This window comes from Leucoraja erinacea, chromosome 8 (genome assembly GCF_028641065.1).
Source record: "Leucoraja erinacea ecotype New England chromosome 8, Leri_hhj_1, whole genome shotgun sequence".
Lineage (NCBI taxonomy): Eukaryota > Metazoa > Chordata > Chondrichthyes > Rajiformes > Rajidae > Leucoraja > Leucoraja erinaceus.
This window is the reverse complement of record NC_073384.1, coordinates 17,186,285-17,258,373: the sequence shown is the minus strand read 5'-3', so window position 1 is coordinate 17,258,373 and position 72,089 is coordinate 17,186,285. Positions and strand designations below refer to the sequence as shown.

Here is a 72,089-nt window from a genome sequence, read left to right as displayed (position 1 = left end):
GAAGATCTCAGAGAAAATGCTCACAGTCATGGGGAGGATGTATAAACTCTGTACTTACAGCACCCAAAGTTGGGATTGAACCCGGGTCTCTGGTGCTGCAAGTGCTGTAAGGCAACAATGGGATATCGCGGATATCCTAGTGAGAGCCTCTTCCATAATTTTTACTCCCTACGTGTTCTTTGCACCCTTCCATATCTCTAGTTTCCCTCTCCCCTGACTCTCATTCTCAAGAAGGATCTCGATCCAAAATGTCACCCATTTGTTTCCTCCAGAGATGCTGCCTGTGCCACTAAGTCACTCCAGCATTTTGTGTCTATTTTCTACAACTAAGGCCTACAAATTCTAGAAGAATAGCAGAAAATGTTGTAATTACTCCACAGCTCAGACAGCATATGTGGAAGAAGAAAACGAGTTAATATTTCAGGTCTGGGACCTTTGCTGCCACTGTCCCTTTAAGACACATCTGGGAAGTCCGTGTTTATTTCCACTCCGTCTGGGCTGGAGGTTCTAACTGCCAGTCATTAACATATTACAGATGTGCGTGAACTGAAGCATCCAGCATCCGACGGAAAGAAAATCAACAAGAAACAGGAGCCCAGAACATCTCAGCATCAAGCACATGAAGCCTGAGGAGTGTATGTATCACACCGCCCAGGCAGTCTTTCCCAGGGAAACTGAAGGACGGGGAGAGAGATACCAACACTCAGAACACTCCAGGAAAGCAGTGTTGGGCGGCAGGCGGCCGGGAGGAAGAGTCCACTCAACTCACAGCAGTGTTAGTAAACGGTAATGTTCTGGGAGTGGGAGAGGGAGGGGTGGAGTGAGGGAGAGAGAGTGGGAGGGAGTGAGGTAACGGAGTGAGTGGTGGAGCAAAGCACAGAGGGAAAGAGTCAGAGCCAGCAATGAGGGAAGGAGAGAGAAAAAGTGAGTTGAATAGGGAGTGAAGGGATATAAGGATGAGTGAGTTTTAGAGATGGGGGAGGGGAGTGTGAGCGGTGAGTGTGTGGAGGGAGTGCGTGAATCTGTCTGAAAGAGAATGGGGAGGGAGGGAGAGAGGGAAGGAGTGAGAGGGAGGGAATGAAAGACAAAGAGAGAGAGAGTGGGTGGGAGGGTAAGGATGGGGATAAAATGTGGGTAGGATTGAGGTGGGCGGAGGGGGAGTAAGAGGGAGGGCATATGTAGACAGGAGAGGAAGGTAGCAGTGGGAAGGGAGAGTGAGAGAGTGTGGGACAGTGAGAGGATGTGGAAGAGAGTGAGAGTGGGAGGGTGTGAGAAAAAGAGAAATAGAGTAGTGTGAGAGAGTGGGAGGAACGAGAGATGGTGTGAAAGGAGTGATATGGGGGCTGCATGTGAGGGGTGTAGTGAGTGTTTATCTGAAGGAGGAGAATGTGGGAGTCGAGGGAGGAAATTGGTTCGAGGATTGGTCTGAGAAATGATTTGGAGTTCCCCATTGCTGGCAGTAATTTGTGAAAGAGGGGATGCAGGGATTCGGCTGTGTATATGTGGTGCCCGCTAGCTGTGATTGTTGTTGCGTCATTGCTGTATCAGTGTCAGTCCCTTTTGTATCAGTCTATGTCCTTGTCACTGTATCAGTTGCAATCGCTGTGTCGTTGTGTGTATCAGTTTATGTCCCTGTGTTGTGTGTATCAGTGTATGTCCCTATGCTGTCGTAACAGTTGCAGTCCCTGTAGTTATTGTGTGTATCAGTGACTGGTCCTATGTTGTTGTGTTGGATTGACTGCCCCTGTGTTGTGTGTATTATTGTAAGTGCTGGTAGTGTTGGAAGGAACAGATGGATGGGATTGGCTGATGCTTGCAGAGAATGGAAGAGAGGGACCTGCTAATGAACAACACAAAAGTAAAACCAGAGTCTGGAAATCCAAACTAAAATCTGCACATTCTAGAAACACTCAGCGGGTCAGGTCCTGGAGACGGAAACTGAGTTTCTGTTTAATGCTGATGATGTTTAATGCTGATGCTGAGAGGCCATCACTGACCTGAATGAGAGTTCATTCGATGAATAAAGTATGGAGGTAACAAAGGGGTGCATCGAATTTCAGGGATAATATCAGGAAAATTCTCCATCTCCTCTACAGCTCATCATGAGACTCCTGTGGACCTTCCGGTGGATTCTGGTAACCTTCCTTCTCCCTGGCAGTGGTGGACAGAGTGGAGATCATGACGGATTCCAGCTCGATCCCGGGGATTTGCTCTTCGCCCTGCCATTGAATGACTCTGCTGTGGCTGACGGTGTGGCTGAATTCATCTTGCAGGACCAGGAGGAAGTCTCCGACACCTGTTCCATCACCCTGCTGACCCGCTCGGAGACCAGGGAGCATGAGGCAACCCACCCGGCTACTCAAGAGGACCTGGGCCCGGTAAAGGGGCTGATGGAGGGCACAAGCTCCAGCTTGGAAAGTCTGGTGGTGGCGATGAAGGAGGAGATTGGGAAAGGGAGCTACCAGTCAGTGATCTCGAAGACCCTGCTGGACATCAAGCTACAGAATGAGGAGTCCAACAATATCATGGCGGATATTGGGGCGAGCCTTGAGGCACAGTCCTCAGCAGACAGCCATCTCACAAAGTAAGTACCTGCCTCTACTGTTGCCTCAAGCCAGGAGATGATAGCTCTTAAATTAATCTTGTGGGTGGAAGCATTCGCAAGGCAGAGAGAGTACAGGTTAGATGTACCAAACCTCCCTCTACACTGTCTCCTCACACACTCCCAAGGTTAGACTGAGAGAAGCTCCCTTATATCTTCCCATCACACATTCCCAGCGTTAGACACTGAGTGAAGCTCCCTACACCATTGCATTGCACATTCCCAGGGTTAGATAAGAAGCGAAGCTCCCTTTAAACTGTTCCGTTGAAATCCGCCAGGGTTAGAGTAAAATTCTCTCTATATCAGCCCAACACACTCCCAAGGTCGGACACAGAGTGATACTCCCTCTACACATTGCCATCACACACTCCCATGGCACATGTCAGATACAGAGTGAAACTCCCTCTATACTATCCCATCTTACATGCTTAGGGTTAGACACAGAGTGTAGCACCACCTACACAGTCGCATTACACCCTCGCAGGGCACAGGTTAGGCACAGAGTGAAGATCCCTCAACACCATCCCATCACACATTCCCAGGGCACATGTTAGCACCTGATGAAGCTCCCTCTACACCATTCCTTCACACACTCTCAGGGTCAGACACAGTGACGTTGCCTCTATACAGTCATACCAGACACTCTCAGGGAAGGGAACAGCATAGGTTAAACATAATTTCAACCCCCTCTCCGTCGACCCATTACCAAATCATGTTATCTACAAAGTTTAATTAATTATCCTTTTTATACTAAATGACACTCCCTGTATGACATGCAGGTTTTAGATTGGTTTTTGATGGGATGTCTACTGATGGCCCCTTCTTCCTAGGTTCAAGGAGAAGGTGGGGAAGATGGAAGCAATGCTTCAGTCCATCCATTGCCTTGCGAGCCAAGTAGAGCAGGTGTCAGAGGTTCTGGCCATGGAACTGAGCCAAGACCTTGGAAAGTCACGCCAGCTGGAGTCTGGTCTTGGCCAGAAGATGTACTGAGAGGACCCCTGCTCCCTGTCACGGGTCGCCCACACTCGTTCTACTCCAGGCAGGGACTGGCACTTGAGAAGCGAGTGGTTTCGGCCTTCAAACAAGCAAAATAGATGTCAACAACTCCCGGAAATGTTTAGAAGCCAATTTATCAGCTTTGCAATGATGAAGACTTCAGCAAGTGATGAACTCTGTAATGAAAACCCCACTTGGATCCCAAACTGAAACATCACCTATACGTTTTCTCCAGAGATGCTGCCTGTTGTTGTTACTCCAGCATTTTGTGTCTTTCTTTGGTATAAATATGCATCTGCAGATTCACCTGATCCTGTCCCATGCTGTGTAAAGAACTGAGGTGAGGCTTCCCACATCCAATCTCACTCCACTCTCACTCCACTCCCACTCCTCTCCCACTCCTCTCCTACTCCTCTCCCACTCTACTCTCCCACTCCCATTCCCACTCCACTCACATTCCACTCCCAATCCCACTCCACTCCTACTCCCATTCCCATTCCCTCCCCCACTCCCACTTCCACTCACATTCCCACTGCCAAGTCACTCCAAACTACTCTACTCTCATTTCCACTCCCAAGTAGAGATCAGAGGCCTGATATTCAATGAGGAGTAATCCCAAATTCTCCACAATCCGATTCTCTGCAATCGACCGGACACCATCACACCCATTCATTATGGGGACTAACCCACTAACTAAGTGAAATGGCAAGATTTCCCACACTTATGACTCAAACCCAATGGGCTGAATTAGTCAGTCCATCAAATGTCCATGAATGCAGAGCAGTTTCCCATTAGTAGAGCCAAATCTCTGGGCAAAAATGTATAAAATGACAGCATTTAAGAGGTATCCAGATGAACACTCAGTCAGGCAGGGATATGGACCAAATATTGGGAGGTGGAGTTAGTATGGAAGGGTGTGCACTGATCAGCATGAATGAGTGGTGCCAAATGGACTGTTTCCATGTGTAAGAAGGAACTACAGATTATGGTTTATACCGAAGATAGACACAATGTGCCGGAGTAACTCGCTTGTCAGGCAACATCTCTGGAGGAAAAGTATGGGTGGTGTTTCGAGTCAGAAGAAGGTTTCCGACTTGTAATGTCACCCATCCCTTTTTTCCAGAGATGCTGTATGACTCACTGGCCCATTTCCACACTGTATGATTTTAAAATTCCATGAAAATGGAAGCTTTAATTTGCAAAAGCAAAGATTCTTCCAGAATGATTTGTAAGAAGTGTTTATAAATAGGATGTCCAGGGTAACTTGGGTTAAGAGGTCAGGCTTCCCACTCTATTCCTGTGGTGTATCTGACCCTGTGTAGGGATGGGACCCTCTCCTGCAGTTCGTCCTCAAGAGACTGGAGATATCCCAGATAGACACAAAATGCTGGAAACAAAGAAACATAGAAAATGGGTGCAGGAGTAGGTCATTCGGCCCTTCGAGCCTGCACAGCTATTCAATATGATCATGGCTGATCATCCAGAATCAGTACCCTATTCCTGCTTTCTCCCCATATCCTATGATTCCATAAGCCCTAGGAGCTATATCTAACTTTTTGAATACATCCAGAATACACGGAGTAACTCAGTGGGTCAGGCAGCATCTCTGGAGAAAAGCACTAGATCGAAACCTTTCTTCAGACCCATATCCCGGTCTTTGCAACACTGTTCCAGTGGAGCTTGGAAGTTAGCCAATGGTTTTATTTTCTAAAAGTGATTTCAGCAAAGTTATTTAGGAGACATCACATGTCCTACACGTGAAGGAAGAAATCTGTCTGGTGGAATAACATAGTGTGCAAGTTCCACTCTTGGGATACAGCTAACTGCAACGTTGGCTTGTTCACAAACTGCAACCAAACTACTGCCCCACCTTCAAACTTGTTTACGTTGCACTGAAGAAATAGGCTTTTGCAGGATAATGAAATTGCTATCTTCTATTATGTACACTGAATGTTAATATTAATCACCTAATGTAATCCTTAGAGTTATTGATTGCTGTTGATTTCAATCCAGTTAAAACGATACAATTAATTTGTGTATTGACCTGTGCTATATGACAGGTAAGAGGGCTCAAAGTCCAAGTAATTGTTCTATTTCTGATTAATATTATCTTGTGTATTACTGATGTAGAATTTTAATAATAAAATTGTTACCAACGTGCATCAAACTGGGTCCTGTCCTGTCTAGTGCTTGATTTCAAGGGGTGTGTCAAGGGTTGGAATAATGTGTGGTAAACTTGCAGAATATCCAGGGGGGTTTTCATCTCATCTTCTATGGCTGTTATTATGCTAGTTCTCTGAATGAACTTCATACTGACTCCAAATCTAAACATTTGCTGCCTATTTATTTTCACAAAGTGAAAAATGCAAGTGTGTGCAGAGAGTGAGGTGCTGGTAGTGCCTTGCAGAATGGGCATGTGGAGAGGATCAGTGATTCATAGAACCTGAGGTGTGAATGGGAGACATAGCTCCCATTGGCGGTACAGTGGTACAGCGGTAGGGTGGCTGCCTTACAGGGCCAGAGACCCGGGTTCCATCCTGACCTCGGGCATTGTATGTGCAGAGTTTGTACATTCTCCCTGTGACCGCATGGGTTTTCTCCGGGTGCTCTGGTTGCCTTCCACACTCCAAAGATGTACAGGTTTGTAGGTTAAATGGCTTGTGCCAAAATTAATAAATTGCCCTAGTGTGTACGATAGTACTAGTGTGCGAGGTGATCACTGGACGGTGTAGACCCGGTGGGCTGAAGGGCCTATTTCTGCACTGTATCTCCAAAATAAACTAAGAGACTAGCTCTGATGAACTTTTCCCAGCAATATACCAATATTCTGCAACATCATATCTCTAGCCATGGTGACCAACAGCCTCCTGCATTTTATTATCTGCTCTGCAGACATGACCCCTTCCCTTATCCACACTGGGACTTGCCATTGTTCTATGTGGAGTACTCAGTGCAGTTCCCTGCAGTAAACTACTCACAACATCACCTGGAACACACCTTATTGGTAGGAAGAGTTGAAGAGAAGGGGTGGGCTAAGAACAGCTAAGTGACAGGTGGATCCAGGTGAGGAGGGGTTAATTGGCAGATGAGTCAGCTGGGGGAGAGAAGGGTGGAGGTGATAAGGCAAAAAAGTGCTAATCCCTGACAAAAAAGTGTGTGAAATGTAGAACCAGAAGGGAGTGATGGTGGATAGATGGGAACTGGGGATGGGGGGGAAGGAAAAAAGGGCACCTGGAATAGGGAGCAGTGGGTGAAGAGTGCGTTGAATTGATTACTTTGAATTTCATAGAGGAGAGGAAGGAAAAATAACTTGGCAGGCAGACAGGCAGGGGGTGGAAATAAAGGGATGTACAAGGGGAGTGACAGTGGTAGAAATTGGAATACTCAATGTTCAATGGATACTCCAGAAGGGGATTATGAGCTGCTCTTCTTCCTATTTGTGTGTGTCATCACTCTGTCAGTGGAGGAGGCAGAGGACAGTAAGGTTGGTGTGGGAACGGGAAGGGGAGTTACAAGGATAAGCAATAGGGGCTCCAGAAAGCCTTGGGTTCAGAGCACAAGTGATCGGTGAAACAGCTGCCCAGTCAATGTTCGGTCTGACTGATGTAGAAGAGGCCACATCGGGAGCACTACATGCAATAGCCAAGGCTGAAGGAGATTGCACGTACACCTCTGTCTAACCTGGTATGAGTTGTTGGAGTTCTCAAATGGAGGTGACGGAGATGTGAAGGAGAGGTAGGCATTACCTCTTCTATGGTAGCGGGGTATGGTCATGGAGAGCGATAGAGGTGGATGGGGAGAGATGAATGAATGATAGTCATGCAGAGAGTGGTCTCTGCGATAAGCAGAGAGGGGTGGGAATGGGAAGATGTAGCTGGTGGTATTATCGCGTAGAAGCTGGCAATAATGTCAGGGAATGATGTGTTGGATGTGGAAGCTAAAGGGGTAAAAGATGAGGACTAGCGGAGCTCTGTCCCTGTTCTATATGGAGAGAGGGCTGATGTTGAAGTGCTGAAATTTGTCAGCCTTTACAACCTTGAGGTCACCATCATGGGGAATAATGTTCACAATTCACAGAATTCACAGTTTCTTCTGCCACGGTTTAAACTGGATGATTGCTACTTGGAAGAGTCTGTGTGCAATTAGTGCACTGGCAGTTGTAATGCCTTTGGGGGTTAGTGCTGGAGAGAGAGGACAATGCAGTTCAACAAAGTTGGCCGGTGAGACGGAAAAGGGGAGGTGCACTTACTCGCTGGTTTCCTTTATAACTGTAAGGTTGGTGACATTATGGAGGAAATCTGCCGGGGGATGATAAACAGAGGGAGGTTGCAGAGTTGCATGTCAAGTATGGGTATGTAAATATATTTGTGGTATGGAGATGAGGAAAAATAGAAGCTCTGAGAAAACTCGCACAAAATTTTAGTGTGAAAACTCAGATTTGGTTTTGAAAGACAGCAGAAGGGACAATTTTGTGGATCAAGTCAAGTTGGGTTTATTGTCATATGTTCCATGCGATACAAACAAAGAACAGCAGATACTGGTTCATACCAATGATGCCATTAAACTTAGTGAAATGCCAGGGTTTTCCACACTGACAACTCTAACCCAATCGGTAGTAAAGAGAGCAAACGCATTTATTCAAGAGGACTGGTATATAAAACAGGAATGTAATGTTGAGTTTCCATAAGGCACTGGTAAGGTCATATTTGGAATATTGTGAGCAATTTTGTGCACCATATCTGAGGAAGGATGTGCTGGCTCTGGAGAGGGTCCAGAGGAGGTTTACAAGAATGATCCCAGGAATGAGTTGGTGGGATGAGCGTTTGCTGGCACTGGGCTTGAACTCACTGGAGTTTAGAAGAATGAGGGGGGGATCTCATTGAAACCTACAGAATAGTGAAAGGCTTGGATAGAGTGGACGTGGAGAGGATGTTTGCACTGGTGGATGTTTGGGGAGAATGGAGTTAGGAGGGAGAGATAGATCAGCCGTGATTGAATGGTGGAGTAGACTTGATGGGCCGAATAGCCCAATTCTACTCCTATCACTTGTGACCATGTGACCGTAAGATTTTAGTGTGAAAATTCAGATTTGACTTCGTAAGACAGCAGAAGGGACAATTTCAGGGATCAAATCAAGTTGGGTTTATTGTCATATGTACAGTGTGATTCAGACACAGTGTACAAACTTTAGAATGTAGAAACAAAGAACTGCAGAGATACTGGTTCATACCAAAAATGCTATTAAATTAAGTGAGATGCCAGAGTTTCCAACACTGATGACTCTAACCAAAGAGACTAAATTAGTCAGTCCATCAAATGTCCATGAACGCTGAGCAGGTTCCCATTTGCAGAGCGGAGTCCCTTGGTAATAATGTACAAAATTAGAGCATTTAAGAAGTATCCAAAAGAACACTTGAATGTCTCAGGCAAACAGGGATATGGACCAAATGTTGGGTGGTGGGGTTAACATGGAAGGTTGTCCACTGATCAGCATGGATGAGTGGGGCCAAATGGCCTGTTTACATGTTCTTGCTCCCTACTCCCTTTCATTCTCTCATTCTCTCTCTCCCTCTCTATCTCCATACTTCTTCTTTCTCACCTTCCCCTCTTTCTCCTCCCTCTCCCTCTCCCTCTCACTCCTTATTCTCCCATAGATCCATCCAGTACGGAAATGAAGCTGTGCCCCTTTCTCTAGTCTGAACTGGGATGACGATTCTGACTATTTGCAGTAACTATGCACTCCATGATCTCTCTGTAAATCCAAGCTCCCTGCCCTTTCTATGACCTACCAGAATCTGACTTCCCAAAGTGCATTACCTCACACTTGTCAGGATTAAATTCCATCTGCCACTGCTCTCTGCTACTTTACAGCTGTTCTATGTCCCGCAACCTCCTTTGCTGTCTACGACTCCACTAGATTTTGTGTTGTCTGCCAACTTGTTAATCAGACCATGTACACTCTCATCCAAGGTAGACACAATATGCTGGAGTAACTCAGCGGGACAGGCAGCATCTCTGGAGAGAAGGAATGGGTCAAGACCCTTCTTCAGACTGATGACAGGGGAGAGGGCGATACAAAGATATAATGTAGTTCGAGACACTAAGACTGGTGGGAGAACTGCGAAGGGGGAGGGGATGAGAACGAGGGAAGGCAAGGGCAAAGGAACAACATTAGCTATTCCACAGTCTTATGGTACCTCAGCCACAACCAATGAAAATAAAAAATAATCTTTGTCTGAGCACTAGCAAGCTCCTCCCTTGCTTCTCTTTGCATCCTGGAGTCAATCCTGGAGTAAGGCCCTGTGGAGTTATCCACAGTAATATGCTCCATGCTCCAATACATCTATCACTTTATTCTTCCTGATACAGACATGTTCCAGAATATCAGCATACCCTAACCTCCTCTTTAACCTGCCAGACTTTATATCCTTCTCCCTGGTGAAACCTATGAAAAGGAATCATCTTACCAACAAATAGCGAGCAGTCCTGAACTACTGTCTACCTCATTGGAGACCCTCGGACTATCTGTGATTGGAATTTACTAAGTTTATCTTGCAACAAATTTTATTCACGACATTCCCTTTATCGTGTATACTGTGGATTGCGCGATGGTAATCATGTGTTGTTTTTCTGCTGACTGGTTAGCACGCTACAAAGGCTTTTCACTGTACCTTGGTACACGTGACAAGAAGCTAATGATAACATAGAAATAGAAATTAGGTGCAGGAGTAGGCCATTCGGCCCTTCGAGCCTGCAAGTAATGACAAGTATTCATTTAGTATTCATCACACATATTCCCTGATTCCACACACCAATTATATCTTGGACCCCCAAATGATTCTGTTCCTTCTTTACTAACCCTCTTGCTTCCAATACACCAATAAAAGTTTTAAGGTTTCTTCCTAAACCCACATGCCAAGGACATTTCAATGCCCCTTTGTACCTTCCTAATTAATTTCTCAAGTTTTCCAATACGTCCCTATAAACCTCAATGGACTTACTTGATACAAATTTCCTAAACCTGACATACCCATACAACTTCTTTCCCCTGATCAAACCTTTGTTAACAATCTACCTTGATCTCCCTTTCTATCTTGTTGCGGTCTTATATTTTCGTTTCTCTGTACCCATATTCTCCTCTCTGTTTCTTTTTCTTATGTACTACCTGATATATTAATTTATGCTATGGTTTTCCCAGAGAGCACGCAAAACAAAGTGTTTCCCCATATTTAAGAACATCATCGTGAAGTGGGTGACTTTAGAATCCGAATCAGTGCATGGGACTTTCAAGTTCAAGTTCAAATGTATTTATCACATGCACCATAGGGTGCAGGGAAATGCATTATGTGGCCATTGTGGAGAGTTGTGGCCATTATGGAGAGTTGTTTGTGAGAGGGACGGGACTGGCAGCAAAATGTTCCAGGTGTGATAGAGATAGAGGCGTAAAAGAGGTGGCGGAGAGGCATTAGTAATCGGGTAGAATATCAGAGCGGCACTCAAAGAGGACATGCTGGAGTGTTCATCCATTGAGGCAATATGGGTGCACCTCAAAAATAGGAAAGGTGCAATCACTCTGAGGGATTGAACTACAGACCTCATAATAGCCAGCGGAAGAAAGAGGGACAGATATGTAGACAGATTTAGGAAAGCTTTTAAATCAACAGAACTGCTGTACTGGATAACGTTAACTTCCCCAATATTTGGCTGGAACTTTCTTAGTGCGAAAGACCTTGAATTTGTTACTAGTATTCAAGAAGATTTCTTGAAATAGAATGCGGATAGTTCAACTTGAGGAGGGGCCTGGAACGCTCTACCACAGGTTGTGTTGGAAGCTGCGACAGGCCCTCTGCTGCGATCTGCCTACATATGAATTCTTCTAATTCGCATTGACAATTAAAATGCCGACACTTTCACCCCATGGAAGTGGCCGCCCTTTCTTATACATGATTCCCATCCATTCCTGCCCCTTTGCACCCCCTCCGTCAGCTCGGAACCATTTTCCAGCTATTCTCGTCCTGTCCTTCTCCGTTTATACCCCGCGCGGTTTCTCGGCTCATCATCACCGCAACACACCGAGCCCGCACTGCCCAGCGATCCCCGCACATTGACTTTATCCTACACACAATTATATTGATACCAATATAATTAACCTACAAACCTGTACGTCTTTGGAATACCCCCTGGCAGCGTGGTCTGTCTGTCTCTGTATTTTAGCCTCTGTCCTCTCTGACTGGCCCCTCTACAGCTGGTATTGCTTCGCCCCTGGGCCGGGCCGGGCCAGCCCGCGTGGGTGTGATTTGGAGCGGGATGGGGAGCGCCAGCGGGTGTCAAAGCTCTTGTGCCGTGTGAGTGGCGCTGAGGGGTGCAGCAGAGAGAGTGGTGGAGACGGGACGCGTTTCCCTGTCCCGGTCCCCGCCGGGTGGGTGGCGAGAGAGCCGCTGGCAGATGTGGTCTCTCACGGGCCTCGGCGCTGCTCCCCCCATTCTGCTTGGTCTGTGCGCCGTAATCCGATTATTCCGGGTGATTTAACAGACGATTTCCAGAGCTTTGTTCTGTCAAATCGATTATACATCCCCCTTTTGTGAGCCGACGCACTGTGCTAGGTCCAGGTGCCACTAATGGAATTGTTTATTAGCTGTCCGAACAATTCCTCAGCTCACAGTCCAGTGCTCCCATATATGCCTCCCCTCACTATCCTTTGCCTTCCTCCTTTCACCCTCTCCACTCTAGTCCTTCACGTTCCTCCTCCTCCCCTTTCTCCTACGTTCTCTCTTCCCCTCTCTCACTCCGACACTTCCAAACCTTCCCTGGTACCCTTTCTCCTTCCTTCCCCTCCCACGCCCTTCCTCTCTCGCCCATTTTCCTCACTTTCCTTCCACCTTTCCTCCCCCACCCTCCCTGCTCATCCTTTTCTCCTCCACGCTCCCCATTACTCCCCGCTCCTCTCTCTCTCTCCCAGCTTTCCTCTTTCTAACGTCCCTATCCCTCCTCCACACGAGATCCTCTCCTCCCATATCCCTTCTCGACCCACCCTTTATTTCTTCCTCTCCTTTCCCTGCTCCTCTCCCTCCCCTCGACTCCATCCCCCTCCCCTCTCCACTCCTCCTTATCCTTCCGCGCGCTCTCAACCCATTCCCTGTCCCTCCTCCCTCCCACCCTCACCGCTTCTCCCCTTCTATCTTTCTTCCCTCATTAACCCGGGGACCCTCTCCCTTCCTCCATCTCTCCCCATCATCACCTCCTCGCTTCTATTCACCCACCCCGCACACCCGCGAGCAAGTGGCGGTCTCCAGACTTAAACCCAACGTCCCCTCACTGCATTTGCCAGGGAGATGGAGCACACCCAGGCACACGCTCACAAACTTGCACTCACAGGCACGTACTCACAGACACACACTCACAAACTCAGACACACACTCACACGCTCACGCAGATATAGACACACACTTACAGGCTCCCAAACTCACACTCTCAGATCGACAGAAGCACACACACACATTGACGCACACGAGCTCGTATTCATACGGATGCACTCTCGTGGGTACAACATTACGTATACAGATACACACTCTCAAACAGCCTTGTGTACGGCTCAGGGATAGAATTGCTGCCTTACAGCTCTTAAACCGCCGGAGACCGGGGTTCGGGTGCTGTCTGTACGGAGCTTGTACGTTCTCCCCGCGACCGCGTAGGTATTCCAAAGACGTACAGGTTTGTAGGTTAATTATATTGGTATCTATATAATTGTGTGTAGGATAAAGTCAATGTGCGGGGATCGCTGGGCAGTGCGGGCTCGGTGGGCCGAAGGGCCTGTTTCCGCGCTGTATCTCTTAAAAAACGATTAAACAGTCTCTTGCAGCCCCCGCTCATTGCTCTGTGACTGTGTGCACCCCTCCCCCCCCCCCCCCCCCCCCCCTTCCTCACCCCCCCCCCCCCCCCCCCCCCCCCCCCCCCCCCCCCACCACCTCTCGTTGTTCCACTGTTGAGGAAATCTTTCCAATTGATGCTGTGGGAGGAACTGTCCAGGTTCCGCACTAACTCCGTTTCCCATTGAGCGGGAGCAAGGCGGAGCAGAGCATCGCCGTCCCAACACACCCATCCTGAGCAACGTGATATCGCCGGCACCTTCAGAACAACTCCAGACGACTACCGCAGGTTTAAGGTTCCGTTCAGTGTAGGTGTGTGTGTGTGTGCGCGCTCGCGTGTGTGTGTGTGTGTGTGTGTGTGCGCGCTCGTGTGTGTGTGTGTGTGTGAGAGAGAGAGAGAGAGAGAGAGTCTGTGCAAGAGAGAGAAAGCGTGTGTCCATCGTTGGAGATAGTGTACATCTATGCACACGTGTGGAATAAAAAGTGCAAGGGTACGTGTAGGTGTGTGCACGTCAACGTGCGTGTCTCCGTGTATCTGTGTGAGTGTGTATCTGTATATGTAAATGTGTACCCATGAGTGTATCCGAATGAATGCGAGCTGGTGTGAATGCGCGGGTGTTTCTGTCTATATGTCAGTATATATGTCAGTTTGTGAGTGTGTGTCTATATCTATGTGAGCGTGCGCCTTTGTGTCCGAGTTTGTGAGTGTGTGTCTGTGCGTGTGAGTTTGTGAGTGTGTGTCTGTGCGTGTGAGTTTGTGAGCGTGCCGCAGATGTGTGTGTCTGTATCCGCGTGAGTGTACGAACTCGCCCTTTGTCAGTGTGTTTCCCTATCTGCGTGAGTGTGATTCTCTATCTGCCTAAGTGTGCATCTATACCTGTGCGTGTTTTTGCGTCTATCTGTGTGTCTCTGTGAATGAGTCTTTATATCTGTGTGAATGTGTCTGTATCTATGTAAGTATGGAAATGTGTATCTGTGTGTTTTTCTGTATCAATGTGAATAAGCTTGTAGTCTGTGGGTGTCTTTCCATAGTTCTATGAATAAGTTTCTGTACCTGTGTAGGCTTGTCTCTGTATACGCGTGTTTGTCTCTGTATCTGTGTGTTTGTCTGTGTATGTGTGTGTTTGTCTCTGTATCTGCGTGACTTTGTCTGTAACCGTGTGAGTGTCTGCATCTGTGTGTGTCTGTGCGATTTTGTCTAGATCTCTATATCTCTGTGAACGAGTTTCCATATCCTGTCTCTGATTGAGTTTGTCTCTGTATCTGTGTGTGTTTCTGTGTGTCTGCGTCAGTTTGTCTCTGTGTCTGCGTCAGTTTGTCTCTGTGTCTGTGAGTTTTTGTACCTGTGAATATGTTTCTGCATCTGCGTGTCGCTGTATTTATGTGAGCGTTCGTCTATGAATCTATGTATCTTCCTGACTGTTTTTTTCGGCGAGTCTCTGTATCTATGTATCTGTCTGAGTGTACCTGTGAGCGCGTGTCTCTTTGTCTATGTGTCTGAATGTGTCTGTGAGCATATGTCTCTGTATCTATGTATCTGTTAGTGTGAGCTTGTATGTCTGTGTGAGTGTGGGTGCGTTGATCCACATTCGGATCGCCTCTGATCATGATTCCGTGTCCGGGAATGCAGTCCCTTGCGACGCCGGAATGGCCCCGTTTCTTTAATTCACTTGACGGAAGCTTCTTTAAATTGCAGGCACTCTGCTTTATTGAAGTTATTTAAATATTAATATAATGCAATATCTCCTTTTCCTCGCAGATCCGCTGCTCAACGCATCGCACTCCTCGTGCATAAGCCCCACCAATTTCAGGACCGAGGACAGCGCAGTGACTGGGAGTGCCGCACCCGGTGGCGTTTACCCCGATTAACGCCGGAGTCTCAACCCGGGTCTGCTGCTAGTCAGCGCCGACCTCTGATGGAGGGTGGAGTGGCCAGAGGATTTCGTCTCTTCTTCACTCTCTCCGCGGCTCTCCACGGATCCGGTGAGTGAGAACACCGCCTTCCGTGTCTCTTCGCCCTTTCTTTCCACCAATGCTTACCCCCTCATACGCGAACCCTCACCCCACTCTAACTCTCTCTCGTGTCCCCACCCCCCCCCCCCCCCCCCCCCCTTCCACACACACACAACCACCATCACCATTCTCATCAGAGACACAACTTACGGTTGAAATATCGGCAACACAGTGTTGCGGTTTACAAGCTGGTCGCGATGCTAAATGAGCGCCACGTTGGGGTAGGAGCATTAACGTTGATGGAGCGCTGCATTGTGTAGGGGCAGTCTTTGGGGTAATGGGAAATGCCAGGGTTTATTCCCTCTCGCGTCTCCCGTCAAAGTTTTGTTTGCATTTTAACGAATGCCTATTCATAGAAAAGAAAATTGAATAAAACTAAAAGCGAGCCAATATTTAATTCTGTAAACTAAGACACAACGCGTTGGAGTAACTCTCACCTAAACATTTTGACGAACCTTAATTGTTGTTCGGCACGGACTTGTAGGGCCGAGATGGCCTGTTTCCGTGCTGTAATTGTTATATGGTTATACGGTTATATATGGTTAATAATCTTATACGTTTTAATAAGATGCCCTCTCATCCTTCTAAATTTCAGAGTATACGGTCAGGCAGCATCTCTAGAGAAAAGGAAGAGGTGACATTTCCGGTCGAGATCCTTCATCAAACTGAGTCAGGGAAGGGGAAAACTGTAGATATGGGAAGGTCCAGAACAAAGTAGAGTGATTCATGACACAGGAAAGGTAGAGCCCACAATGGTCCATTGTTGGCTGGACACAAGGTGATAATGAACGAAGGAATACAAATTGTGAAATTAGCAAGATGACTCGGTTGAGGGAGTGCAGTGGTGGTGGGGGGGGGGGGGGGGGGGGGGAGGGGAGGGTCGGGTCGAGAGAGAGAGAGAATGCAAGGGTTACTTGAAGTTAGATATATTAATCTTCATGTAGATAGGTTGTAAGCTGCCCAAGCGAAATATGAGGTGATGTTCCTCCCATTTGTGTTTGGCCTCACTTTGACAGTGGAGGAGGCCCAGGACTGAAAGGTCACTCCCAGACATCACCCTGTCGGAGGGGCTCAACTGAGGGACTGCCACACAACCATGGGAGCAGTAGCAAGGGAACGCCACATTATTGAGTACAGTGCTGAGGGAGCACCATATTTATGAGGAAGTATCCCACTCTGGGAAGGGCGCTGCTGAGTGAGTGCCACACTGTGGCATGGGCAGTGGTGCACTGTGTTATACTGTGTAATGGTCAGTATTGATGGAGTGCTGCATTGCGGGAGGGGTAATACTGAGAGAGTGCTGCACTGTTGGACTGGCAGTACTGAGGGAATGCCACACTGCCATGGGGCAGTACTAAGGGAGCATCACAGTGCTGGGGCAGTATTGTGAAGCTTTGTATGTCCTTGCATGGGATTAACGCAGAAGCCATGTCACTAAAGCAGACTAAATAAGTTCTCTCCAGCGTTGTGAAGTAATATTTATCTGTGAATCAACTAAAAAACTTGTTATTCTGGCATTGATTTTTGGGATCTGCTGAGGCTTAGAATGGTCGCACATTTTTTAAATCATGACACTGCCAACACAAAATCTATGTGCACCTTGAAGTATGGATGCTTTTGAAATCCCCTATGCCTGCTTTGTACAAGAAATTAATAATAACATTAGATCAAAGGAAAAGGCTTATACGTGGGGCAGAAAGCCCAAGGTTTATTAAGTATCCAAATTCAACAAACTAGAGAGAAAGGCAAAGTGGAATGTCGGGAAATCTGGTACGAAAGATAAGCACAAACTGTACAATCTTCTACAGATTTAATAAAAAGGAAAACATTAGCAAGTGTTAATAAGGGTCACATAGTCTGAAACAGCAGAATTTATATCAGGTTCTAATGAAATGGCAGAGAAATGAAACAAATATTTTATGCCTGCCTTCAAGGAAATCCTCCTGGAAATAGAGAACAGAGATAACATGAACTGCAGATGCTGGTTCACAAAAAAACCCCAAAGTGCTGGAATAACTCAATGGGTCAGGCAGCATTTCTGGCGGACACTGATGTGTGACGTTTTGGGTCAAGACCCTTCTTCAGACTTAAGAAATGTTTTCTGAAGAAGAGTGCCATCTTGAAATGTCACTTAGCCATGTCCCCAAGACCCACTGAGTTACTCTAGAACTTTGAGTGTGTGTTTCTTGGAAATAAAGGGCAACAAGTTAGCAGAGAATGAGAAAGCAGAATTAGACAAAATTGAGAAATGACTGGGGCCGAAAGGTGATATGTTCCCAGGAATGTGGACAGTCTTCCCCATGTTTCAAAACAGTAGGAAGTGGGTCCATCCTTCTTCCAAGTTCCAGTGATCTTCTTCCAGTGATTATCAAATACCTTTCACTGATCGGAAGATAGCAACCAACATTCTAGCACTACTGAAACCTGGTAAGAGCAAATAGGGATATTGGGGCCAGTTAGCCTGGAAGCAGTTGAGAAAGATAGACACAAAATGCTGGAGTATCTCAGCGGGCCAGGCAGCATCTGTGGATAGAAGGAATGGGCTTCTTAGTTAAGAAATACGTTGTTTCATGGAATTTAGAGAATCATTGAAGGATTAGGCAGTCAACATGGATTTATGAAAGGAAGTCATGTTTGTTTAATCTGATGAAATGATTAGACTTGAAGTTGTACAATTGCAACATTCACACCATCCATTGCTTGGACATGCACATGGATAGGAAATGTTTGGAAGGATATGGGCTAGGCACAGGCAAGTCATTAACTTGATAAAGATACAGAAGAGACTTGGAGCACTTTCTTTAGGAGACTCAGAAATGACCTTACTGAGATAAACAAAATTAGTAGGGACATAGATTAAGTGTAAGCTCACAGTCTTATTCTCAGAGTAGATGATTCTAAAACTGGAGGGCATTCGCACGAGAGGGGAGAGATATAAGACGCAACTTTTCACTGTTTAAGAAATAACTACAGATGCTGGAAAAATCGAAGGTAGGCAAAAATGCTGGAGAAACTCAGCGGGTGAGGTTGAAGAAAGGTCTCGACCCAAAACGTCACCTATTCCTTCGCTCCATAGATGCTGCCTCACCTGCTGAGTTTCTCCAGCATTTTTGTCTACCACCTTTTCACTCTGATGATTTAAATGAAATACATGGAATATGGAATGTCTGTATATATGCCAGAGGATAATGGGATGCCATAGGAAGCTATAGAGGTGGAAATAATTATTATTATCAAAAGACATTTGGACAGATATGGAGAGAGCATTTAGATGGATATGAGCCAAATGCAGGCATATGGGACTAGGAACAAATGTCAACTTGGTAAGCATGGACATGTTGTACAGGAGTATGACGCTATGACTAGATTACTAGTAGACTATTTAAAAACCTAAAGTAACCAACAGATGAACATTGTGCTGCAAGATCATCAACCTGAAACGTTGACTTCAAATATAGACACAGAATGCTGGAATAACTCAGCGGGTCAAGCAGCCTATCTTTGGTGTCTATCTTCAGTGTAAACCAGCATCTGCAGTTCCTGCCTGCACACTTTGACTTGAAAGCTCTTTCCACAGGTACTGCAGGAAGCATTCAGTATCCCCACCACTCTCTGCTATATTCCAGGATATTCACTCACTTCCACCTGCAATCTCCTGCTGATGTCTGTCTCTGGTTTATTTCCAGTTTGTGGTCAGGAGAACACGCACTCTCAGGCAGAGGAGAGACTCTTCAAGCATCTCTTTACCGGGTACAACCGCTGGTCCAGACCTGTGGCCAACAGCTCGGATGCCGTCATTGTGAACTTTGGCCTTTCCATTGCCCAGCTCATTGATGTGGTGAGATACATCTGGATTAAGAGGCAGTGGGGATGGGGTGGAATGCCCTTTGTAGGAAAGGATTTAACTGAGGAAGTCTACCAGCATGTATCACAGAGTTTACGAAACCCACAAGCTGCTTTCTGCCAAATAGCCAAAGACTGGGGTGGCACAGAGGCACAACTGATAGAATTACTGCCACACAATAATAATAAAGCTTTATTTCAGACACAGGTCCATATAACACATCATACAGTATAAGGAGATACAAAAAAAACATAAAAAATTGCATATTAGCCTATATGATATACAAGCTATTGCACCAATGCCATCTTAGCCTAGAAGTGAATCTATAGCAGCTTTTCAGAGGGCTGACTAGGACGTCAATTATGTAGTTCTCTGACGTCCAGACGACACATAAAACTAAACGTCAGCTGTCTTAAGAGTGCCTCACAGGTTGGCACTCTAGTGGACACAAACAATTGACTGGCACTATGCCACCTAGGGACATGAAGCAGCAACCTCATTGCATCATTGTATGCTACCTTGAGCCTCTGCATACTCTTTTTCTTATAGTCAGACCACAATTGAGCAGTATATAATGGTGTGATATAGGTTCTGAACAAGGAACACTTCACAAAGTCAGAGCACATAGAAAACTTCCTTATAAGTATGTTAGCTTGAAAATAAAATTTACAGCGCTGTCGGTAGAGGTCTTTGCATCCGTCCAGTCATCGGATATGACATGACATAGGTATTTAATTTCCTCACACACAGCAAGAGGACTGCCTGACAAATAAAAGGTCGGGAAAGTTGATTTCCTGTCCTCAGCGCTTCTAACTATCATTATGCGGCTTTTCTTAGCGTTATACTTTATGTCATAATCAAGGCCATACTGAGAGCACACCTTCAACATCTGCTGCAGCCCAGCACTATATGGACAGAGCAGGACCAGGTCATCTGCATACATAAGATGATTAACAATAGTGTTGCCCACAAGACAGCCAGTTTTTAACCTATTTAACTGATTTGATAATTCATCCATATAAACATTAAATAAAATAGGAGACAAAATTCCTCCTTGCCGCACTCCGTTACTAACACAGAATGGAGCAGATACAACATTGTCCCATTTAACCTGAAACGTTTGATGGGCATACCAAAACACTAAAATTCTCACAAAAAATTTAGGGGCACCTCTATCTAGCAATTTTACAAACAATTGTTCATGATTAATTCTATCAAATGCCTTGGACGCATCAATAAAACATAGGAATACAGATGAATCCAGGCTTGTGTACCTGAACACAATCTCTTTAAGAGCATAGATACACTGGTCAGTTCCATGTTTTCTTTTGAACCCAAACTGATTGACAGTAGTAAGGACATACATTTCTAGCTTTGTTAGCAGTTTTCTCTCCAGTACTTTAGACAAGATACTGGCTAATGCAATAGGTCGATAATTGTCAATACTGTTGAGCTTACCAGCCTTGTCTTTAAGCACAGACACTAACATTACAGACATAATAGCATTTGGCAGGACACCATGAACCAGACAACCATTATAGCACATGGAAAGCAAAGGGCAGAGCTTATAGCTGGCATAGTTTAGATGTTCTGCGGTAATGCAGTCCATACCGTAGGCTTTGTTGTTATCCACCATGTTAATGGCATCATAGACATCTGCTGCCCTAACAATCATATCTGCTGAGAGATCAATATGTTCATGATTGATTCTAACTGGGTTACTTTTAACACAATTAAAAAGGTTACGGTAGTGCTCACGCCAAATCTCAGCTATTTTTTCTGGGCTACTAACACCTTCAATGTCAGACGGTAGGGGTGTTTTATTGTTATTCATTACTTTGACCTCTTTCCAGAAGTTAGTAAGGTTGTTGTTCTGTAGCTTTCTGGCAAGCGAGTCTGCTCTCATTGTGTTTTCATTTTTCTTAATAACACGAAGTGCATACTTAACTCTAGCATTTGTGCGTTTTTTCATATCTAGCAATACTAGGCCTACCTGCCTCTGACCAGAGTCTAAAGGCCTCTCTTGCCTCAGCGTACTGCTCAGCCACAAACTCATTCCGCCCAGGTCTGATGTTGGGTACCTTACATTTACTTTTATGAAAGGTTTCACTGGAAGCATTGAGACATTTCACAATAACATCATACATGGCACAGAGTTTTTCAGCATGTTGCACATCCTTACAATTCATATCTGAGCACATTAGGGCCTCTTGAGGCAATGCAATATTATTTAAAAAACTGTCCGTTCGCAGTGAGTATCCAGCCATAACCTCTCTGCTCAGTTTTGACCAGTCCAGTTTACTTGAGGAAGCAACATTATTATTACTGGACAGTAGGGGGACATTCTCAACATTTAACCGTGCAGCAATAGGCATGTGATCAGAGGTGGCAAGTTCATAACAAATCTCCACATTTTCCAGTGAGGCATGAACATCAGCTGTGGTCACAATATGGTCTAACCAAGATGTTGTGTGCCACGCTTCACTAACATAGGTAAAACTTGTGTCAGGCAACAGAGTTTACTCGATAGAATTAATTTAGACTCATTACAAAACTGCTGCAGGTGTGCTGCAAATAAAGATTTGCTATCTGCCATGTCAGCATTAAAATCACCCATGATGTAGACACACGATGAGCTGTTGTCCTCTATGAAGGACTGAATAAAAGCTAACCTGTTCAGAAATTCGTCCTCATGCTCATATGATTCATACGGTGTATAAACATTTAAGACAGTAAATTTATTTTCATTATAATTACACTCTAGCCCTATGGCCCAGTCAACATTTAGATGCACCACCTTCACCAGTGAGTCATATTTGATGTTCCACAGTATAGCTACACCACCAGCTATCCTACCTCGAACCAGCCTCGTACTGAGGTCGGTAGTGGACTCTCCAGCCCCATGGAAGTTCATGTGTAGAGTGTTCAACTTATCCAGATCTTGTTTCGCCATCCAGGTTTCTTGCAGTCACAGAATGTCACATTGGGCCAGCAGTGTGTCCACCACCAAACGTCTTGATCTATCAGTAGCAGAATGTCCTACTCGCATACCGCGAGTGTTGTATGAAACAACATGCATTTAATGTGTTTTGTCGCTCCCTGCAGAACAGCTAGCCTTCATCCCGTCCTCGCCCACAGATGCGACAGAGAATGTCAGAAATCCGGGTTTGATCCTGACCTTGGTTGCTGTCTAGGTGTAATTTGCAATTTCTCCCTGTGGCCATGTGGGCTTCCTCCCACATCCCATAAACATGTAGGTTTGTAGGTTACTCATCCTTTGTAAAATTGCCTCTAATGTAGGGAGTGGATGAGAAAGAACTATTACTGGTTCCACATTTGACTAGAATTGACTAGAAGTAGTCTGAATGGGTGATCGATGTTTGGCATGGACTCGGTAGGCAAAAGGGCCTTTAGCCATGCTGTATCTCTAAACTAAACTAAACTAAACTTGGTTAACGAGGGAAAGGTAGATTTTAAGGTAGAGAGAGGTTGAAAAGTACAATGAAGTTCTGCAAACAACCTTTTGGGAGTGGAGTAACATGGCTAGGAGTTTTTATTTTATTAATGTTGAAGTAAGGTTGATTACGCTACAAAGGGTACAGAACAGATTCACAATGCTATTGCTGGGTCTGGAGGGCTCAAGTTGTAAGGAGAGACTGGGTAGAACTTGGACTATTTTTCCCTTGAGCATAGGAGGCTGAGGGGTGACCTAATGGGGGGTTTATAACGTCATGAAGGACATAGATAAATCGAGTGGAAATAGGGTTGTGGAGTCTACAATTTAAGATGAAAGGGGAAAGGTTTAACAGAAACCTGAGGGGCAACTTTTCCGCAGGGAGTTTGCTGGGTACATGGAATAAGCTGACAGAGGGAGTTCAGGCAAAATTACAGCATTTAAAAGATATTTGGATAATTACGGGTTTTGGGGATGTGGGTCAAATGCAGGGAAATGTGAAGAGCACATGAAGGCATCTTACTTGGCATGGATGAGGCTGCCTATAGGTCTGTTTGCATGTTTATAACTCATTGATGATGGATAAACCAGACACAAATAAACAGATTTATAGGAATAGATATTAAAATTTAACAAGCCTGCTCCTGAATCATTTACAGAATATCCACTCTGTGGGTTGTTATCTGCATTTCAGAGATTGAGTGGGTCTGATTATCTCTGGCAATCTGCAGTACCTTGTAACCATTAACACATCCCTTGAGCCTCCATCCTCTCACACAGTGCTGGGAAATGGAAGGCAGAAGAGGAAGTTTGGATGGAAGCCAGATATTCCCCAGAGCGAGAGAGTGATCTACACCCTGACTCTCTCCATTCCACTGAGGCCCGTTCGCAAGTACTTGTGAATGCAGCAGTGATCTATATGTGGGAATTGTTTTTGCCTCATTGGAGAGGGGTCAACACTCCTGCTCATCGCAGCCTAAAGGAATGTTGTGCTTCTTGGGGTTAGGGTTCTTGAAGGTTGCCATCCAGACATGCAAAATAGGTTCCTAAGTGGATTATTTTGAGGTATAAATTGGTCTTTGACTTTTAATCGAGGGAAATGTTCTTAGTTTAGTTTAGTTTAGAGATACAGCGAGGAAACGGGCTCTTCGCTTGACTGCGATCCCCGCCCGTGCACACTCGGGACAATTTAGATTTTTTACAAAAGTCAATTAACCTACAAGCCTGTGGATCTTTGAGGTGTGGGAGGAAGCCAGAGCGTGTGGTCACGGGGAGAATGTACAAACTCCGTACACACAGCGCCCATAGTCAGGATCGAACCTGGGTCTCTGACGCTGTAAGGCAGCAACTTTACCGCTGCGCCACCATGCCTCCCCTGTCCTGAGGGACCAGACAGGGCAGCATGGGAGAAACGTGAGGGGGTGGAGTGCATGTTGTAAGGTTGGGGTGAGGGAGAGTTGAGGGTGCCAGGAGGAATGGGCAAGTTGGGGGAGAATGCAGGGATCAGGGGAGAACGGTCACACAAAAAGGCTGGAGAAACTCAGCGGGTGCAGCAGCATCTTTGGAGCGATGGAAATAGGCAACGTTTCGGGCCGAAACGTCGCCCATTTCCTTCGCTCCATAGATGCTGCTGCACCTGCTGAGTTTCTCCAGCCTTTTTGTCTACCTTCGATTTTCCAACATCTGCAGTTCCTTCTTAAAAACTCAGGGGAGAAGGGTCATGAAGAGTTGGAGCAGAAGGTGGGGAGGAGAGTGTTGAAGACTCAGCCAGTGCCTCCTCTGACAAGACTCTATATGACGGAGTGAGTGATCACTCAGCCCCCCCCCCCCCTCACCCCACCCTCCAAGGGGTGACATTATATTTCTATAATGTCATTGCTCAGGCACCTACAGGATTAAAATCTCAGCCTGCCCAACCTCTTTCAGGTCCCTTGAGTCCTGGCAACATTGCGCTGAAGATTCACTGCACTCTTTCCAGCTAAAAGGCACTTTCATACAGCTGGGTAACCAAGCGATACACAATACTCCAAGTGCAGCCTCACTAATGTCTTATAGAATAGCAGCATAACATCCCAACCTCTCTATTCAATTTGCTGGCTTGATGAAAGCCAGCATGCCAAATACTTTCTTGATCACCCTATCTACCTGCAATGCCACTTTCAGGGAGCTATGCACTTCCTCGGCCCCTCTACCCAACAACGCCATCTACTGGAAATTTCTACCCTGACCTGACATCTCCAAATGCAATATCTGGTACTCACCTGAATTAAACTCTAATTGCAATTCGTCAGCCAAGTTACCCATTTCTTTATAATTCTGTATAATCCCCATCATCTACGACACCAGCTATTTTAGGGTGATCTGAAAACATACTAACTATGGTTTGTTCATTCTCATGCAAATCATTTAAATACATGACAATATTCCATAGAGAGCAGCTCCCTCGAAAGTCGGTTCTGAGCACACCCTGGAAACTATTGTAGAAACAAAGAATTGCAGACGCCGGTTTGTGGCAAAGATAATCACAAGGTGCTAGAGTAACTCAACGGCTCGGCGGGCAGCATCTCCGGAGAAAAAAGAATGGCGAGGTTTCAGGTCGTGACCCTTCTTCAGACTGCTTTAAAAGAAAATGATGTCTCGTCAGCAAGTTAGAGAAATAAAGGTCCAGAAAGGGTTGATGGTCATCTGGGAGAGTCCAAGAGTAGGGGGAATGTTGGAGACAGGAGAAGTGGTCATCACTGGGCAATGAGGACTCCTTCCCACAGAAGAAGGAGGCGGAGGCAACGGAAGAAGAGCTCCGACCCACGGCGTCACCCATCCTTTTTCTCCATAGATGCTGCCTGACCCGCTGAGTTACTCCAGCACTTTGGTGTCTATCCTAGAACCTTCTGTTTGCCGGAAATCTCCTCTGCACCAGATCTGTGAGTTGAGGCTCTGTATCGGGAACAGACACAAAGTGGGTGGCATGGTGGTGCTGTGGTAGAGTTGCTGCATTACAGCGCCAGAGACCCGGGTTCGATTTTGACTACAAGTGCTGTCTGTACGAAGTTTGTATGTTCTTCCCGTGACCGTGTGGGTTTTCCCCAGGTGCTCCGGTTTCCTCCCGCACTCGAAAGACGTACAGGTTTGTACATGTTAGTGTACAGGGATCGCTGGTCGGCCCGGACTCGGTGGGCTGGAAGGTCTGTTTCCGCCTTATATCTCTAAATAAACTAAACAAAGTGAGTAACTCAGCATCTCTGTAGAAAAAGGGGTGGATGAAGTTACTGGTCGGGACCCTCCAACTATCAGAAATATGATGTTGGGCATGTTTTATCACAAGGTTTAAGGGCAGTTAGGGACAGGCGGTAAATGCTGGTCTTGGCAGCGATAACACATCAGCTGATTTATTTCTGGTTGACCATAACTCTGAGACTGATTGTTATCTCTGTGACACCTCCTCTAGGATGAGAAAAACCAGATGATGACGACCAATGTATGGCTCAAGCAGGTGGGTGTTTCCATTCTCTGCCAGTTTGCACCTCAGGACAGGGCCATCCCAGGATCACAAGCTGCTGGGTTAGGTCTCCTTGTTCTCCACCTATAGTTTTTATGAGCTGGCAAAATGGGCATCAATGTCAATCTCTCATGGTTGTGCTAAGTACCAATAGTTTAGCCCAAGCCCACACCTGCAGAACATAGAACAGTACAGCACAGGATGATGTTCTTCAGTCTACATTGCCTGTGCTGAACATGATGTCAGGTTAAATTAATCTCATCTGCATGCTCTCCATTTCCTGCTTATCCATGTGCCTACCTAAAATGCCACTTCATATCTGCTTCCACCACCTTCCCTGTCAATGTGTGATAGGCACCCACCGCACTCTGTGGGGGAAAAAAACTTGCACCGCACATCTCTCTTAAAATTTCACTGTCTGACCTTAAAACTTTGCCCTCTAACCATGTCAGTAAACATCTTATCAACCCTCTCCAAAGCTTCCACATCCTGATGGGACCATAACTGCACAGAATATTCCAAATATGTCCCAAGCTTTCAAGGAACATCTTGGCACCTTGTGTCCTTCTTAGATGAAAGTAACAATGTTTTGGTTTGATACCTATATGTATAACCCTTTTTAGATCAATGTCTCCTTAGAACAGTGTAATAGTATGCGGCAGGGTGGTGCAGTGGAAGAGTTGCTGCCTTACAATTCCAGGTTTTGATCTTGACCACTGATGCTGTCTGTACGATGTTTGCAGTTCTCCCTGTGACCACATGGGTTTTCTCTGGGTACCCCCACACTCCAAAGTCACACAGGTTTATAGTTTAATTGTCTTTGGTAAATAAATAATTGCCCCTATAATGTAGGATAGTGCTAGTGCACTGGTGATCGTTGGGCAACACTGACTCAGTTTCCATGCCGTATCTCTAAACTAAAAATTAAACTAAACTGTATCTTCTATTTCTAATTCTTGTGTCTGTTCAAGGAATGGTTTGATTACAAACTCACATGGGACCCTGGGGAGTTTGATAACATTACGTCAATCCGTGTCCCATCTGAGATGATCTGGATACCCGACATTGTTCTGTACAACAAGTAAGTCTCACTAACCTGCTGATCAACGTGTCCAATTTCAGAGGATAAATCAGCACAGACATTAAAACTACAAATCAGGCAATTGGCAATCAACATGAGCAAGGTTTAGACCATTGATCCCAAATCTGCCAGGATCGTGAGGAAGGCTCCCTCAGCACTACCCTGGCACAAAATTGTGTGTTACATACAAAGTAAAACTTTCTCAACACTATCCCATTGAGCATATTGTAAGTTAAGGGCTTTTGTAGGTTTTGCTACAATGTGTGTTCCCATTATGGATGGCATAAGCAGAGGGCGGCACGGTGGGGCAGCTGGTAGAGCTGCTGTCTCACAGTGCTGGAGACCTGGGTTTGATCCTGACCTCGGGTGCTGTCTGCACAAGGTTTGCAGCTTCTCCCTGTGACCACATGGGGTTCCTTCTAAACACAAAGACACACGGAATTGTAGGTTAATTGACCTATATAAATTACGCCTATTGAGTAGGGATTGGATGAGAAAGTAAGATAACATAGAAGTAGTGTGAATGGGTAATTGATGGTCAGCATGGACTCAATGGGCCAAAGTGTCTGTTTCCATGGTATCTCTAAACAGTGCTAATTATATATTACGCATGATGAATTAGGGAATACAACTTGTATCAGGTGGGCTCAATTAGTTATAATACAATTTTGATCAGGAACTAACGGCCATTTAAAATTCACTTTATTTATTTAATTATTTCGAACAGAATAAAATAATAAAAAGCAAGTGTGAAATAGCATACAAAAAACAAAACAAGAATATTTATAAAGTGTCATAAACAATATCTATAAATAAATGAAATCGTATGTGTCCGAAAAGGAGCAGGAAGAAGCCAAGGCTTATTAATTCCCACCCCTTATTCAACTGCTTATAATTATCTTATACAAATTTTGCAGCTATATGTACACCATATGTACACCGGCAGCTATATGTACACCAAATTATTTACATTTATACACTATTCAAGTATTTACAAAGCCATACAAAAAAGAGAGAAAACAAGAAAAAAGAAAAAACCCTCATATACTATACAGTATCTTAGTCAAATATACAACCCATCACCCGTTGAAAATTGATAAGCCGGAAAAGGTTGTTTTGGAAAAAAACAGTGTAAGGGAAAAAAAGATTTCCGTGTAACCTCCCCACAGTAACAAGAACCATTGTCTCTTAAGAACAGAAGACTGTGGCGGTCACATCATTGGGTATTTTTTAAACAGAGTTTGACAGATTCTTGATTATTTAAGGCGTCAAAGGTTATGAGGAGAAAGCAGGAGAATGGAGTTGCGAAGGAAAGATAGATCAACCATGATTGAATGGTGGAGTAGATTCGATGGGCCGAATGACCTAATTCTATTCCTCTGACATGAACTTGTGAACATAGTCAGTCAGTTTGACAGCGGGTTGTCATTGACATTGTTTCTATTGACACTTGTGTAATGATATGGTATTAACCAATGTAACATGCAGCCTTTAGCATTTTTAGCTTGCAGTAGAATATATAAACTCATAGCTATTAAAAAACTTAACTTTAGTTATGAAAGTCCTGCTCCTCGTGCCTGTGCTGATAGCAGGACAATGGTTATCCCAGGGACTCCACTAGCTTAGACTCAGTTTAATCAGTTTGAAGTTAACCTCTCACTAATGTTGGAAGACAGCTGGTTTAGACTGAGCCAGGATGAGGCAATCCATTGCAAGTGTAAGCACCTGTTTTCTCCTTGTGCGGTGTGGTGGGAGTGCTGCCCTGTGTTTCCTGGTTGCAGTGCGGATGGTGAGTTTGCCGTGACACACATGACCAAGGCTCACCTCTTCTCCGCCGGACGGGTCCAGTGGATTCCCCCAGCCATCTACAAGAGCTCCTGCAACATCGACGTCACCTTCTTCCCCTTCGACCAGCAGAACTGCAAGATGAAGTTCGGCTCCTGGACCCACGACAAGTCCAAGATTGATCTGCGGAACATGGACAGGAACGTAGACCTGAAGGACTACTGGGAGAGTGGCGAGTGGGCCATTGTCAATGCTGTGGGCATCTACAACAGCAAGAAGTACGACTGTTGCTACGAAATCTACGTCGATATTACGTACTCCTTCATCATTAGGAGGCTCCCGCTCTTCTACACAATTAACCTGATCATCCCCTGCCTTCTCATCTCCTGCCTCACCGTCCTGGTCTTCTACCTCCCCTCGGGCTGTGGGGAGAAGATCACCCTTTGTATCTCGGTCCTGCTCTCTCTTACTGTCTTCCTGCTGCTGATCACGGAGATCATTCCCTCCACCTCCCTGGTCATCCCTTTAATTGGCGAGTACCTGCTCTTCACCATGATCTTCGTCACCCTCTCCATTGTCATCACAGTCTTCGTCCTCAACGTCCACCACCGTTCGCCCAACACCCACAAGATGCACCGGTGGGTCCGTAGGGTGTTCCTGGAATTTATTCCCCGCTGGCTCTTCATGAGGAGACCGGGACGCCAGGCGGAGACCATCGCCAACCACCTCGGGCTGCAGGGGCCCTGCCAGGGATGCCCACGGTCCGAGCTCAGGGACTCCAGCACCAGCTTGGCGTTGTGCCAGGCGAGGTCGCCGCTGGGCCTGCACGCCCGTGGCTGCCAGAGCCACCTGGAGACTGGCATGTGCCCGGGAGGGAGAGCAGACCATGGCTGGAGGAGCTGTCCCAGTGGGAGCATGGAGGCCGAGTCCAACCCGCTCCTGTCTGCCAACTTCCTCCGGGCGCTGGAGGGCGTGAACTACATCGCCAACCACCTGCGGGCGGAGGACGCAGACTTCTCGGTGGGTATGGGGTGGGTGGGGAGCAGGTTTGGCGGGGGAGCTGGGAGAGTTGGTGGGGGGGCAACAGGAGCATGAGGCTCTGGGAGGATTATGTGGTGAGAGGGTCAGGGTAGGGCAAACAGGGAGGTGATGGGAAGTTTGGGACATCGGCATGGGTTTGAGTGGAGGAAGAGATAATGGCTGGGAACATTGTGGTGGTTGGAGGATGAGGTAGAGACCAGAGGTAGCAGAGTCAGGTAGACTGGGGCAGGAGGTGCATGGTTTGGTGAAGGACAGAAACATATGGCTGGGTGATTGCGGAGTGGCTGTGGGGTTTGCAGTTGATCAGGTTTAGGGGCTGGAGTGGGGAAGGAGCAAGGCAGGTGCTTAGGAGGCTTCCTGGCCCATGGAGAAAATTGACTAATAGATGGGCTTGCATATTAAGATATTGATTGCTTTTTAAACTTCTTGGAACAGAGCAGTATTGTCAGTTCACAAAGTAATTATAACTACAAAATCACTCTGCTGTAATGATACAAAACAGACAGATGGGCCATAGTAAATGTGGAGACTCCCTCACACTGGGTTGGGTCAGTTGGGCAGGAACAGTAATCAACAGGAATCAATTCTTTAGTCAGAGGATGGTGAATCTGTGGAATTCTTTGCCACAGAAGGCCGTGGAGGCAAAGTCAGTGGAAATATTTAAGGCATAGATAGATTCTTGATTAGTTCAGGTGTCGGAGGTTATGGGGAGAAGGCAGCAGAATGGGGTTAGGAGGGAGAGATAGAGCAGCCATGATTGAATGGCGGAGTAGACTTGATGGGCCAAATTCTACTCCTATCACATGATCTTAAAAACCATAGGCCACAATGGCCTTCATCTTCTCCATTCATCAAGGTGTTAAACTGACACAAAGATAGAGGATCTAACTCACAGTAGCTGCCGACTTAACCTTTGCATACAAGTTCGCAGTCTGGGCTCGCAGTCTTTTCAAGGGCTCGCAGTCTGTCACTATTCTAATTATATCAACCCATTGATGAATAAATCCCAATCGGCCAGATCCCACGACCAACTCCCCCTTTGTGGGTAATGTAGTAATGACCCATCTCATATCTTGCTTAACTCAAGTGGTCTTTGTGCACCCTGTGTTGGCACAGGGTTGCACCATTGTGTACAATGCCTGAGAACCTGGTTCAATCCTGACTACGGGTACTTTCAGTACAGAGTTTGTATGTTCTCCCCATCACCTGCGTGGGTTTTCCCCGGGTGCTTTGGTTTCCTCCCTCACTTAAAAGACGTACAGGTTTGTAGCTAAATTAGCTTTAGTAAATATTGTAAATTGTCCCTTGTGTGTAGGATAGTGTTAATGAATGGGGATCGCTGGCCAGCGTGGACTTGGTGGGCCAATGGGCTTGTTTACATGTTTTTAATGTCAAAGAACACTGTCTCATGACCCTTTTCTCTGACCATGAGATGCCACGTTAATGTAGTTAATATTTTCATGCAATTAATACCATATTCCTAACAAGTTTTCATGTAACTTTCAGCTTATTAGTGACTTTGCACCCAAAACTCTGCTTCCTAGAACCCTATCAATAGTTTACTTCTGACAGTAACATAGCCTCTCAGAGCACAACAAAGTGACTGAATTTCCTCCCTCACACCCATCTCCAACAACATCATCCCACAAAGGCCTTGTTTGCATTCACTGAACCTGGTCTATGTGCTGAGTATCAGGGAGGTACAATGGGGACATTCCTCACATCCTCTCATCAAACTTCTCTGAGTCATCGCATAACGATTTAAGTGTCGCTGTGGAGTGCCTCTATGTTGAGTAGTTCTGTGGAACAGAGGGGAGAGCCACTGCCTCACAGTACCAGCAATCTAGGTTCAATCAGACACTCATTGTGACCACGTGTGTTCCTTCTGGGTGCTATGGTTTCCTCCCACATCCCAAAGACGTGCAGATCAGTGGGATAATTTTCTGCTATGAATTGCCGTAGTGTCTAGGCATGTGGTAGAGCTTGGGAAGAGTTGATGGTAATTTGGGGAGAATAAAAAAAAGTGGGTTTAATGTAGGATTAGTGTAAATGGTTGTGTAAATTCATGTAAATGATCAGCATGGACTCAAGAGTGGGCCAAGGTCCTGTTTATGTGCTGTGTCCCTCCACGATTGGTTCTGGCAGCACACATAGTCACCTATTCCAGTTCAGTCAGGGAAAGGTTCCCATCTCTGGATAGACCTGTGGCAAAACAACTCATCAGATGATCCAGTGCTCTAAAGAGTAGGGGAATCTGTAGCAGGTTCATGAGATACTGCTCAGAACTCAACCACTGAGGAACTTTGGCTTGATCCTTTTCTGGGGCTGGTGCTAGGATAGGATAGGATTATGGCAGAGATTCTCGGGCACGTAAAAATGGCTGGGGCTGGGGCTGGGGCTGGGGCGGGGCCGGGGCTGGGGCCGGGGCTGGGGCCGGGGCCGGGGCTGGGGCTGGGGCCGGGGCTGGGGCCGGGGCCGGGCCGGGGCTGGCCCGGGGCCGGGGCTGGAGCTGGGGCTGGGGCTGGGGCCGGGGCTGGAGCTGGGGCTGGGGCCGGGGCCGGGGTGGGGCTGGGGCTGGGGCCGGGGCTGTTCTGTTCTCCCTGGAGGTGGAGGGGTGACCCGACAGAATCTTGAATTCTCACTGCCTTTTCCCAGAGTAGGAGATCCATGAACTAGGCGGACATACAACCGTTTTAAGGTGAGAATACGTTTAATAAAGTGAGACATGGGTATAAAGGGGACCTGAGGAGCAACATTTTCACTTGCAGAGTACTCTTCCAGCTTTCTCTCCCCCTGACCACCCCCCCCCCCCCCCCCCCACCCCACACTCCTGCAATCATTCTGAAGAAGGGTTCCGACCCAAAATGCCACATATCCTTGGTCGCCTGGAATGCTGCTTGATCCGCTGAGTTACTCCAGCATTTTGTTCTTTCCTTGGTAAGCCAGCATCTGCAGTTCCTTGTTTCTACAGTGGGCACATGGCACGAGCTACCAGAAGAAGTGGTAGGGATGGATATATTCACAATGTTTAAAAGGCACTTGGATAGGTTCATGGATAGGAAGGGTTTCAAGGGACACGGGCCAAACACAAGCAAATGGGTCCAGCTCACGGAAACAAGTTGGTCAGTATGGATAGTTGGGCCAAAGGGCCTGTATCTCTGCCTTATAACTATGATTCTGTGACTTTGAAAGGAGCACATATTTGGAAGTGGAAGAGGAAACCACTAGATGACTGGAAAGTGGAACTCGCCATTGTGGGAAATGCCAAAAGCAAACATATATCTGCACTAGAAAATTAGATGCATATATGCGAACAGGGAGGAAATGGTAGGCTTAGTCAATGCAGTTACATGCTGAGCATAAATACTGCTGCTGGCTGGGCTAAATGGGCTCTTTCTGTGCTCCATATAACAAGTCTATTATGTTTGTAAATGTAACAAAAACGCCTCATGAATGTGCTCCCTAATATTGCTGGCAGTAGGGTCCAGGAGATCAATACTTCATTCCCAATGAATTCTGGAACTATCGGGCAGGTTATAATACAGAACGTCCAAGGCTTTCTCCATTCCACATCACTCGTTGATGTGACTGGAATATCCCACAAGGAATCTACCAGGAAAACATCGGACTTTGCCCTGAGAACCCGGGAAACCTGGAGATTCTAGTCGAGACCCTGTCTCCTGGATATTGGATGCTGGAAAAGATCTCTGTTAAGATGGGTAGGCGGCAGATATCCTCACACAGCAACATGCCACATTTCCCCTAATTTTAACCTGACTTTATTCCTTCTCCTCTGTGATTTCAGGTAAAAGAAGACTGGAAGTACGTGGCCATGGTGATTGACCGTATCTTTCTCTGGATATTCATCATCGTTTGCCTGCTGGGAACCTTTGGACTGTTCCTGCCTCCCTGGTTGGCAGGGATGATTTGAAGGGTCCAATGTGCAAGGTGGGAAGAATATGGAGGGCGCACATCACCCAACAACCAGTCCCGCCCTCTGATGACCCAGGGCTCAGGGAAGAGGTTATCCAGTGTCCCACACACTGAACCCCAACACACTCTTGCTTTCACCCACGAGCATTATCAATATAGCGTTTGGATGGAAACACATTAAAAAAAAAAAAAAGATTTAAAAATTGTTGATTTGTGGTTCATTGAAAATCCTATCATTAGCTTGATACTTTTTCAATGTGATAGAATATTCCATAACATTTCTGCATCTCTCAGCTCTTTTTGATGACTGGAAATGTAGGAAACTTCACCTATTCTCTCATCACCTTCCTCATTGACCTGAGTGAGGAAGACTGCAGATGCCATCCATCACGGCCACTAACCTTCCCCCCAACTTCCTGGGCCCCAACGCAATAACATTCTGCTTTCTGGTACTGGGAATTTATGAGACTTTTGGATAGGCACATGGATATGCAGGGAATGGAGGGATATGGATTATGTACTGGCAGTGTTGGCCTTGGCATCATGTTTGGCACAGACATTGTGCGGCAAAGGACCTATTCTCGTGCTTTGTTCTATGTTTTATGAGTAAATCCAATCCTTCAGCCTCAATGTTACCATTCAATAACCCACACCCTGTGGAATTCACTGCCACAGAAGGCTGTGATGGCCAAGTTAATGGATATTTTGAAGGCAGAGATAGATAGATTCTTGATTAGTGTGGGTGCCAGGGATTATGGGGAGAAGGCAGGAGAATGGAGTTAGGAGAGAGCAATAGAACAGCCATGATTGGATGGTGGAGTAGACTTAATGGGCCAAATGGCTTAATTCTACTCCTATCATTGATGACCTTATGGCCCCCTGTTCTTCCAATCCCAATGGTCCACATAGGATCTCTTATCTTTTCTTCACTTTTTCCAACACCCCTCCCTCCTTTACTGAGACTCATCACCCTCCTTCCAACTGCTTCCAACTGCCCATCATCAACACATATCCACCTCATCTCCCTTGGTTTACCCTTCATATCTCTTTCCCGACCTGGCACCATCTGCTCCTTGCCTCTTGCACACTTGGTTCCAGTACTGTCGCCTTGGATATCGTGTATATTTCGTGTTTTTATCTTTTTGCAAGCAAAGCACCAAGGCAAATTCCTTGTATGTATACATACTTGGCTAGTAAAATTGTATTCAATACAATTCAATTAAATCCGGTCCTTCACCTGTTCTTGGTGGCCAGTTCCAGGTCCCCAGGATGTTGACGGTGGGTGACTCAGTGAAAGTGATTCCATTGACTATCAAATGGAAGTGATTTAAACTTCTTGTGGATATTGCCATGGCTTGATATTTCCATGACCCAAATGTTGCTTGCCAGATGTTAACCCATGCCTAAGTATTATCTGGGTTTTGCATGATGAGACATGGACCGTTGCATTCACTTAAGAGTTGGATCTTGATCAGCAAGAAAAGTTGTGCCAGAGGGTGTCTTTCTGTGCTGTACACCTCTATGATTTTATAACTGTGACACTTCAGCGGATTTATTTACCTTTTTGCCCCTCAAGACTGCCAACAGCTCCTCTTTTGTAAAGTGGATGTTTCAAATCATCTCTGTTCTCTTCTTTGAATTCCCTAGCTTCCATTACCGTCTCCACTGATAAGACCATAGGAACATAAGAGCAGAATAAGGCCATTCGACCCTTTGACTCTGCTTCACCATCTCATCATGGCTGCACTTTTTTTCCCCTCTCAACACCATTGTTCTGTCTTCTCCCCATAACCTTTGATGACATTACAAATAAAAAATAATGAAGCTCCACTTTAAAAATACTCAATGACTTGGTGTCCCCTGTCATCTGTTACAATGAATTCCACAGATTCACCACCATTTGGCTAAAGAAATTTCTCCTCATATCAATTCTTGAGGTGTGTCCTTTTATTCTGAGTTTGTGCCCTCTAGTCCTAGATCTACCCACTACTGGAAACATATTTTCACATCCACTTCAGTTCTTTCATTATTCGGTAGGTTTTAATCAGATCTCCTATCATCCTTCTAAATTCCAGTAAGTACATTCCCAGAACCTTCAAATGCACACCATACATCAACCCAATTATCCCTGGGATCATTCTCGTAAACCTCCTCTGGACCTGCTCCAATGCCAGTACATCCTTCCTCAGATGTGCGGCCCAAAACTGCTCAGAATGATCGAAATAAAGTGTCTTATAAAACCTCAGCATTTCATCCTTGTTTTTATATTCTAGTGTTCTTCAAAATGAATGCTTCTTCTTATCGAGTCCACACACAAGATTAGAAATTGTTCAGCCAGAGCTGAACACACTTCTCGGCATCTGCATACAATGGTATCTGTCTTGCGCTTCATGTGCTTCTTGTGCGTTGTGGTGGAAAGATTGGTGAAAACAGGGCCAAGACGTGAACGTTCTTTCCTTGACCCCAAATGAATGCTAACAATGCATTTGCCAATCTGCAAATTATCCATGATGGAGCAGGTCTTTCTGCTCCATCATGCCCAAGTCCCTTTGCATCTCTGAATTCTGAATCCTCTCACCATTTAGAAAAAATGCATGACCCTACACTTTACTATACTGTAGCCCATCTGCCAATTCTTTGCCCACTCTTCTAACCTGTTCAAAACCTTCTGCAGCCATCCTGCCCCTCAACCTATCTTTGTATCATCTGCAAACTTGGCCACAAAGCCATCAATTCTATCATCCATATCTGTAACTTAAAACGTGAATAGTAGTGGACCCAACATCGACTCCTGCAGAACACCACTATTCAGAAAATGTCCGTTTATTCCCGCTCTTTGCCTTCTGCTAGTCAGCCTATCTTCAATCCATGCCAGTACCCTTGCATATAATACCATAGGCTCCAAAATTGTTTAGCAGCCTCATGTACAACTGTTATAGAGGTGCATATTGATCTTATAGAGGTGTATAAAATCATGAGTGGAATAGATTGGGTAGACACAGAGTCTCTTTCCCAGAGATGGGGAATTGAGAACCAGGGGACATAGGTTTAAAGTGAGGTGGGAATGGTTTAATAGGAACCTGAGGGGTAACTTTTTCACACAAAGTGTGGTGGGTGTATGGAACGAGTTGCTGGAGGAAGTTGTTGAGGCAGGGACTATTGCAACATTTAAGAAACAATTAGACAGACACATGGATAGGACAGGTTTAAAGGGATATGGGCCAAACACAGGCAGACTGGTGTAGATAGGACGTGCTGATGGGTGTGGGCAAGTTGAGTTGAAAGGCCTGTTTCCACTATGACCTTCTCAAAGACCATCTGAAAGTCTTCATTCAGTCTTTTAGTCTACTAGATAATCTCATAGGACTATCTACATTTTACTTGAGAAATATTTTCTGAAATATCTGAAATGAGCTGATAGATGAAGGCATTGAAGCGGATCGAATTTTTGCTTTTAAAAAAATTTGCAAAGATATTTGGAAAGGAAGAGCTTAGAGGGCTAAATGCAGGCAAATGGGACAAGCCCAATATGCAAGCTCAGTCAGCATGGGCAAAGTGGGTCAAAACGTATCCATGCAGTACAGCTCTCTAAGAATCCAAGAATGCAGAGGGTTCAGGTGAGGGAAAGGAGTTTTAAAAGAGATCTGACAGGAAAGTTTACATATAAGGAAGTTGATATCTGGAACTCACTGCCAGAGGAGGTGGTGAAATCAGATACAATCACTACATTTAAGGCACATTTGACAGATACTTTAATAGGCAAGACATGGAAGAATACAATCCAAATGCAGGCAAATGGGATTGGTGCATTTCTGCAAGTGGGGTCAGCATGGATATGTTGTATCGAAAGGCCTGTCTCTGTTCTATTTGAGTCCGTTTTCACCAGTGGAAGATTTTCGAATGAATGGTCTGTGTGTTTCAAGTAATGGGAATAACTCTTAAAACCAAGGCACAAAAACACTTTGTTTAGAGATGGCAGTGAATCTCTGGAATTCTCTACACCAGTCGGTTAGGGAAACTAAATCATTGGAAGGATTTGAAGTACAGGTAGATGGTGAGATTGTGGACTCTGGGGATCCAGCACGGAGGAGATACAGCCCGAGGTAGATCAGCCATGATCACATTGAATGGCAGGGCAAAGTTTGAGGGGCTAAGTGACCTAGTCCTCCTCTTGCTTTCTTGTGTTTTGTCAGTGAAGCCAATATGCTACGGGAAATAACCAACTTCCCTTGTGAAAGAAAAAACAGTCAGAAACACTATTGACACTGCTTCCTCTTTCCACATTTCCAACTACTGCTGGAGGAAGGAAGTAGAATGTACAGTCATTATTGTGACCCAAGTTGATTTCTGCGCATTCACTAAACTCCGGCTACCATTCTGTTGAGATGAGCGATAAATGTCTTTTTGGTGTGACTCTCTCCATCTGTTTGGTGGTGGGTAAGTACCAGTGTGTTTGGGTACTGTTGGAAGTTCTATTACAGAACCTGGCATAGGATGAGATGTGGTGTGAGTCTGACATTTAGTTTAGTTTAGTTTAGTTTAAAGATACAGCACAGAGATAGGCGGTGCAACCCACTGACTCCGAGCCGACCCCCGATCCCCGTACACTAGTTACATCCTAAACACAAGGGCCAATTTACAATTTTTATTGAAGCCAATTAACCTACAAACCTGTAAGACTTTGGAGTGTGGGAGGAATCTTGAGCACTCGGGAAAAACCCATGTGGTCATGGGGAGAACGTACCAACTCTGTACAGACAGCTCCCAAAGTCAGGATTGAGTGTGAATTCTACAATTGTAGCATTTGTTATGGAACGCAAGTATTCCAAGAATGAAGTTACATGGTGAGTGCATCATGCTCCTTATATACCCTGAAGACATTGAACTGTAGAGCACAGGAGCAGGTATGTAGCCCATGATGTCTACCGATCATAATGGCAATCTAAATGAATCCCATCTGCCTGCATAGGATCCCTCTTTTCCCAGCCTGATCATTTATCATTCTAAATGTTTTTTAAACTTTAGTCATATCTCCTGCAAAACTTCCTCTAAACATCCCCCCTCTCACCTTAGAGCTGCATCATCTAGTATTTGACTTTCCTACCCTGGGAAAAATATTCTGACTGCCTACCCTATATATGTTTCTCATAATTTTATACATTTTTAATCAGGTTTCCCCACAGTCTCCAACTCTCCAGGGAAAGCAATCCAACTTTGTCTAAACTCCCCTTATAACCATATAACCATGTAACCATATAACAATTACAGCACGGAAACAGGCCATCTCGGCCCTTCTAGTCCGTGCCGAATACTTATTCTCCCCTAGTCCCATCTACCTGCATTCAGACCACAACCCTCCATTCCTTTCCCGTCCATATAACTATCCAATTTATTTTTAAATGATAAAATCGAACCTGCCTCCACCACTTTCACTCGAAGCTCATTCCACACAGCTACCACTCTCTGAGTAAAGAAGTTCCCCCTCATGTTACCCCTAAACTTCTGTCTAAACTAGTTTTAAATAATCTTCTGTACCCTCTTAAAGCCTCCACAACCTTACTGTAATGGGCTGTTCAGCACTCTACAATGCACTCCAAATGTGGACCATTTAATTGTAGCATTTTTTTTTTTTAATTAAAAAAATAAATATTTTTATTAGAAACAATGTACAATAATATAAAGCATGAATAACATAATACATTTAATGTACAACTTCTTGTTTTAAATTTAGTAGTAAAAAAAAGTAACAAAAGCAAGAAAAAGAGAGAAAAGGAATGTTAAATAAAATACCTGTAGTGATATTGACAGTTCATAAAAAATAGAGAGAAAGAGCCCATAAAGATGTAAAGCCCGAGAGAAAAAAACAAAAGGGAGAGATGAAACAAAAAAAAAAGGATAGAGAAAAAAAAAAAATTAATTGTAGCATTTATGAGACTTTTAGATAGGCACATGGTTATGCAGAGGGAGGAGGGATATAGATGATGTGCATGTAGAGGAGATTAGTTTACTGCGGCATCATGCTTGGTGCAGACATTATGGGCAGAAGGGCATGTTCCTGTACTGTATTATTCTGTTCTATATTCTAATGTTAACCATGTATCATCCAAATTGTTAATGTAGATAACAAACAACAGTGAACTCAGCACTGACCCCCACAACACTCCACTGGTCACAGACTCCCAATAAGGAAAACAACTCTAAACATATACACTTTGATTTCTTCCTCCAAGTCAATTTTGAATCCAATTGTTTCAGGCTTGCCTCCAGCCTCCTGTTCACCCCATTAATGCATCCGTTCGATTAGTTCACCACCCGTCTCACTCTGCCTCTGTCCAGTTTGGCACTGTCATTATATCCACTGGGCTCTGCTCCCTCTGACATTCACTCGCTTTTACCCACAGGTGTAAAGGCAAGCATGGCCCTGATACAATCCCCAGAAGCTCTGTTGGTGCATGAAGGTGAAAGGGTGGAAATCCGGTGTGCCCTGGAGAGCAGCAATGTGAAATACACTGTGGAGAAGTACCAGGGACACTGGTACAACTCACACAATAATTTGACATGGGATGGAATAATCCTCACCCTGTTCCCTGATGTTCCTAGAGTTTACAGGTCACGAGGCTATTCTGAGCGATTTCAACTTTCCAGGAACATCACCAGTAACACCTATTTTCTGACCATCAGAGAGGTGAAGATCAATGACTCTGATGAATACATCTGTGGCATTTGGGGGAACACCTTTGGAAAAGGAACCCAGCTAATTGTAACCAGTGAGTACTTTATGTTGCCTCTATTTCCACAAATGTTCCTTTGTTAACATTTCATAAGGAACCCTGATACAGTTTTTTAAGTTCCACAGAAACATTCATAATTAGAAATTTACTGAATCATTGAGTCATATGCAGGTCTGTTGACCCAACTCGTTCACACCGAGCTAGATGCCCATATGCCCGTACCTTTTGCCCACATTTGACCCATATCCCCATAAACGTCTGCTATCTATGTAGCTGTCCAAATGTATTTTGTCTTGATATTGTACTTGCTTCTATTAAATATACACAAATCCCATTTGCCCTCCTTTGACCCATACCCCCATAAGCCTCTACAGTCTATGCATCTGTCCAAATTTATTTTTAGTTTTGCTGTTGTACTTGCCTCAATTACTTTCATATGACTGCCATCTCACTTTAAAGCTTGCCGACCAGGGACGTCGCTAGTAACAGCTGCTCACTGACCACCACCATCAGAGGGGTGGAGGTCAATGACTCTGCTAATTATATCTGTGACATTTAGGGGAAATTCATTGGATATGGTACCCGGCTGAATGTAACCAGTATTGGTTCTTTAAACCCCTTTTTCACGGGACGACTTGACGCAAGAGTTAACCAAAGTTGAACATCGTGGGAACCTCTTGCGATAACCTTACGGCATTCGTGGACCACCGTGGCGCTAACGGCACGTACTCGTGTAACTTGGTGACTCGGGAGAAAATTCAAACAAGCTTGAATTTCTCCAAGAGTGACTTGTACACTTGTGGTTGAATATTGCAACATTATATGCACGTAGTGGCCAGTGCGATATCCGTACTGACTCTTGCGTGTACCGTGGGAACTCCTGCAAACGGTGAACCCGGAAGCTGGACAGAGGGGACAGGAGGTGAGTAAAAATTGTCTTCTGTGGGATTGAATTTAAAAAATAAATATTTGCATCCGCATATGGACATCAACTTATTCATGAGTTATGTTAATGAGATTCAAGAAAATAACTATAATCTTTAAAAGGGACTTTACTGAAAGGTCCCGCATTTTTATGGTCCGTGAGAAATTTTTCACATGTACTTCTTTGAGAGATACAGCTCGGAGTCCTCGCCGACCAGCGATCGATGCCTTTCCGAAGCAGGGTCTGGAACGCTACCAATCAATGTTCTCCAGAGACCCGTGTAAAGGAGTGAACTGCACATGCTGGTTTAAAACGAAGACAGACACAAAAAGCTGGAGTAACTCAGCGAGTCAAGCAGCATCTCTGGAGAAAAATAAGTGATGTTTCGGGACGAGACACATCTTCAGACTCAATTCCGATTAGGATGTCTGAAGAAGGGTTCCGATTCGAATCGCCACCTATACTTTTTCTCCAGAGATGCTGCCTGACACGCTGACTTACTCCAGCTTTTTATGTTTTTCTTCCCAGATCTGACTTACCTGCTGAGTTACACCAACATGTTGTGTCTAACTTGCTGATTCAGACAGTTTTTGATTTACTCTGAAACACACGTTGGAAATTTAAACTTGGGCGCAACTAACATCGTCTTACCATCGTGGGAACTCTTTAACTCAGCGGGAAGGCAGCAGTTAATTGTTGCTCCCTTCAGTTTCCCAGGGGGTCGGGACGGGACTGGAGTTGGGAGGGAAAGGTGGGGGAGTCGAGGGAGAGGAGGGGGAGACAGATGGGGGAGTCTTCATTTACTGGCGGCAGGTGTCTGTCACTGAAACAGGCAGGTGAGATTTCACATCCACCTTGTGTGTGCCTCTCTCTCTCTCCCTCCCTCCCTCTCACGCAGGCTGAGAGACTCTGCCTCTGTGAGTGTACGTCTATTTCTCCCCCTCTCCCACACACAGTAAAGAACGAGTAACTGTGCTCACTCCATCTGTGTCTCCCACATACACAGTAAAACTCTGCTTTGTGTGTGTCTATACCAATTCAACCAAGGGAGGATATTTATAGTGTGTGAAAAAAAAAGTGACATCATTTGTGCCACGTGATGATTTAATTACACTTGACAGTTTACAATGTCATTCAAGATTTAACGGGAAAGCTCGGGAGACGGACAAGTCACTCGCACAAATAACAGAAATGCCGAGTACCGTGGGAACTCTTTGTCTACCCCCCCATTATATCATGTGATATCGTGCTAGACCACGACCACTTCACTCTGGCTACATCTTGCGTCAAGTCGCCCCGTGAAAAAGGCCTATTCGCCAAAAAGATATCGCGCGGAAACAGGCCCTTCGGCGCACCGAGTCTGCACCGACCAGCGATCCCTACACATTAACTCTATCCTACACACACTAGGGACTTTTTACATTGATGCCAAGCTAATTATCTACAAACCTGTAGGTCTTTGGCGTATGGGAGCAAACCGAAGATCTCGGATGAAACCCACGCAGTCACGGGGAGAACGTACAAACTCCATACAGACAGCACCTGTATGCGGGATTGAACCCAGGTCTCTGGCACTGTAAGGCAGCAACTCTACCGCTGCTCCCCCATGCCACCCATATGATTATATTTGGTTCTATTTCTAGTTATGTTCCTGTATTAGCACCTCACAATGAATGTGCCACCCTGTTATCAGTTCTAATGAGAGAGTCATTAGAAGAACAGAGGATGAAACATGGGCTAAGGTTCATTTATTTTTAACTAATTACCGTGCATAACTCCACTATGTCCTGAGATTTGGGGTAATTAAGGAGGGAGAATAAATGCTGCCATTGCCGGTGACGGCCACGTCCTGGGGACGGATAAATATATTCAAATACACAATATTCAGGAAAACTCTATTAATCCCTTATTCGACCTTTTAGCTCACCAGGTGATCTTTGCTGTGGTCCCCATCCACTCTCTGGCCCTTGGTTCCCCGGTTACCTTTAAACTTATCTCTTCTGCCTCCAGTGCTCACTTAATCACTTACCAGCTTAACTATATGTACGAAGGAACTACAAATGGTGGTTTACTCCAAAGATAGACACAAAAAGCTGTAGTAACTCAATGGGTCACGCAGCATCTCCAGTAAAAAAGAACAGGTGATGGTTCAGGTCGAGACCCTTGTTCAGACTGATAATCAGTGACGAGGGAAATGAGAGTTATAGAAGGTACATCGAACAAATGAATGAAAGATATGCAAAAAGCAACAATGATTATGGAAAGGTAGCGGTCACAATGGTCCATTGTTGGCTGTGGTGGAGCCGACAAAATCATTACTCTTTAACTTCTTTAGTTTGAAAGATAATTTAAAATATAAATGAGCATTAACAAAGTGACCTCCAAGAGTCTGAAATATTTGCCAATCTATTTCCAACAAAACCCTGAGTGTGCCAGATTATTGGAGTTTTAATGTTTCAGATCCCAGCCTCACTCAGCAGGTCCAAACAATCTTTGATAACTCTCTCTCCAAATTCTGACCAAGAGTCTCGGATCTGAATCGTTCCCTCTGTTCCTCTCTCCACAGATGTGTGACCTGCTGGGCATTTTTCGTTTCAGTCCCTACTTTTATATGCTATCCCGTTTGACATATTGCATTGCCTTCCTCATTACTTACAAATTGGAAGGCTTTGTAAAATGCCAACTACCTACAGTGTGAAAGTTGAGAGAACTATTACTGTTCTCTGAGTTTGTCCTCAGGGGGGAAAATAAGTCAGGGAATATAGAATATAGAACATAGAACAGTTCAATAGCACAGGAACAGGCTCTTTGGCCCAACATGTGTGCCCAACATGATGGCAATCAAAACTAATCTCATCTGCTAACACATAGTTTATAAACCTCTGCCCATTCCTTGCCCATTAATGTGGCAGTACAAATGCCTCTCACATGTTGCTATCATTTCTGGTTCCAATACTTCTTCTGGCAGCACGTTCATTTCCCCTCTCACCTTAGACCTGAGCCCTTTAATATTTGACATTTCCATCATGGGGAGGCTTCTACCTAAGCAATGCCTGTCATAATTTTATAAATTACAATTGAAACCCAAAGTACATGCTATAACTTCAGGATAAGTGCTCAACTAAGAAAACCAAGCCCAAAGCCAAAGTATTATCTAACTATCTAACTGAATATATCAACATATGCTAAGGACAATAATTAAGTCCGAATGCAAAAAGCAGCAACTTATTTGCTAAATAGCTCATAAAAAAAGGGTTCCCATCATCAGGTGTCCTATCATATTCGGACACTCTTGAGAAAATAATTCAAGGTTGTCCAAACTCTCCTGATTACTCGAAAACTAAACTGAATAAAATGTTTCCAAATGTTTCTCCCATCTGTGATAAATGCTTATCTCAAGACACAACTATGGCACACTCCTTTCTCCTGCATAAAATTCCACACATTTTGAAAATACATTTTTGAAATCTTCACTAAATTATTTGAAATAAAATTGGATCCCAACACAGAATTGATTATTTTTAGAACAATGGAAGCCGGCTCTGAGCTGACTTAGAGATAACTGCAAAAAAACATATTCAAACTCTGGAAAAATGCACCCACCCCAAGGCTTAAAATGTGGATTTCAAGCATGTCTGAAATGTTACATCTCGATGATAAGGACGACAGATAGCACAATGGGCTAAGGGTTCGGCTGGCGACCGGAAGGTAGCCGGTTCAAATCCCGCTTGGAGTGCATACTGTCGTTGTGTCCTTGGGCAAGACACTTCACCCACCTTTGCCTGTAATGGAATGTTACGGCGGCAGGCGCGGGCACACCGCGACGCCCTGTGTCTCCCTTTCAAGGGAGATGCTAAAAATGCATTTCGTTGTCTCTGTACTGTACACTGACAATGACAATAAATTGAATCATTTCATTTCATTTCATTTCATATGAGATTCGTCCTAGCAGGCAAAGCAGTCCAATTCTTAAAGATTTGGTCTCCTTTTATCGACATTACAAGTGTAAGTTATTGGGGCAAATCCTCCAAAATTATGGAAGAACTCGGATAAGGACATGGATATTTTAAAAAGACTGATTTGCTGAAGAAGCAGTTTCAAGTTTCAAACCTGTCTGGCCTGTGGACTGGGGCATCACACAACTATGCGAATGATGTGGACAGGAAAGGCTGAGACGGAGATAACGAGATTATCTTGGATACACAAAGGAAGGAACCAAGCCTCAGCAGGCGGTGGTAAACAGGCCAGCACAAGCACAATCACCATCTTGGATGACCCATCCATCGAGACAATAGGAGCCCATCCAGGCGATTAGATTAGATTAGATTAGATTTGTTTTATTGTCATTCAGACCATTCATATCTGGTTTGATTTGCCTGGATAGGTCACAAAACTAAGATTATAAACTAAACTTGTGTCCAGCGAAGATTTCAAGAAGGAACTGCAGATGCTGGAAAATCGAAGGTACACAAAAATGCTGGAGAAACTCAGCGGGTGCAGCAGCATCTATGGAGCGAAGGAAATAGGTAATGTTTCGGGCCGAACACCCTTCTTCCCGCTACCCCCTATCAGTCTGAAGAAGGGTTTCAGCCCAAAACGTTACCTATTTCCTTCGCTCCATAGATGCTGCTGCACCCGCTGAGTTTCTCCAGCATTTTTGTGTTCCAGCGAAGATTTGTTCACCTTCAAGCCAGCTGAGCCATTGAGTATTTATTTATAGAGACCTGCTCTGAGTCTTTATACATTTCACCAAGTTCTCGAGCTACAATGTCTGTTCCATGGTGAATTCCGACGAGAAGTACTCATTTAGGGCATCATGTATCCATGTACAGGTTGCCCCTGTTGTCCCTAATGAGTCATATTTTTCTCAGTTTTTAATTTTGCCCTTAATATATTTCAAATGTACTTTAACTCACTCAGCCAGTGTTATTTCCTGACCTCTCTTTGCCTTCCTAGCTTTTTTAAGTACTATTTATACTTCTGAGGGCTTCTCTCTTCTTTAGTTCCCAAAACCAGCCATATGCTTCCTATTTTCTCTTTATCAACCCTCTGCATCCTGGGTTCCCTATTCTTGTTACTCTTGACATTCACCCTTACACAAATATGTTGACTTTGAGTTCTCGTTCTTTCTCCTTCGAATGCTTTCCACTGCGCAGGTTTTGACTTACAGGTACTGTAAATAGTTTCTCACCGTCTACATTTGCCAGGTCCTGACTTAATGTTATGAAATTGGCCCTCCCCCAATGTAAGCCCCCTATTCCAATCTATCTTTGTCATTTTACTTAACCATTTTGAAATGTACAGATTTATGGTTAATGGCGCGGCACAGTGGCGCAGCGGTAGAGTTGCTGCCTTATAGCGCCAGAGACCCAGGTTCAATCCAGACTAGGGGTGCTGTCTGTACGGAGTTTGTATGTTCTTCCTGTGACCACCAGCAGGCCCGGGCAGTATCTGTTGCGAAAGAAAAAAAGACTTAAAACATTTTTGTGAGAAGGAAGGAATGGGTAGTACAAAGGAAATATCTCTGATTTAATTCAATGTGATGATTTGTAAGCATATTATGCTTCCTTGCCTGTGAGATGTGTTGTCAATAGTGTGCTGAAGGACACATGTAGCAGGACAAACTGAGCCAAAATGATGATGGGAAAAAACAATGTTACCCTAAGAGAAGCCACTGAAATGTCTTCCTTCTTCCTTAATCACATCTTATTGTTTTTCCTACATCTATGCCAAGGGTTCACAGCCTGGGGTAAATTTACCCTCAGGGTGTAAATTTCATCTACCCAGGTGGTAAATTTGTTGATTCTGGATTTGAACATTTTATTTTCATTGACTGACTGTGTTTGGTTCTGGTATCTGTACATCATTAGTTGTTCATAAATAAGTGCAATAACATTGTTATGTGCTATTAAAGTTGCCAGGGGTAAGGGGTAAAGTTGCGTAACGAAAAAGGTTGGGAACTCCTGATCTATGCTCTCACTCTTCATCTTTCCAGGAGTGGATAAGAACATAGTTCCCTTGCTCCTTACCTTCCACCCAGGAACCTGCCATATTCATCCGATCATTCTTTGCATTTTTCACCAGATCCAATAAAATCCCGTCACCACCTCATCCGTCCCCAGCAACAATTCGCACTCATATGTCGTGTCTCCATGCAAAAACACAGGAGAAGCAACACTTGACTTTTCACCACTTCCCTTCCCACCGTCCAGGGACACAAATAGCCTTTCCAGGTTAAGCAGTGAATGACTTGCACTTTTTCCAAACGGATGTACTGCATTTGGTGTTCTCCGCGTGGTCTCTTCCACACGGAGGAAATTAACATAGTTGACACAAAGTGCTTTAGTAACTCAGCGGGTCAGGCAGCATTTCTGGTGAAAAAAGATAGGTGACGTTTCAGGTCAGAACCGTTTTTCAGGCAATGTAACTGTGCAGCGTGTAAACATGGGTTCTAACCCGATACATCACCCATCCTTTTTATCCAGAGATGCTGCCTGACCCGCTGAGTAACTCCAGCACTTTGTGCCTGTCATCGGCTTAAACCAGCATCTGCAGTTCCTTTCTACACAGATGGAGTGAATGCTTTGTGGAGTATTTACACTCCATCTACAGGAGTGACCTTGAGCTTCCTGGTGTCACCACTCCACTGCTACCCTGACCTCTCTATGTGTCACTTCTGCTCTGTTACAAAGGGACCCAATTGAAGCTTGCTCACATTTAATGATTTCTAAATTATGCTTATTTGGTTCATTAGGAAGTATTCCAGTAATTGGCCAGATAAACGCACTGGTGAACACTCGGTGCTCCCCTTCCTTCCTTTATTACAGTACATTTATATCAGAATGGTCAATGAAGGTTAAAGGAACAGGGTGCCTCTGGGGATTGTGATTTATTCAGTGGCCATTTAGGTCAGCTGGTGGACGTGGGTTGAATAGCAATGTTAAATTCCTGTGTGTACCTTTTGCAGGACTCCGGGGAATGAGTGGGTTAGGATCAGTGGACCACTGTTTCAAAGAACTGACACAGAACGATGGGCCAAGTGGATTTCTTATGCACTGACATTACGTTTCCCTGATGTTTTCCAATTATGTGATTTCTTTGCAGTTTCTCAAACAAAGGAGAATCAAGTTGTGATGACGTGCCTTCCCTGGATGATTCTGTCTTTGGTGCTGGGAGTTCTTGCTGTTACTGAAGCCATTTGCCTCATCAGATGCAGAGCTTCGGGAAGCCACCAATCCTGTATGTGTAACTAAATCATTCAGTCTGAACTGATTGCTGTGTGGTTAGTGAAATGGGAATGGCAGGTTCTGATTGTCAAAAAGCCGTCATTATGCTATTGGACAGCAAAGTGGGATTCACAGCTCCGAGGCTGCTAATTGTGAGACCTTGTTCTCTTTTTCACCGCCCAGTCTGGAGTGGATGATGATCAGACCCCAGGAGCAGATTATGAAAACAATTCCGTGGCAAGAAATGTCCCGGTGAGTTCTGATGGTTTTCTGTGATAAGCAGACCTGTGCTGGGATCCCTCTCCCTTATGGTGTGCTATTAGCTTCCCATCAGTTATTTACTCCACTGGCTTTGTGGATCATTGAGTGTTTTGTTAATCATTGAGCGTTTTGATCATCATCGCAATGTCTTTATGATTTGTAAATGTATATGGTGCATCTATCAATGGAGAGTGGGACATGCACTGCTCATGAGCAGGCTTGTGAGAACACACTACCAGGTCTAACAATCCACTGAAGGTTCAGCTTCAGCTGTTTAACCTGAGAGGAGATCAACCTCTGGATCTCTCCTGCTTTTGTCTGCTCAGAACCATCCTTTCTGGCCAAACATTTGGCCATCAGCTCCACCATTAGCACAACTACTTCAACAATTGTCTGATAATGTCCATTTCAAACTAATTGCAGTGTTTAACCACAGTAAAGGCAGGTTCTTGATTAATGGGGTTTCAGAATCCTTTGTACTCGCTAGAAGATTGAGGGGGGATCTTATAGAAACTTACAAAATTCTTAAGGGGTTGGACAGGCTAGATGCAGGAAGATTGTTCCTGATGTTGGGGAAGTCCAGAACAAGGGATCACAGTTTAAGGATAAGGGGGAAGTCTTTTGGGATCGAGATGAGAAAAACCTTTTTCACACAGAGAGTGGTGAATCTGTGGAATTCTCTGCCACAGAAAGTAGTTGAGGCCAGTTCATTGGCTATATTTAAGAGGGAGTTAGATGTGGCCCCTGTGGCTAAAGGGATCAAGGGGTATGGAGAGAAGGCAGATACAGGATACTGAGTTGGATGATCAGCCATGATCACATTGAATGGTGGTGCAGGCTCGAAGGGCCGAATGGCCTACTCCTGCACCTATTTTCTATGTTTCTATGTTTCAAAAATCTGTCCCCATGATTTTGATGATAATCATTCTTAATACTTCATCTCCGCTGAAACTGCTGACTCCTGCGTGACATGGAGTGTGTGTGGTGTGTGTGTGTGTGCTTGTTGATTCCATTTCCATGGAGTGTGTGTCCCAGATTAGAGATTGCAGTGTGCGGAAACATTATATTTTTCTTATGAGTGTAGTTCCAGCATCTCCCATCTTCGCACGGAAAATATTCAGTACTTGCTCTCCTGAACAATGAAGGGAGCTGCCAGGAATCCTGCTACAACCTTTCAGACCCTCTGCTCCGATTTATTTCCTCTCTCCCTTCAGTTGCCCGACCACAGACTGACTAGGAGTTTCAGAGATGGAGAAACAAAGTCTGTTCTCAGGCTGCACAACACCCCCTGCCAATGGGGTTTGTGTGAAGTGCCCAGTATTCTGTTCCTTTCATCTTCCTGATCCTCTGTCAATTATTTCCAGTGACTGCAATCTTTTGCTTAACTTGACAATAACCTCCACTTCCTTCTGTGCACTTAACACCTGACTTTGTAGTTTTCAATAACACGAGTGGCCATGGTGACTGCAGTGAATTCTGAAGCCAGCTTTTTGACCAAAGTAACTATTTGATTGTGTTGTGTTGTAGAACTCAGGAGATCACCAGGCAGATCCAAACGCCATCTACATGGTAAGAAAAGTCACATTTAAGACGTTGAAGCGTTTCGATGAGCACGAGTTGCCAAGCTGCTGTTTCCAACATTTCTTTGTTTTCTGCTAGGATTTGCAAAGACCCACTCAGTCCGTCTACGGTCATCTCCGAGGTACGTTCCAGTAACTGTTGACAATGGCGCATCTGCACCATGTGATATCTGTCAACTGCTGCAGAATGGTTGAGGATTCAGACAGGAATGACAAGCGTGGAGTTGGGCCGACAGGAGTTCAGTCTGACTACATGTTTGGTTCAGAGAGTAAATTAACACCCATCACCGAGTCGGCTTTGAACACACATCCTTGCAATCCTGGTAACACCGAGGTGAGAGGTGAGAAGTTTTTGAGGGACCTTTAGAGGCAACTTTTTCATGCAGACAGTAGTCCATTTCCCAAAGGAGTTGCCTGAGAAAGCTACAGAATCCGATACAATTACAACTTTCAAAGAACATTTGGACAGATATTTGAATAGGAAGGGTCAAGAGGGCCAAATACAGGTAAGTGGAATTAGCCCAGAATGATAACCTGATTAACATGGAAAGGTGGGCTTAAGGGCCTGTTTCCATGCTATATAGCTCTGTGACCAGGACTTTAAGATCCCATGGGGTTCAAAGTTATTCGAGAACAGAGATACATACCTGTGTTTAGACACTCATCGGAACAGTTCGGGCAATGACTGGAACTGATTTGAACTCATGCATTGAAGCACAGAAAGTGCTGTATTATCACAAGGGGTCAGGCAGCATCTCTGGACAACATGAACACATGACCCTTCAGACTCATGCATTCTTCACCATTTTGCTTTGTGTAACTGGTTTCTGTTTAATTTTCTTTAAACAGGCAGCAAATAAGTGTCCCACAGCTGAATTGTCTCGGCGTCCTGTTTAATTGAAGGAAGATTGGATGATATCTGCACAGGCAGACACGTCGGACATGTAAAGATATAAGGCCAGAGGTTCCATTTGCTTTGTGTTTGACACAAGACATGTTTATTATAAAGAACTTTTGGGATATGTGCATCAAGAAAAAACATCCCTTTCCACACCATTGATAAAAGTATAGGGAAAATAAGTGAGATCTACATTGAAGCTGGTTGATTGGATGCCATGTATCAGCTAGTTAGTTGCTTACCAATGTATGATACGAATTTAAAGACTATCAAGTATATGGAGACTTTCCAATGGTTGTATAGACTTCCGCAAGTTATTGTTTACTGCTTTAAAATATTGCATTGATTGTTCAAATTGTTCAACTGCCTGTATATAGATGTTGCTGCTTTCTAATAAACATGCAGCTTAAACTGTGAAGCTATGTTTGAGATAATAGGAGAGGGCTGAGTGAAATGTTGCATTGTGGTCTCTCTTAAATATCGTCCCTCTCACCTTAAGCCAATGTCCTCCAGTTTTACAATCTGTACCATGGGGAAATAAACTGTGTGTTCACTTTATCCATGCCTCGTGTCATTTTACATACTTCAGAAAGATCACCCTTCAGCTTCCTATGCTCCAAAGGAAAAAGGTCGCAGACAATCCAGCTTCACTTTATAACTTAGGCCTGCAAGGATCAGTAAATCCTGGTGAATCTTCTGCACCTTCTCCAACGTAGTGACATCTTTCCAATAACTAGCGACTGAAACTGCACACAGTATTCCAAGTGTGGTCTCACCAATAACTTGTGCAGAAATATCATGATGCCCCAATTTTGGTATATGGTCAAGAGTACTTCTGTAATGGTCAAGAGTTCTAAGAAAAAGGCATTGGACAGGTATAGGCAACTGGGATCAAGTGGTATCCCTGAAGGAGTTTCGGGAACTAAGCTAAAAAGGGAAATCAGAAGGGCAAAAAGGGGACAGGAGATGGCTCTGGTAGATAGCACTAATGATAATCCCAAGAGATATTAAAAGCACGTAAAAGGAAAAAGGGTAACCAGTGAAAATGTGGGACCCCTCAGGAATCAAAGTGGTCAATTCTGTGTGGAGCCACAGGAGATGGGCAAGGTCCTCAACAAGTGTTTTTACCGTGGAGAAAGACAGGAGAATGGGGGATCTTGGGGTAGTACTGGAAGTGGCTTGAGAGCAGTCAGTATTATGGTCGCAGACGTGCTGAAGTTACCTAAAGCGTATGAAGATAGACAAATTTCCCGGGCCTGATCAGTTATATCCTAGGGAAACGAGGAGCCCTTGCAGAGACTTATGAATCATTGTTAAATGCAGACGAGTTGCCGGAAGACAGGGAGGCAAATGTTGTGCCTCTATTGAAGAAGGGCTGCAGGGAAAAGGCTGGAAACTACAGGCAGTGAGCTTAACATTTGTGGTTGGAAATTTACTAGGGAGTATTCTGGGGGTTACGATATATATATGCACTTAGATGGACAGGGGCTGATTAGTGATAAACATGGTTTTGTCCATGGGAGGTTGTGTCGCTCAAATCTGTTTGAGTTATTTGAGGATGTGACCAAAAAGGTTGATGAAGGTAGAGCTGCGGACATTGGATATATGTATTTTAGTAAGGCATTTGACAAGGTACCGCATGGTAGGATGCTCGAGAAAGTTAGGTCCAATGGGATTCATGGAGATATCGATGAATGGATAGAAAATTGACTTAATTGAAAGAAGCAGAGGGTGATGGTGGAGGGTTGTTTTTTCAGACTGGAGGCCTGTGACTGGTGGTGTGCCTCAGGGTTTAATGCTGGGCCCATTGCTGTTTGTCATCTGTATCAATAATTTGTACCAAAACGTGCATAGCATGGTTAGCTAGCTTGCAGATGACACTAAAGTGGGTGGTATTGTAGATAGTGAACATGGTTATCAAAAGTTGCAGCAGGATCTTGTTGATTGGGTAGGTGGGCTGAGCAATTGTTGATAGAATTTAATACAGAGAAATGTGAGGTGTTGCATTTGCGAGCACGAACATGGGCAGCATCTACACAGTAAATGGTAGAGCAGAGGGATTTAGGAGCACAGGTATATAGGTTATTGAAAGTGGCATTACAGGTAGATAGGATGGTCAAAAAGGCTTTTGGCACATTGGCCTTCATCAGTTAGAGCCCTGTATAGAAGTTGGGAGGTCATGTTATACACGTTTAAGATGTTGGTGAGGCTGCATTCAGTGTATTTTGGGAAACATGTCATGGGAAAGATGTTATCAAGCTGAAAAAGAGCACAGAGAAGATTTACAAGGTTTTTGCCAGGACTCAAAGATAACTTGGGACTACATCCTTAGCATAAAATTAATTTATTCTGGATCTCCCAACCTACTCACTGCGGTAGGTACCTTGTACAATTTTATTTGGACTTTCTGTGTCTGTAACATTGTATTCTGTATGCTTGATATTTTTGCACTCCCTGTTGTACTTGTGCCTGGTGTGATTGTACTCATGTGTGGTATGATTTGCATGGATAGCACACAAAACAACGTATTTTCACTGTAGCTACACAAAAAAGCTGGAGAAACTCAGCGGGTGCAGCAACATCTATGGAGCGAAGGAAATGGTCAACGTTTCGGGCCGAAACCCTTCTTCAGACTGATCGGGGGCGGGGACAAGAAAGGAAAAAGGAGGAGGAGCCTGAAGGCTGGGGGATGGGAGGAGACAGCAAGGACTAACAAAATTGGGAGAATTCGATGTATCTCAGTACACGGATTAATAATAAACTAATATCAATGCAAATGTGTGTCGGGCCAGGGAGATGGTGTCTGCCAAGGATCTGTTTTGTTGCTGGGTGAATTGTAATGGATTAAGGATGTCTTTGCCAGCAAACATCTTACTCCAATTAACCTCTGCATGCTCTTTTCTAATACTGTTAAAATTAGCCTTCCCTAATTTAAAATTTAAATTGTGGACCAGTTCTGTTCTTTCCCATAAGTATTTTAAAATCGGGCGCAGCGGTAGAGTTGCTGACTTAGAGCGTTTGCAGCACTGGAAACCCTGGTTCATCCCGACCACAGGGTTGTACGTCCTCCTCGTGACCACGTGCGTATTCTCCGAGATTTTCAGTTTCCTCCCATGCTCCAAAGACGTTCAGGTTTGTAGGTTAATTGGCTTTGATTTGCAGACTTGGTATATGTGTACATTGTCTCTAGTATGTGTAGGCTTGTGTTAATGTGCAGACTTGGTGGCCAAAGGGCCTGTTTCTGCGCTGTATCTAGCAATGTTACAAAATTTTGAGATTTAAAAAATCAAGTCTGCAATTTATCCCATCAGATAAAGCATAACAATAAGTTTAATTTGACACCTAATTCACTTTCATTACTCAAGTAATAAAAAGGTTATGGCCATTTTCATACTCGGAAATTAGCATTTTGTTCCCTATTGATTTTCTATGGACATAACAAAAAAGCTGTGATCGTGGACAGTCAAAAGCCCATAACCTTCTTAAAAATTAAGAGAACTGAATGAAATTTTCAGTTATCATAGATTGAAGCATTCTGAAACAAATATAAAATAATCTTACTTGGATGACCTGAAATTAAAGCATATAATTAGTTAGTTACCCAATTGTAGCTAATTTCAAACATCAATTACTAGATCTAAACATCTATCCATTTCTTAATAAATGATTAACATTTTTAAATAGCCCAAGTGTCCAAATAATATTCACAAATAATTCACAATAAAACATGATTTTTAAATCTAATTTACATCAATTTATAGGCCAAATGGAAGGAATTTAGTGTTCAATTGCTGTAAATTAAAGTCAATTTAAATCAGCTTTCTAGTGGGTTCCTGTGAACGCGCTGGTTTAGAACGTTCACATTGCGCAGGATTTGTGCCCTCAAATGCCCAGAAAAATACTGCGGGATATAAAGAGCCCAAAATGAACTATTCGCTATAGAAAACTTTATATACAGGGTTCTTAAGAAGCCCCATTTAATGTAAAAATAAGGTACATACCTTTAATTGTTTGCTTTATAAAACCCTGGGGCTGCGAGAGGTTGCGGGTTGAGAGAGTGATTTTTAAACTACTATAACTATTATACAAGGCCATAAAAACTAATAATACCTTTTGCGACGGGGTCTTTCAGCGATTTTCCGTTAATAATTTACTAGGCTGAACATTTTCGATTGCAACAGCCTAGTAAAAATCGCGTTTTAAACCCGCCCCCTCTAAACAGCGCCAAAATCGCGCACACGGGGTAGGGCAGATACTCAGCCACGATTCAGGTAGGTTTTGTAACATACCTACTGTATCTCTAAACTAAATCAAACTAAACTAATAGACCTCTGGGCATTGTTCCAATGTGCTCCCTCACTGACATCTCAGTCACTTGCCCTGCCCTATTTCCCAAGAGGAGGTTAAGCTCTGCCCTCTCCATAGCAGAGACCTCTATTATGTGTGGTGAAACCATTCTGAACACACTCAACACATTCCATCCCATCTAAGCCTTTAACTCTATTGCAGCCCAGCCTATATTAGGAAGGTTAAAAGATCATACTTTGAATCAGGAAAAACTCAGGGCCAAAATGCTCCTATTGCAATTTCATCGGTAAGTGGAGAACCACTTAAAGTTACTTTGGAATTTGGGGCCAGGATATTGCCTCCAGCACCTTCGGGGTCGGCTGCAGGAAGTGTTCCTTGAGACACAGAGACGGACGGGCGAGGAGAGGGACTTTGGTCGGTGGGCCGACCTGTTCGAGGGCGCTGGAGAATCATTGAATAAAAATCATTGAACCATCCTCAACATTCACTCACTCCACCACAGGTACACAGTAGCAGCGGCTTGTAGCATCTTCAGGATACATTGCAGCAAGTTGTCTTCCAATCCACCCATCATATTGACCTGGAAACATATCGATGTTCCTTCACCGTTGCTGGTTCAATAACCTAGAACTCTCTCTCCCTCATAGCATTGTGAGTGTACATTGATAATGGGTGGAAATTCTGGGGAGATGTGCCCCCCACCTCCATGTTTTCTAGTATGTCGAAACATAATCTAGGCCTATTCTCCAGCCTCTTTACCCGTAAGGGCGGAAATCGCTTTTAAAACATGGGGGGACACAATTGCTTGGCAGCCCGATGACAAGTTTGCATGACAACTAACAATTTTATCTCCTCCCATCAAAAGTTTCTTTATCTATGTTTTTGTTAGTTTGCGAAAAGTTTACGTGCATTGTTATCCCTCTCTCTCACCTCCAAGGATAGTTCTTCTGTTTACCTTTATTTGCTTCAGTCTTATTCAGTGTTATTTATCATGTTGTAACTTTTGAAAGATTTAAACGGCTAACCTAACCTAGAGAGAGAGAGAGGGAGAGAGAAAGAGAGAGAGAGAAGAGAGAGAGAGAAAACAACACACATAGACTTTTCACAAACTAACAAAAACATACATAAATAAACTTTTAATAAACTAACAAAAATAAATATAAACATACTTAATTTTTAAAAATTTCATATAACATCCCTAAATTGTGGGTAAAAATGACTGAATAACGTGTGTGAATGAGGGGGCTACACCTGCAAACCATCTCGACCGCCGGGTCCCTTAATGATCCTCCAATATCCGTTTAAATCTTTCCCATCCACCAATACATCAAAAGTTCATAAAGGGTCTGAAGGAGGGTCGAGACCCGAAACATCCCATTTTCCTTCTCTACATAGATGCTGTCTCACCCGCTGTGTTCCTCCAGCATTTATTGTCTGCATCCAAAGCTCAAATAGTAATTATACCTGCATCAGACAGTTTTAAGAAATTCTCCCGTGAATTTTATTCAAAGGAATGCGTCAGGAATACTTGAATGTCAAAACACAATTACATTTACTGATGAATGCATATCGATGTATTGGTTGGTGACACATCAAACTAACAGTGTTAATACGACAGTTAAAACATCGTTTTTGTCACAGAGAAATGAAGTGATAAACGACTCCAATCATTCTTCAGTACTCATTAAACCAGAGAGCTTTTTATAAATGTAAAATTCCAAGGCGGGTTTGGTTTTGCTGCAATCTATTTGGTGTATTGTATGAGGAATGGATGAGCGTTTATCATTACCAAAGGATAACATTTAATTGTTTTCAGATTCTGAGCCAGCTGACCATGCATGCGGCCGCGACTCCGCAGCGCACGGTCGGATGGGAATTGATTGCAAAATACGTTTCACAAAACATGGGGGTGATTGTCCCCCACCTCTCAAAACATGGAGGGGATATGTCCCCCCCTGTCGTCCACCCAGGGATTTCCGTCCATGCTTCCCACCCACCATGGAAGGAAGCTAGCACTACACTCTTCCCAATTACGGCAGAGCTAACTGTAATTACCGTATCATGCGTACGTACGTATGCGTTCATCAGGGGTCTCCAAAATATGGCCTGTGGGCCACATATGGCCCACCGTGAGATTTTATCCGGCCCGCAGCAAGCTCAGCACAGAACGGAGCATGTGTCAGTTAGGCGTCGAGTCGATTCGAGTCGGGAACGCGGCGGCCCAGAGCTGCTCATAGTGTTGTTACCGGGTAGGTCTCTTTAATTGTCAGAACCGAGACATCTGCAGGGCTGCCGTGAAGAAGGGTGCAATGTTGGGGGACAGGAGGGTTGTTGAGCGGTGGCAAAATGGGTCGACAGCACATTATAACGTGCGATTGTTCCTCTCTGCCCTATCTGCCCTCTCTCCCTGCCCTCTCTCTCTGCCCTCTCTCTATGCCCTCTCTCTCCGCTCTCTCTCTCTGCCCTCTCTCCCTGCCCTCTCTCTCTGCCCTCTCTCTATGCCCTCTCTCTCTGCCCTCTCTCTCCGCTCTCTCTCTCTGCCCTCTCTCTCTGTCCTCTCTCTCCGCCCTCTCTCTCTGCCCTCTCTCTCCCCTCTGTGCCCTCTCCCTTTGTGGCCACCCCATGTTATAAAAACGATTTCTACCCATGCTTAGTACGGGTGTTAGACGTGATGGTGAAGGTAGGAGAATTGGGGTTGAGAGGAAAAGATAGATCAGCCATGATTGAATGGTGGAGTAGCCTTGATGGGTCAAATGGCCTAATTCTGCTCTGATAAAATGACTAGAGCCAGGATGTTCATGTACAGAGCGGCATCAGTCACAAACAGAAGAACATTCTTGTGTTTTATACCTTCTGCCCAAAGTACAGCAAGTGAAGATGTAAACAACTGAGCAATAGTTGAGCTGATTGACATCTCCAATACTTCCTATGTCAACAAATACTCCTTTGATGGTTGACCTGCCTCCAGTGTACCGATGACCACATTGGCAACATATCTCCCCACAGGTAGACAAATATGCTGGAGAAACTCATCTAAGGCAGCATCTATGGAGTGAAGGAAATAGGCGATGTTTCGTGTCGAGACCCTTCTTCAGACTCCATAGATGCTGCCTCACCCATTGAGTTTCTCGGGCATTTTTGTCTACCTTCGATTTTCCGGCATCTGCAGTTCCTTCTTAAATATCTCCCCACAGCATCAGTTGTCTCATCTATTGAGATCCATATTGTGTTGCATGCAACTTCATCTCTAATTTTCTGCACAACAATGTTGAAGTTGCTGTTAACATAATTTTTTGTAATGATGACTCGCTTGGTATAAGTTCCTCTGTGTATTTCTCGAAAAAACCTCTGAGAGATTTGTTTTCCAATTTCCACAATGGAATTCCATCATTAATGAATGCCCTGCACAAATCACTCGAAAACTCAGATTTGAGACTGGAGCCAGCAGTAAATGTAGTGAGGAGACAAGCTTTGGTATTTTGCTTAGGTAGCCTACACCCCAACATTGACTTCTCCAATTTTAGATAGCCCTTGTCTTCTCCCTCCTCCCCCTCCGCCTTCTCAGCTCTCCTTCTAGTCCTACTGTCTTCGCCTCTTCCTTTCCTTTTCCCGCCCCACCCCCCACATCAGTCTGAAGAAGGGTCTTGACTCGAAATGCCACCTATTCCTTCTCTCCATAGATTCTTCCTCACCCGCTGTTTCTCCAGCATTTGTCGTCTACTTCCGTTTTTCCAGCATCTGCAGTTCTTTCTTAAATAGATCTTGGAGAAGACTGGACCAGCGGGCAGCGGCACGAACGAATGAACGACCAATGGTGGCGCCCCTGGTTTTGCACGGTGATGGAAGTATTCTTGTAAGTCATACTATGTTCACACGTTAAAAAAACATTAATATTAATGTGTTAACATAGAAAACATAATTGTAATCACGGTACAACTAGAGAAAATATCTCAACCTTTTGGCAAAACGGCAAAAAAAAGTTGATTTAGGCACGTGAAAAAGGCATTATCCTGGTGAAATCATCAAAAAAGGCATAACAAGGCAACGGAATTTATGGCAAAATCCTGGCTCTAATAATCACAAATCCACTTTCGGGACCTGCACGCAGAGTCGCCTGACTACAGCACCATAGACCGGTTAGAATACTCAAAGTCTTTTTTTCCAGGGTAGAAATGTCAAATATTAGATATCAAGGCTTTAAGATGAGAGTAGGAAAGTTTAAAGAATATATATGAGGCAAGTTCTTGTTTTCACAGAGTGTTAGGTTCCTGGAACACATTGCCGGGGGATGTGGTGGAGGCAGATCTGAGTGGTAGTTAATAGTCATTTAGACAAAGATATTAACAAGTAGAGAATGGTGAGACCATGTGCAGGCAGATGGGAATAGTTTAAATTGGCATCATGTTCGACACAGATATGGTGGGTCAAAGAACCTTTCCCTCTGCTGTACTGTTCTATGCTTGTGTGAAACACTTGATCAGAGTACTACATTTTAAGAAAGGAGGAGATAGGAAGAGAGCTTGGGTGGGGGGTGGGAGGGGGGAGTGGTGGAAAGAGTGGGGAGGTCGGAAGTGGGGGTAATGAGAGGTGCATGTTAAAGGCATAATGACCATCAATAGCTGACTGAAAGCAATGAGGAATATACGAGCGGCCAACATGTAAGTGTTTTCAGACAATTTTTAGGATGATCAATCCAACGAGGAATGGATCTTCATAAGTTATAGGAGCAGAATTAGGCCATTCGGCCCATCAGGTCTACTTGGCCATTCAATCATGGCTGATATATCTTTCCCTCTCAACCCCATTATCCTGCCTTCTCCCCATAATCCCTGACACCCGTAGTAATCAAGAACCTGTCAATCTCTGCCTTCAAAATATTCATTGACTTGGTCTCCACAGATATCTGGGGCAATGAATTCCACAGATTCACCACACTCTGACTAAATAAATTCCTCCTCATCTCTTTTCTAAAGGTATTACGGCCTCTGGTCCTAGACTCTCCCATTGGTGGAAACACCCTCTCCACATCCACTCTATCCAGGCCTTTCACCATTAGGATAGGAAGTTTTATATGAAGTGACCGTATGTTGGGCAGAGAGGAGATGTGTAACGAGTAACCAAATTTTGCAAGCAACAATATCATCCTGAAATATGAATTTATTCACATTGGTAAATGTATTTCTAACAAGCAGTGGAAGAGGAAGCCACCTCTAAAAAAAACCACATCTGCATATTTTGGAGGGATTATTTTTAATTGCATCACATTTATGATGAGAGTGCAGAAATTTAAGGGTGCCTCTGAACAAGAAATTGTGCAATCTGTTGAGTAACATATTTCAGAAGAGGGAGATTACAATATAAATGTCGGTATGGATTTCTGTTTTATCCTGTACACTTTTGCATTTTCACTGAAAAGGAAGTAATGAGGTTATAAACTAGCGTTCTCAATGTTCCACTTTTGCCAGAAAGTTTCTCTCTGCCCTGTCCAAAACCTGTTACAAGTTTGACCACGGTCCGCAGGTTTTCAGTTTAGTTTAGTTTATAGATACAGCATGGTAACAGGCCCTTCGGCCAACCGAATCTGCGCCGACCACCAATCACCCATACACTGGGTGACACGGATGCACAGCGGTAGAGTTGCTGCCTTACAGCGCAAAAAAACTCGGGTTCAACACTGAATAAAGTTGGTGTCTGTACATAGTTTGTACGTTCTCTCTGTGAACAAATGGGCTTTCTCCGGGTGCTCCGGTTTGCTCCCACACTCCAAAAACGTACAGGATTGTAGGTTAATTGTCTTTGGTAAAAATGATAAAAAAATTCCCTAGTATGTAGGTTAGTGCTGGTGTACGGGATGGTCACTGGTCGGCTTGGAATCGGTTGTCCGAAGGGCCCGTTTTCACACTATAATCGCTAAAGGCTAAAGTAAAAGATTAAAGACTAGTTCTATCCTACATACTTGGGATAATTTGCAGCAGCCAATTAACCCGGATAGTTTTATAGTTTCCTGTAATCAGTATATATATTTGTTCTTCTATTTCCTGCTGGTTTTTGGAGGGCCCATTATATCATCCCGTCAGCATGATCGTGCCTTTGTTTATTGTGAAGTCTACCTGCTGTGAATAAACTACCCACAGTGGATTAATTAATCCTCTAGTACGTTCTCTCCAAGTGCCACTGTGAACTTCTCCCTAATTGTAATGCATTTCCTCCACCTCATAGCCAAACTTCCTGCTTGATCAGGAACCATCAGCACAGGAGCACCTCAAGGCTGGGTGCTCAGCCCCGTACTCTGTACCCATTAATGTGTGGCCGGACACAGTTCCAACTCCATCTTCAAATCTGCCGACGACACCACCATAGTTGAACCAATTATGGATGATGATGAGTCAGAGTATTGGGGGAAGATCGATCAACTGGCCAAATGGTGCCAAGAAACAGATCCACATCACCGTGGCCATACTCTCATCTTCCTGTACCATTAGGTAGAAAGTACAGGAGCCTGAAGGCTGTTACCTCCAGGTTGAAGAACAACCTCTTCCCATCAACCATCAAGTTCTTTAACCACCCTGTACAACCCAACTTCAGCATCAGGGGTGACTACAATGATTTGCCTTCAGTACATCTGAAACTTGCATCCGTGACCATCGTCGATGCATCCAGAGAGAATGGTGAAAACTACTCTGGTGGTCTACCTACAGTTTGAGAGTAAATTTTCAGTGGTTTCCACTGCACACTTGCCCCATGACTTCCTCTTTACACTCCACGCATTTGTGATGAAACAATCTTGTGGGGAAGTTGAAGAGGTCAGTCGCTTCAAAAACAGTAACGGGAACATCGGGTCTGAATGAACAGAAGTCTGATCGTTGCAAACCAAGTTTGCAACATGTTTGCACTGATATTCTCCACCTTGACTCTGTTCCTCTGTGCAGTGGGTAAGTACAGTCCCAGGATGGGTCGCCCAGTCTGGGTTAGTTTCATCTGTTTTCAAGTTCAATTTACATATTGCAGTGATGTGTATCTACTATTTTACAGTTGAATATTTCTGTTTAAAATTGAGATGTTTTGTGTTCTTGGTTAGCTGTGAGAAGGACACTGAAGTGTACTGCTCTGGGATTCCTACCAAGCATGGATATCAATTTGTTTCTCTGCTTTGGTAATCAAGGTTTAGAAGTCATTTGAGGCTGTTCTGGTTCATCTCGGAGAAAATTATTTATATGAAATATCAGAAGATAGGAATCACGTACACATTCGCAACCCACACTGTATCTATAAGAAATGCATTAAACAAATGCAAGAAAGAGTGGAGATTAAACACCCAGATGTAATGGAGGGAATAAAAGTAATGAGATGTGTGAAGGGGATATAATAATGGGAAGAGTGTTTATTTTTCATATGCGGCGGAAGTGGACTGGAGCAATTAAATTCTTACTTACTTGCCTTCGGCACATTAATCTTTTCGGATATTGTACGTTCTCTGTGTGACCATGTGGGATTTCTCCAAGTGCTTTGTTTTCTTCCTACACTCCAAAAACATACACGTTTGTACAATAATTGGATTTGGTAAAATTGTAAATTGTCTCTAGTGTGCGGGATAATGCAGTGGATGCAATAGATGAGGATGGAGGAGCTGCAGGTGAACCTCTGTCGCACCTGGAATGACTGCTGGGTCCTTGAATGGAATCGAGGGGGTAGGTAAAGCGACAAGTGTAGCATCTCTTGCGGTTGCAAGGGAAAGTGCCCGGGGAGGGGTTGGTGCAGGAGTTAAGGGAAGAATTGACCAGGGAGTTACGGAGGGAGGGGTCTTTGTGTAAAGCAGACAGGGATGGAGACGGGAAGATGTGGTGAGTGGTGGGGTCACGTTGGAGGTGGCGAAAATGACGGAGGACTATTTGTTGTATGTGACGGCTCGTGGGGTGAAAGGTGAGGACTAGGGGGACTCTGCCCTTGTTGTGAGTGGGGGGATGGGGAGAGAGAGCCGTGTTATGGGGTATTGAAGAAACCCTAGTGAGAGCCTCATCTATAGTAGGGGAGAGGAACGCCCCCCCCGTTCCCTGAAGAATGAGGACATTTCAGATGCCCTGGTGTGGAACACCTCATCCTTGGAGCAGATGAGGCGTAGACAGAGGAATTGGGAGTAGGGGATGGAGTCCTTACAGGAAGCAGGGTGGGAAGAAGTGTAGTCCAGATAGCCATGGGAGTCAGTATATTTATGGTGGATGGCGGTCAGAAGTCAATCTGCGATAGAGATAGTGAGGTCAAGAAATGGTACGGAAGTGTCAGAAATGGTCCAGGTATATTTGAGTGCTGGATGGAAGTTAGTGGTGAAGCGGATGAAGTCAATGAGTTGTGTGTGGGTGCAGGAGGTGGCACCAATGCAATCGTTGATGTAGCGGAGGTAGAGGTCGGGGATGGGGCCCGGGTACATCTCGAACAAGGATTGTTCGACGTACCCTACAAAGAGGCAGGCATAGCTTGGGCCCATGCACGCGCCCATAGCTTTGACTTGTATTTGGAGGAAATGGGAGGAGTTAAACTAAAAGTTATTAAGGGTAAGGACCAGCTCCGCTAGGCGGAGGAGAGTATCTGTAGATGGGGATTGGTTGGGTCTCTGGTCGAGGAAGAACCGGAGGGCTTTGAGACCATCCTGGTGTGGGATGGAGGTATGGAGTGACTGGGCATCCATGGTGAAGATGAGGGGATGGGAGCCTAGAGAACGGAATGCCCGGAGACGACGGAGAGTGCCTGAGGTGGCTTGAACATAGGTAGGGAGGGATTTAACCAGGGGGGATATGATGAAGTTGAGATATGTTCCGTTTTCTTGCTGATGCTGAGAGCAAAATTCTTGTTCTGACACCACTCAACTAAATTATCGATCTCCCTCCATTACCCTCTCATCATTAGCCATTACTCAACCAAGGATGGTGGTATCATCATAGAATTTAAAGATGGCTTTGTAGCTGCAGCTGGCTACACAGTCACGGGTATACAGAGGGTAGAGCAGGGGTTTGAACACACAGCCTTGAGGTGCCCCTGTGCTGATGGAGCATTGACCCAGATCCCTGAGTTTGGACAGGATAATGGTGTTGAACGCTGTGCCTAAATCTATAAATCTATTAGGAGAGAGAACATTGCCCAGGGAGAAATTTTGGCCCAATAACGAGATACAGGCAAAAGACTGCAGAGGCAGGATGGATAATAACACAAAAGCCAGGAACACTCAGCAGCTCAGAGCTGCGGGTGGGGAGAGAAACCGAGTTAGTTTCAGGCAGATTAACATTCATCATCATTCAATAAGGTTAAACCCAGGCAAGATTTTCAAATAGATCATGAGAAGAAATTCTGTATTCCACAACAAAAACGGACAGATTTTAACACAATCATCATCATCATCATCATCATCGGCAGTCACTCAAAACGAGTATGACTGTCCTCTCCTCTCCACAGGGTCGTCTACATGTGGGTCTGCAGATGTCTGTAGAGGCCGATCCGCGATCCACACGCCTTGGTGCAACGTAGGCAGTGGAGACTGGCGGTGGTTGCTAGTCCTTGAGCCCCCTTCTCTCTCTCCTTACTTTGTCTCTGTGACACGGCGTAGTTCCATTTCGTGCAGCTCCTTCAAGCATGGATTTCCTCCTGGAACGCCTATCAGGGCCGGCCTTAAGCCCCTCCCAATTGGTCCCCGCGCCTAAGGGGGCCCCGCACTTCAGTAGTCTACTCTCTGCTTGGGTAGATCTACCCTGGGTGGAGGGGGGAGAGAGGGGTGGAGAGAGTAGTGGGGTTGAGGAGGAAGAAAGGGTAGAAGGGGAGGGGAGCATGAGGGGGAATGGAGGAGGAGGAGAAGGGGGAGAGGGGGAGAGGGGGAGAGGGGGAGATGGGTCATTCCCTCACGGTCCCAAGGCAGTGCTCCCGCCCCTCCAGTCGCCATGCTTCACACACACAGCCCTGGCTCCACCCTTCTCTCTCCCCAGAGAGATGCAGTGAACAATACAAGGAAGGCTGGGCCTGGGGTTGGAGCAACATTTACAAACCTCGGCCTCAGCTCACACCCGTTCGCCCGGACCCCGGCATCCACTCCCGCCGCCGGCCCTCTCCCTCCCTTCTCTCCTTCCCTTCCCTCCCTCCCTTCCATATAACCATATAACCATATAACAATTACAGCACGGAAACAAGCCATCTCGTCCCTTCAAGTGCGTGCTGAACACTTATTTTCCCCTAGTCCCATCTACCTGCACTCAGACCATAACCCTCCATTCCTTTCCCATCCATATACCTGTCCAATTTATTTTTAAATGATAAAATCGAACCTGCCTCTACCACTTTCACTGGAAGCTCATTCCACACAGCTACCACTCTCTGAGTAAAGAAGTTCCCCCTCATATTACCCCTAAACGTCTGTCCCTTAATTCTCAAGTCATGTCCTCTTCCCTCTCTTCTTCTCTCCCTTCTCTCCTTCCCTCCCTCCCTCTCTCTCTCTCTTTTCCCTCCCTCCCTCCCTCCCTTCTTTCTCTCCTTTCCTCCCTCCCTTCTCTCCTTCCCTCTACTTCCCTCACTCTTCTCTCCTTCCCTCCCACACACACACATAACGCACTGACAACTAACACACGCACACACACACCCACACACACAACGCAGATAATTAACACCCACACAAATAACACGTGCACACACACACAACTAAGTTAGGATGGGGTAGAGGCCCAAAGGGTAGAATGCGGCTGAAGCCCAAAATGTAATGCCTGGACTGGTTTTTCGCCAATAGTTATTGGTTTTCCAGGATCTAGTTAATTACATGACTTTTTTTTCATTTCACAGTTAATAAAACAAGTGGTATTGTAACTATGTACTTTGCAGAGGTGATCTACACATTTTGTTTGTTACTTGTAAGCTTACATATATACAATTTTACATTAAAATGTAGCTTAGATCTGTTTGGTCCATTAACTCGCTGGCACTTTTTAAGCACCCATTTTGATTACTTTCCATTCTACCATAGAGATATAAAGTCTATAATAGACTGTATTTATATTTCTATGATTCTACAGACCTTGGCTGGCAACCTGGGGCTCACCAAAATTGTTCCCAATTGGGCCCCGCACCTCCTAAGGCCGGCCCTGATGCCTGTCCAGTGCAATGCGCTCCTAGTTGCTCAGAATTTCTTCAGACTGTTCTAGATGATTTCTTCAGACTGTTCTAGAACATACAGAGTAATGAGTCATAGAGTCATACAGCACGGAAACAGGGTGTGTAGGAAAGAAATGCAGATGCTGGTTTAAACCGAAGATAGACACAACATGCTGGAGTAACTCAACGGGTCAGGCAGCATCTCTGGAGAAAAAGAATAAGTGACGTTTTGGGTCGAGACCCTTCTTCAGATTGAGAGTTAGGGGGATGGGAAATGAGGAATATAGATGGTGATATGGAGAGATGTAGAACTAGGATCAGTCTAACCCATCTGTGCTGACCAAGATGCCTTGTCTAAGCTAGTCATATTTGGCCATGTTTGCTCACATCCGTCAAACCCTTTCCTAAATGTGTTTGTCCAAATGCCTTATAAATGTTGAATGGCACACGACTCAAACACTTCCTCTGTCAGCGTGTTCCATGTACAAAACACCACCTACAGGCCCTCTAAACCTATGCTCTTTTGTTTTTGATTACCCTCCCCTGGGAAAAAAGACTGTGTGCTTTCATCATATCTATGTCCCTCATGATTTTGTACACCTCAATAAGATCACCCCTCAGGAATAAGGAAATCCCCATATGGAATAAAGTCCTTGTTTACCCGACCTCTCCTTATAACACAGTCTCTCGAGTCCTAGCGACCTCCTTGTAAATAATTTCTTTACTTTTTCCAGCTTAACATAAGTTATACAAAATAAATTATTTAGAAGAAACATTGATGGACAAACAATTACCCAAGACCTGATCCTTTCCTTCCCAGGGTATGAAAAGAAATAAGAAAGCCAGTTGCAGACACATTATAATTTTCCAAACTTTTCTACATTCGATAATTATACTCCTGGGTTGGAAAATTAAACTGGCCCTGTGTAAATGTTGTGTTATCCTTGTACTTGTACTGAAGCCCTATAACAAAACAGTTACCACACTGTACGAGCGTGTTTGCTTTCAGTAACTGATGTTTAGATGCATCAAAGATCCTTTCTAATCAGCATTTCCCAATCCATGACAACTAAGAAATTGACGATTCTGCAAACGTGCAATAAAACCACCAAACGCTGGATACCCTCAGCAGGTCTGTCTGCATCTGTGGAAAGAGAGACAGTACACATTTCAAGCTGCAATCTTTGCTCAGAACTGGGAAAGATAAAATGTAATAATAAGGAACCGCAGATGCTGGTTTATACCAAATATAGACAAGATGCCGTAGTAACTCAAGTAGGCCAGGCAGAATCTCGGGGAAAAATTGGAAAGGTGACATTTCAGGTCAGAAGAAGGGTCCTGACCCAAGACCACCTGAGATGCTCCAGCAATTTGTTCTATCTTATGAGAAAAAAAAGTTTGTTTTATGTCGTAGAGAATGCGAGGGTGGGATGGAAAGGCCAAAGAGAATATCTCTGATGTGGAAAGACCAAATTGGTTGATGCAACAAGTTGGAAAGAGATGGTGCTTCCTTGTCTATATATGTGTTGCTGATAGCTGGGCAGGCTGTGCTAATGGAGAGAGAAAAAACTAAGACAAAGTCACAATTGGATGACTGGCAGAAATGGAGGGCACTTGCAGAACTTGCTGCTTCTAAGCTTCAACCCTGACTGATTCTACACCTTGCTTTTCTAAGCAAATGTCCTTCATCATAATTGCTCCGTGGGAAAGCTCATTAATAATATGGGGCTGACGGGGATGGGAGATGAGGACAAGAGGAACCCTATCCTTGTTCTGGGAGGATGGAGATGGAAAGAGAGCAGAAGTGTGAGACTTGTCAGCAGTCACAGTCTTTTTCACAAGCTGAGAGGAAAGAGATAGCGAGCTCGGTAATATAGAGTGAAGACCGCAACTTCCCCCTCATGATCTGTAATGGTGATTAAACTTTTGTCGATATTGCCTCCATTTAATTTACAGGAAGGATTTCATCAGGTTCCGAATACGTGAGCACACAAAATATCAGGTGATTTTGAAAGATAAGAGACAGAGAGGTTGCATAATTGGCAGGGCGTGTCAAATGGCAACCCTTGATAATCCTTAGGGACCTGCACTTTTAACCTGATGGGGGAATTCAGAGTTATATATAAAAGCAGAATCAGCTGGTGTAGACTGAATGAATAGCCCAATATTCTGAAAATATTTGTCAGTGAGACTGCGACAGAAATGAGAGAAACTGAGTCAATAGATCAGACAGTGACCTGATGAGGTTCAGCCATGTTCACAGACACTACTGAATTAGGCAGTGGTGCAAGTTACCAAGACACAAACAGAGTCATTGAGTGGCCAGACTGCGGAAGATGGAATTTATTGAGGGAAAATCTAATTTAGATCCATCAACATCAATGCATTTTATCAAAAGGCTATTTTATGACATTGTTAGCTGGTATATACTTATTAATTATTTAGGTATCCCTATATCATGCCACTGTTGCCTTTACTCACGGCCAACCTCAAACAACTGACTTACTTTACTGGATCTTCCAGTGTTTATTCCACAATTCCTTAGCTTCCTTGACTTCCTCCACAGTAAGTACCGATGAGAAATATTAATTTAGGATCTCATACACTGCTTAAGAATCCAAGCATAGATGACTACATTGCTCCTTAAATGGAATATTCTCTCCCTCTTTACTCTTTTGCTCTGTATTTACTGTACTTACAGAATCTTTTAGGATTCTCATTTACTTAACTGCCAAAGCTATCCCATGTCCTCTTCTTGAACTCTAAATTCCCCTCTTGTGTACTAGAGTCCTTAAACTCATCAAGGGATTTGCTTAATCCCAAACTAACCACAGCTCATGCACATTGTAGGTGTCCCTCTATACCCTGCCTGTTGATATGTCTTTCTGAATTCCCCTGAAACATTCTCTCATATCTACTTTCACCATTTACCTCAGCAGTACCACCCTGTTTAAAAAAAAGTACCTTGTAAATCTCCTTAGAACTTTCGCCATCTCACCCTTAACGCTTTGTCCTCTAATATTTTATGTTTTCATTCTTGAAAAGGGCTGTTCATCTACTCTATCTACACTTCTCATCATTTTATAAACTATCAGGTTTTATAAACTCTCAGCCCCCAATCCCCAGAGAAAACAAAACATGATGTCCTCCTTATAGCTGATACACAGACAGATCCAGGTGAACCTTTCCTGCTCCGTCACCAAAGCCTCCTCATCTGTCCTGTAATAGCGACCTGAAGTGCACATAATACTAAATGAGGCCTCACTGGCTTTATAAAGCTGCAACATGACTTGTCAACTTTCATACTCAACACTACGACCAATGAAGGCATGTTGGTGTGAGTTTAGTATTGTCATGTGTGCTGAGATATAGTGAAAAGCTTTGTTTCCAGTCAAATCACAATTTCCATGAGTATAAGTAAGTAAGTAAGTAAGTAAGTAAGTTTATTGGCCAAGTATTCACATACAAGGAATTTGCCTTGGTGCTCCGCCCACGTAACAACGTGACATACAGTGACAGCTACGAATGACTCAGAAAACACTAAACATTAATAATTGATGAAATATTAATTATAAAACACCATTGGTCAAGCATGTGAACCAACAAAATACCAGATCAAAGGGAGGCCACAGATTTTTGGCTGTTGAGTAGAGCTCATGGATAAAATCTGTTTTTATGTTAGTGTAGAAATAGCAGGGGCTATGACAGAAATATTTCAAATGTCATTAGAAACGGGAATAGTGCCGGAGGATTGGCGTACTGCGCATGTTGTTCCATTGTTTAAAAAGGGGTCTAAGAGTAAACCTAACAATTATAGACCTGTTAGTTTGACGTCCGTGGTGGGTAAATTAATGGATAGGATACTTAGAGATAATATATATAAGCATCTGGATAAACAGGATCTGATTAGGAACAGTCAACATGGATTTGTGCCTGGAAGGTCATGTTTGACTAATCTTCTTGAATTCTTTGAAGAGGTTACTCGGGAAATTGATGAGGGTAAAGAAGTGGATGTTGTATATATGGACTTCAGTAAGGCCTTTGACAAGGTTCCTCACGGAAGGTTGGTTAAGAAGGTTCAATGGTTGGGTATTAATGGTGGAGTAGCAAGATGGATTCAACAGTGGCTGAATGGGAGATGCCAGAGGGTAATGGTGGATGGTTGTTTGTCAGGTTGGAGGCCAGTGACTAGTGGGGTGCCACAGGGATCTGTGTTGGGTCTACTGTTGTTTGTCATGTACATCAATGATCTGGATGATGGTGTGGTAAATTGGATTAGTAAGTATGCAGATGATACTAAGATAGGTGGGGTTGTGGATAATGAAGTAGATTTTCAAAGTCTACAGAGAGATTTATGCCAGTTGGAAGAGTGGGCTGAAAGATGGCAGATGGAGTTTAATGCTGATAAGTGTGAGGTGCTACATCTTGGCAGGACAATCAAAATAGGACGTACATGGTAAATGGTAGGGAATTGAAGAATGCAGGTGAACAGAGGGATCTGGGAATAACTGTGCACAGTTCCCTGAAAGTGGAATCTCATGTAGATAGGGTGGTAAAGAAAGCTTTTGGTGTGCTGGCCTTTATAAATCAGAGCATTGAGTATAGAAGTTGGGATGTAATGTTAAAATTGTACAAGGCATTGGTGAGGCCAATTCTGGAGTATGGTGTACAATTTTGGTCGCCTAATTATAGGAAGGACGTCAACAAAATTGAGAGAGTAGAGAGGACATTTACTAGAATGTTGCCTGGGTTTCAGCAACTAAGTTACAGAGAAAGGTTGAACAAGTTAGGGCTTTATTCTTTGGAGCGCAGAAGGTTAAGGGGGGACTTGATAGAGGTCTTTAAAATGATGAGAGGGATAGACAGAGTTGACGTGGATAAGCTTTTCCCACTGAGAGTAGGGAAGATTCAAACAAGGGGACATGACT

The 72,089-nt window shown here is 44.5% G+C and overlaps 2 protein-coding genes across 10 annotated transcripts in view; both read left to right on the top strand.

Moving 5' to 3' along the window:
• LOC129699369 (uncharacterized) overlaps positions 1-4,020 on the top strand; it is a 4,486-nt gene extending 466 nt beyond the window's left edge. The window contains exons 1-3 of one of the 3 annotated variants that reach the window (XM_055639089.1): positions 1-635; positions 2,097-2,584; positions 3,433-4,020. The exon at positions 1-635 is cut by the window's left edge and continues 466 nt beyond it. In XM_055639089.1, the coding sequence (XP_055495064.1) occupies positions 2,103-2,584; positions 3,433-3,592 (642 nt within the window). In that variant the 5' untranslated portion in view covers positions 1-635; positions 2,097-2,102 and the 3' untranslated portion in view covers positions 3,593-4,020. Of the gene's footprint in view, positions 787-2,096; positions 2,585-3,432 lie in introns of all 3 variants that reach the window. The other 2 variants (XM_055639087.1, XM_055639088.1) reach the window with 2 other exon arrangements.
• An 8,860-nt stretch (positions 4,021-12,880) lies between these two features.
• LOC129699368 (neuronal acetylcholine receptor subunit alpha-2-like) lies at positions 12,881-34,318 on the top strand. Of its 7 annotated transcripts, none has more exons than XM_055639086.1 (7): positions 12,881-13,286; positions 15,224-15,447; positions 19,164-19,315; positions 26,221-26,265; positions 27,243-27,352; positions 29,134-30,157; positions 33,984-34,318. In XM_055639086.1, exons 2-7 carry the CDS (start codon positions 15,381-15,383, stop codon positions 34,107-34,109), a joined length of 1,524 nt encoding a protein of 507 aa, XP_055495061.1. In that variant the 5' UTR covers positions 12,881-13,286; positions 15,224-15,380; the 3' UTR covers positions 34,110-34,318. The 7 variants fall into 7 exon arrangements, with proteins under 7 accessions (XP_055495061.1, XP_055495059.1, XP_055495058.1 ...); XM_055639084.1 differs by having other exon boundaries at positions 12,881-13,309; XM_055639083.1 differs by lacking the exon at positions 12,881-13,286 and adding an exon at positions 13,581-13,753.
• The last annotated feature ends 37,771 nt before the right edge of the window (positions 34,319-72,089 follow it).

Bases quoted from the DNA above. Each gene is read 5' to 3' on its own strand.
- LOC129699368 (XM_055639086.1), top strand. From the start codon at position 15,381: ATGGAGGGTGGAGTGGCCAGAGGATTTCGTCTCTTCTTCACTCTCTCC. The intron at 15,448-19,163 runs GTGAGTGAGAAC...GTTTATTTCCAG, and splicing joins CGCGGCTCTCCACGGATCCG to TTTGTGGTCAGGAGAACACG. The intron at 26,266-27,242 runs GTGGGTGTTTCC...TGTCTGTTCAAG, and splicing joins CCAATGTATGGCTCAAGCAG to GAATGGTTTGATTACAAACT.